The sequence below is a fragment of the Typha latifolia genome, chromosome 14, assembly GCF_019914945.1.
Source record: "Typha latifolia isolate L0001 chromosome 14, TyphaL0001v2, whole genome shotgun sequence".
NCBI classification, from domain to species: domain Eukaryota; kingdom Viridiplantae; phylum Streptophyta; class Magnoliopsida; order Poales; family Typhaceae; genus Typha; species Typha latifolia.
This window is the reverse complement of record NC_133099.1, coordinates 9802769-9862527: the sequence shown is the minus strand read 5'-3', so window position 1 is coordinate 9862527 and position 59759 is coordinate 9802769. Positions and strand designations below refer to the sequence as shown.

Genomic DNA, 59759 nt, shown 5'->3' with positions numbered 1-59759 from the left:
GTCAAATATTCTCCGGTAGTTAGAAAATTACAAAACTAATTGGGTTGGATCTGTAACTTTTTAATCTACAACTTTCGTATTTATGCCCTTCAAGATTCAAACTATAGTAGGGACAAAAATATGGAATAACATGGGTGATGGTGGTGGTGACGGGTGGAGTGGATGTTAGGGTTATGGATGGGTATGGAGATGAGGGTGGATTGTGGAAGTGATTAAGGGCAGTAGATAAAGGGAACGAAGTGGTCGAGATCCCAAAGAATAGAAGTGAGAAGAGATGAGGGAGATTAGAAGCGAGGAGAAACCTTCAGACGTAGATATGGAAGGATGGTGAATAGGGAGGAGAGAGAAGTCTAGAGAGAAGATAGGAGGCAAGAAATCAATAATCCAATTCCATAACGCTGTCGTCGTCGCCGCAGCATCACCCTCACCGCCTCTCTCTTTCTCCCTCTAAATCTCTATGTCTCTCTTTCGATCTCTCTATCTCTCTCTCTTTCTCTCTCTCTCTCTCTCTCTCTCTCTCTCTCTCTCTCTCTCGAGCTCTCTCGAGCTCTCTCTTTCTCTCCTTCCCTTGCCGACGCTGGCCTACCACCGCTGTTGCCGTCGTCGCCGCCGCACCATCTTCTCTTTCTCTAACTCCCTCATTCTCTCTCTTACCCTCCTCTCTTTCTCTCTCTCTCTATCACCTCTCCCTTTCTCACCACCTTCTCTCTCTCTAACTCCCTCGTTCTCTCTCTACCCTTCTCTCTTTCTCTCTCTCTAGCACCGCTCTCTTTCTCTCCTCGCCGACGGCTTCTCATTATCGCTGTCGTCGCCGCCGCACCACCTTCTCTCTCTCTTACCCTCCTCTCTCTCTCTCTCTATCTATCACCTCTCTCTCTTGAGCTCTCTCCCTTCTCTTATCAACGCCAGCTGCCGCTGTCGCCGTCACCGCCGCCGCAGCCTAGGTGAGCCTCCCTTCCTTCTCCTTCTCTTCTTCTTCTTCTTCTTTCTTCTTTCTTTCTTTCTCTTCTCCTTCCTCTCTTCTTCTTCTCCATTCTTGGCCCTCCTCCTCCTCTTGTTGTGTAGCAAACAGTGTTAGAAGAGGACTATTATTATTATTTTTATATATAATTACTTCCTAATGATAAGTTACATAGTCTATTTAAGTAATTAATTATTTTGATAATTTATAACTAATATAATTTTACTAAGCATTTTAGTATAATAATTTATTAATTACAATTATAAATATTGCCTATAAATTTATTTAGAGTTTTAGTTATTATTTATTAGTGAATATATGTAGTCTTATATTTATATTTAACTTATATTATATATGTCTATTTTTAGTATATTAGTATTGTCTAATAGTTTGTATAAAATGGAATACTAGAATTGCAGATTATTTTTGTATAATAGGATAATGATTATTTTATGTATAATCTAGGATTAGTTAAATAAGAGTAAGTATTACAAAATAACTAGTAATAATATTATTCTATAATTATATTTTTATTAAATCATATATATAGACGTCTTGGTTATTTATAAAAAGGAGATAAATTACTATATACTTATTTTCTATAATTACCAAATTAGGATTTTATTAAATAAATATAAATAGCATATTAATATTGCCACAATTAAATTTATCCTATAAATCTAATCAATATTAAACCTAATAAAATATCATATTTTACTCGAACGAATTATAATTAGATAAACAACTAACTTTATGTTACTTAAACATTTTCAGACTTTGAACCCCGTTATTTGAGACCCCGAGGATCTCACCAGCGTCGAATGGCAGTTGATTGATGGACCCGAGGGATACGTGTGTTGAGTCTTCTGATATAATGTGAGTAGTCTTATCCCCTAGACGCCTTTCTCAAATTAGGATATATTATATCTTATGTACACGCATGTTTTGGCCTCCAGCATGATTATATGATTTTATCTAGAGATGATTGCAGTCGAGCATATTTTATTATACATTCGATTATGCTGATTTGGGATATGAGTACATTGGTGATATATATATAGATGATTAGAGATGATTCTACTGTTATGATTGTTTACCGAGTTGATATGTATCATGAGTATGCATATGATAGATTAGCATGAGTATGCATGTGTTGACGATATAGTTGGAGACTACGTTGCATCATTTTCTCTTAATTCCTATTCCACCTAAATTCCTGTTATGCATTGACTTATTATCGTACTTGATATATGCATTTGATTTGTCATTTAGAAGGAAAGCATGAAATGTGATTAATATGATAGTTGATAGAAAGTGTGAGGATACTCGAGTGGGCGCGAGGGTTAGGGCGTGCCTGGAGATGATTGATCGCTCGACATAGTCGCGGTCCTGTTGGCCTTACATCTGATGTCGTTAGTCTGTGTGCACAGCAAACATTCGGACACATGCCGTTCGTCAGGGCATATGTGGTGAGTTATCCTCACGAGGTTTTTATCAACTATGTGGGTGCCCGGTCTGGATGGATGTTGATACCCTAGCGAGTGGCGGGGTATGGTTATATTAGAGATATTCTTGCGGGTGACAGAGTATGCTTTGAGCCTTTGGACATGATGTTGAGACCAGATACCGGGTATTGACTGTGCACAGTGGTCTAGTATGATGATATTATACCGAGATGTCGGTGATGATCGTGATGTTGAGAAATGCATATGATTTCATTATTATCTGACATACCTGATTATTGAGTTGTTAATATACATCACATATGATTGCATTTGATATCATAGCATTGTCATGGTCGGCATGCATCATATATCATATTTGAGAGAGAGTTATAAGGATCATATGACGTGGTGACATGTTTATTCATTGTCGAGGATTATGTATTCTTATCAGTTATGAAATGTTATCTATATTTCATTTATGTATTATTGATGACACATTTATTTACTCATTCATGGCATGATACTCTTTCTTGATTCATATTATCCGTACATGATTTACTCTCTGTTTGGCATCACTAATTCGGGGTAAGGTCTATTCACTAAGCCTTTTGCTCATGACTCTCTTTATTTCTTTTCTAACCCCTCAGATTTGTGGTACGTGATAGCGACCTGAGATATCTTGAGAAGATATTTTAGAGTGATGATGAGGTGAGCTATTGATGCGAGACGGTATAGAAGATAGCTTAACCAGACATTGAGTTGTATCGTTGTTTGTTATATTTGTACCTTATTGTATCAGATGATGATTTGTATAGTATATGTCAGATTTTATAGCACTCGTGTATCAGTTGTTTAGTTGTATCTTGATGGTTTGTTGTGGCCTGTGTGGGCCTTGCCAGATTATGTAGTGGTCTAGTGTATATTATTATGGACTTGGATATTCATATGTTAATAAGTTTATTTGGTCGATAGTATGATGTATTTAGTGATGGATTATGTGATCATGGATAGGTTCACAGGTTTTATTTGATGATGTCATGATTATATATGCACAGGAGAATATATGTGCGTGACGGGCCCCGTTCGACCTGTCGCGTGTGCGCGCGTTGCTGTGTGGGTGCGTGGGCATGCACGTGCCGTGCCGGGCGGGGGCGTTATAGTGATGGTCAAACAAGGGAGGAGGAGAATTAAGAGAGGAAGGGAGATAAACCAACTAGAGTTTCAAAAATTCAGATCTCTCACTCATGTACACACCATAACATTTATGTGGTTCCTGACCTGACTCAGTTAGCTGGATCGAATAGACTGGAGTCTGACTAAATCAAGTAAGCAAAGGACTAAAAAGTAAATACTCTAACATCTTATCTAAATGGCAAAAGGCACATAATAAGTAAATAAAGAAACATCATCATCGGACTGTCCTTCTGTTCTCGGGCTAAGACGTTCGAACACCTAGCTGGGGTGTTCAAAGGCTTAGACCCGAGATTTGAATTCCTAGGCTGGTTGGGTCGTAACAGAAAGGTTCAGGTACCAACCAAAAAACCACAACTTTACAATTGGTTGATACCATTCTCTTCTGCCGGATGAAAAAGGCATCAGTCAATCACTAACCTCAATATTATTCTCCTCTTTTAAAGATAAACTTCTCAAAATCCTGTATAATTGATGTAGTAGAGAGAGATCTAACAAGATGGATGGAGATATCAGGGTGCTCGGTTGGAAGCTTTTCCAAATAATATCATGGGCTACCACTAAGAATTGGAGCACTCATATCACTAGATTAGTACCTTATCATTAGCAGGCTTAGGAGTTGGACAACAAAATATCTATCAATTGGAGGCTTCAAAATGCGGTTCTCTCAGCATTACCCTCCTATTTTACTTCGGTCTCCTGACTACTTGCTAAAGTGCTCTATAGAATTGATTCCATTTGAAAAGTTTTCTTTTGGCAAGGCAAAAAGAAAATTAAAGAGTTCCAATGTCTGGTCAATTAGGAAAAGTTATGTAAGAGCAAGAACGAAGGAGGTCTTGGTGTTCTGAACCTCAAAAACCAAAACATAACGTTGTTAGCAAAATAACGGTGGAAACTACTAAATGATGAGAATCATCTCACTGGAAAGATCTCATATCTTACGATATTACCATAGGTTTAAAAGAACAACGTCCACTTTGTTGCTCCTTTGCTTGGAAAGAAAAGTTATTCCTAAAGATCAAGGCATCCTTCCAAGTTGGAGTAAACTATGTTGCAAAAAATGGAGAATGGATAGACACATGGCCTTCCCCTCAGCTTATAAAAACTTTGGTGATAACAAAGATATCCGAGCATTACTCTGTTAAAGATCGAACCAGATGGAGCTCCAGTAAATATTCAGGGTACTGCGTCAGAGGGATATCATAAGAAAAGAGTTTCAAAACATCCAACTCCACTTAAGAGAGAGATAGCTCAACAAACTGAGACAAAAATATTTGGCATTTCACTACGTGAGGAAATTACCCGGTCAAATCACATTATAAATTGGTAAATTATTCAGAGGCTGGTGCAGATTTTATTACTATAATATAGAAATTGACGGTACCTGTCAAAATTAAGATTTTTCTTTCACTAGCACATCTTAACAGATTGCATATTAAAGACAACCTGCTAAAGAGAGAACTATCGCATGGCTGCAATGTGGACAAGCCAGCACACTTCTTCAATTGCAACTTCATGTAGGGTTTATTCTCTATATTATCTTTTACATATTCACACATGGTTTTCATCATGAACAACCACATTAAGTGGAGATTGGACCAGGATTAGTAGACACTCGCCCTGCGAAAAGACAGTGCAAGCTTTGTTATAGGAAATAACCCTTTCCTAAGGAAAAATTTCTTTACTTTTATACACTCTATTCTTCACCCATTCTCTCCACCAATCAGCACTACCACCTTCTCTTCCTCTGCCCGCCCTACCACCTCCTCCCCACTCCCCAACCACCTCAATCACCCAGCACCGAACTCCTCCACCACCCGTCACCCTGAATCATTCTCATTCTCCTCCGCTCGCCACCTCTCCTCCTACACCTATCTCTTTCTTTCTATTATTTTCTGCCAAAAATTCCTTAATTATTCAAATATGATAAATTAAACCAATCCTGAGAAAAATAACTCTATAGGATCCTTTAGTTGCACTTATCAATCCTATATGCTGAACAACTTTAAGTAGGATTTCAATTTCTCCACTCACCCACCCACCCACGTCTAGAAAAAAAAAATGTGTTAACAGTAATTCGCGCAAAAAATCAATACGATTTTTTTTACCCATTTCGGTTTAACCATTACAATTTATCCATTTTATATATAAGATAACTATAATACTCTTATGTCTTTTTACGAGCATATAAAACTATTTCCACCAAGTTGTGACATTAATTATTATCAATGTTCTGGCATAAATATGGAGGGAACTACTAAATAATATTTAGACTTTTTTATTTTTTTTTACATCAATAAATAATAATTACACTATCTGATTTTTCTTCTTTCCTAATAACAATTACACTATCTAATTAAGATATTATCTACGAATTAATACCTAATAGATTCCATAAATATTAACAATGGAAACTGTAAATACTAATACTAAATCCCAAGAATAGAATACATGAATTTATAGATAAACCAACAAAAATTACAATTACATAAACTAGTAAAATCTATATAGACAAATTAACAAAAACTAATAATATATATATATATATATATATATATATTCAAATTATGTAGATAAACTAATAGAATCTATAGATAAATTAGCAAAAACTTATAATTCTATATATCGCAATTAAATAAAAAAAAGTAATAAAATCTATTGATAAGTTGACAAAAAAAAAGAAAATCAAAGGGTGAGATTATATCTATTACGCCACTCACATTAGGCTTGAAAGATTTTACCAAGGATGAAGAAGATATTACAGATTTAGAATTTTGTCCAACATTAAACATAGTTCTCAAGCAATGCGAGTTTACCAAATGGAGAAAAGAATATGATATACTTATCTAGCATTTCAGATTTAAAAGGGGAGGAATGAAGAGAAGAGATAGGGCAAAAAAAAATGTTAAAGCAAATGAGGATAGTGTTTGGGAAGAGAGGAGAAGAGGAAAATTTAAAACGGTAAGAAGAAAAAAAAGTAAGGAATGAAGATGCAATTTGAACAAGGGAGAAGATGGGTTGGAAAATAATTTTCTTTTGTCTTTCAACTTTTGGTAGTTTTTTAGAATTTTTCGGGAATTTTCATCTTCTTTCTATCTCATACCTCAAAAAGAATTATAAAATCTCTCTACATTTAATAATGGGAGATATTCTATTTAATAGTGGAAGAGTAATCTTGTTATTTAAAAAAATATTAGGTAAGTATGCAATGATAAGTAAAAAAGGAAAATCATATTAGTTTTTTCAAATCACCCATATTCCTCTGTCAACAAACACCCTAAAACTTATCCCTAAATAGAATATTCTAATCTGGTGCTAAATACATTTATATTTATAGAATTTTTTAATAATATTGTGTATTTTTATCCATTTCTATTTTATGGGTCTATTTTGTAATAGGATCCCTCTTTTTTTCTCTATAATTTTTACATAAATAACAGGATTAACACATTGTCTCTTGGTTAATTTATCTAACCATTTGCAATAGAAGTGTACAATTAAGTAGGATGATCAAATATAGAAAGAAGTTTTTAAAGTGGATTAGAGTGAGATATGATTTGGTTAGCCCGAGTGTAAATTAGAAAATTTTTAAGAGTATCTAAGTAATTTAATTAGCAGAATTACATAAATCATAGGATTAATAGTAGTTATTTGACAAATACCATTATAACGTTATATGGATTCGGTTATAAAATCTACAAAGACTTATCAGAAAATGATAAAAATATAAGGTGTTATTTAAAAATTTTCTTTTGATTTATTTTAAGATTATTAGAGATAAGAATATAAAAGTACAATCTGTTCTTTTTTATGAGAGATTAATAAAGAATACTTAAATTCTTGGATTATAGGTTTTAGGGTTTTAAAAAATAATTAGAAAAAAATTATATTTTATCCATGTGGTTAGGCCTAAATTTACTTCACTGCAGTATAATTTCATTTGTATTACTTTACTCCCTCTCGTGAGTCTTGTAGGTGTTTAGAAGTCGTAATTTCAGATCTTTGTATTTACTACTTTCGCATATGTAAATGGGTCACCAACCCCATGTTTTTTGCTTATTTTTATGTGTCTTTTGTTTTCTTTAATATCTACTTGTTAAATCACTTGGATTTAGTTTCATGAGAATCCGACATCTTAATGAAAAGATATTAATAAAATAGTTGAGCAATAATGTCAAATAGGGTAGAATGGTAATTAACTGATATTGCGGTAATCGTTGAAGGGTGGTGGATGGCCCTAAGATAAGGTGGCTGCTAGTGGTGGAAGGTGGCTAGGGTTTGAAAGATCAGAATGCTTCTATGATTATAATCTACTCCTTGAAAAATAAAGACAATTGTAAAAGATAATGACAAAAATAATAGCTTGGCTAACTCAGATTCCCGATCGAATTGATCAAGCACTCGCCATCTATTTTCATTGTTCAATTGTCTCCACTCTTATTTATAGGAGTAAAAATTTCTCGCGAATCGGATCCATATGTAGATCATCCGATTTATTTGAAATTCAAATAATAAGATAAAACTAACTAATTTGACTCGACTTGCCTCCGTATGGTCGGAGCGTAAGAAAATAAATGTTTAATCAATGTTTCGAAAAGAGAATTTAATCTATGCTACAGATAAATTATGGTATCTACTTAAAAAATTTATGAATTACAGTTAGAATTTCGTATTTAAACTAGGAATTATTTGTTCTACAATAGATAGATTCATAATCTAGAGAAACTCTGAATACTAAAGTTGAAAATCATTATGTCACCGATTGTATTAATTTTATAATTTTTGGACGTCTAATAATTATTTTTTGAATATGTTTTTTGAAATTGTGTAGAATAAAAATTTTGCGTTTAAGTACGAAATTCTGACTGTAATTCGTAATTTTATATTTAAACTAGGAATATTCGTTTCGGCATAGATTGATTCCTAATATAAAGAAACTCGAAATACAAAAATTGTAGATCATGATGTCATTGATTTTATCCAATTAATTTTCTAATATTTGGACATTATGATCTTTTAAATATTCTTTTTAAACTGCAATAAATTAGAAGATGAAGTATGGAAAATAGGGAAAGAAGAAAAAGAATTAATACTAGCATATAAAGTAAAAGATGAAGACAAAGAAGATGAAGAAAAAGAAGAAGATGATAATGACGAAGAAGGAAAAGATGAGTATGGTGCTATTTTTCTCTCATTTTATGATGTCTCGTCAATATTTAATGATGCACTAAATAACAGAAATAATAATGTCGAAAGAGAAAAAAACTCTAAGAGAAATAAAAAAAACTGTGCAAATAACCCAATGAAAAGAGTGAAATAAATTTAAATCTAGAGGTAAAATATAAATTTCTCTAATAAATAATTGATTTGTATCCGGCCATCGCTCTTACCGAAAAGAATTAGTGGAGGATGGCCGTGTGGACCGACGGTGTGGTTGTTATAGCATGACCAAACGGATTAAAGTTGAATTATCCGGCATGGCTGCATGAGTGCAGATGGTAGCTGAACTAGGTAGGTGGGGGGCTTTAAAAAAATTGAAAAGAAAGAGGACGGGTGGCGCTAAAAGGTCCGCTCTTCTGATTATTTATTATTTTGTTTTTTCAAGAACGCTGGCTCACTGGCCCACTTGGTTTTTTCTTTTTTTCACATTGGTCGTTTCGAAATGATACGGGAAGACCGGTGTGCAGCTTTTCCTTTTTATATATTTCAATCTCTTTACCAAAGCGTGCTACCTCACTCGCCTAGTCTTCTCTGTTCCACCACTGAATGAGGTTTTAAGGAAGGAGAGAGAGAGATGGAGGCGGTGGACCATCGGGTGATTGGAAGCGAGGCGGAGCTGGTCTCTATACCGGCGACACCGAGGGGAGTTCCGACGCCGGAGACGGTGACGCCCTCAGGACAACGGTCCCCACGGCCGGTGGTAGGAGCAGCGTCCAACTCCAAGTCATGGACGCCGACGCCGGTGAACGTGGTCTCCCCGCGTTTCCTGAGGAGCCCAATGTCAGTTGGGACGCCTGTGAAGAGGGTTCTGCTGAACCTGCGGGGCTACCTGGAAGAGGTGGGCCACCTCACCAGGTTGAACCCGCAGGACGCGTGGCTTCCCATTACCGAGTCCCGCAACGGCAACGCCCACTATGCTGCCTTTCACAACCTCAACGCTGGCGTGGGATTCCAAGCCCTCCTCCTCCCAGTCGCCTTCTCACTGCTCGGATGGTCCGTACATTTTCCATTTCTTTTCATTTTTTGGAGGGTTTCCTTTTCTCTCTCTTTTTATCTGATTGGTTGCGCATGCAATAACCTGAGGGAGAGAACTAGTCTATGATCGGGCAGTTCGGGTGAATCCTTATCCACTGATCTCCTTGCCAACTTGTAATAAGGAGCAAGCTCTGGTTGTCGGATTTCATAGGCTCCAGTCGTCTCGTCTGATAACAAAAATGCAAATCTCCAAAGTTATTGATGATTCGAATAGCCTTTAAATTTTGAGGGCCTTCTTTCATTTTTGGAGCACTTGTTCAGCACTTTCCTTTGACGTTGGATCAGCCTCGTAAACATTTTGGGAAGTTCCATCACACAATAGTTGCCCTATGCCGTCGTTAATATCATCATTCATGGCCTTCTCATCTAGAAATTAATGTTCAACTAAGATGTCCCCAAGGTTGGTTTTGTGTCCATCGGACCATTGGGCCTCACCAACAAGAGAGTGAGAGACACCTCCTTTATGATGTGAACATGATAGTATATTTTATGCATTGGAGGACATTCTTACAGATTAACTACAGAATCAGGAAGCGTAGAGATCCTGTTTCCTTGGGGGAAAATTGTGTCCGCCTTAACCCCATATTTAAAGTCACTGGTTGCATTCTTTAAATTTCCAAATCCGAGGAGCTTCTGCTTTTTATGCTTAAATTTCTTTCCCCACACTACAGCTTATGACATACAAGTCCCTGATGATGGCTGTGATCATGGTTCATTACAGTAAGAAATGCCTTCTGTTTGTTTTTGTCATTAGCATATGTGAAAAGATATCTCTTTGTATTTTTTTTTGATGTTCTTATTTGCCTTAACATGTTAATTCTTATTCTAGTAGATAACTCCGATGTGGACTTATATTATGATCATATTCAACATCTGACCAAAGACTCAGTGCCACAAGTGAAATTCATTTAATTTCCTATTATTGATGACATCTACTCAAAATTTCTCAATTAAGAAGCACATGTTATCTAAAGAACTTATAATCTCAAAATTCTTTGGATATAGTCTTCATGGTTAGAATTTTTCTAGTGAATGTTTTGGTGAATTGCAGGAGTTGGGGAATAGTATCTCTGACTATTGCTTATTGTTGGCAATTATACACACTCTGGATTTTGGTTAAGCTTCATGAAGCAGTACCAGGAAGGAGGTATAATAGATATGTGGAGCTTGCACAGGCTGCATTCGGTAAGGCTGGTTGCTACCTTCATTCTTCTTATGCAACTTTTTGAATTCCTAATGCATAACAATTGAAAATTTAGGGGAAAATATAAGAAACCTAGACAGACTAGGTGGAGAAGTAAGTCAATTTTCAAGTCAAAGTCAAAGTCAAAAGGTCAAATCCGAATCAAACTAGGAAAACTTAATCTTACTAAGTTTATAAATCCGATTATGAATCGTATTTAGAAAACTGAAATCAAGTAGAAAAAGAAAACTCAAATCCTAACTGGATTAAGTAATTTGAATCTTTCTAGAACTAGAAAATCAAATACTACTTAAATTATGTAAAGGAACCCAACTTAAATCAAAATGTGAAAACCAAGTAAGATTTGGAAACATAATGCCAATAGCGAATAAGAAAAATAAAAGCATGACAAACATAATTACACAATTTTTTTAACGTGGAAAACCTCTCTCACGTTGATAGAAAAAAATTACTGATCTGATCAACTTCTTAGATTAATCTATTTCACTATTGAACTTAGATACAATATTCTCAATAATCATTTTTACCATACATTGGATAACCTCTAATTAGAGTCATTTTCTTGCTCGAACTTTACGCTTCAATGAACTACTCCGTGAACCTATATTGAATTCTCATTTTATTGTCCTTAACTTGATGAGATCAAACTCCTAAACTCCTCATGTCAATATAGATGTCATGAGCAAAGTAGTGTAATGGAGCTCAATTTTTAACTTTAATTAGCCGCTGGGTATGTGAACCTTAATTGAGAGTATGTAACATAATCGTGTGAAAGTGAAGTTGAGTATCACTTGGAAGCCTTTTCTGCATAGTTTAGGCCTACCCTGCAGCCCACTGAATGACCTTCCATGGCATTTTGAAACAAGACAGAAAATAACTTCTGGTCATGCATTACAGAACATATGAAGATTGCAAAACTCGCACAGAAATTATAACTTGATGTTTTTAAGTTTCATGCTTGCTATAGTGATTTATACTGTATTATGCTATATATCCTTTTCATGAAGCATATTGCAAATCTTAGCATTATGTCCTCGTATTCAAACAACTCAAGGACTGAACTACATGTCCAAATGGAACATTTATACCGCAGAGTACAGGCTTCAATAATGTATACTGGTATATTTCCTTAAAACATAACACAAAATGAGCCAAAATAAGAAGAGTACATGATAACATGGACTTTCTACTTGTATCATGTAAGCAATCCCATTGATGTATCGAACAATGTCAGTAAAATGAGGATGTCCCAGTGCATGAGGCTCCCACTAATGCAGGAGCAAACATTATTCCTAGGTCTTAGTCCTTGTGCCTGCCTCATACAATTTATTTCCTTTTCAGGAGAAAAATTAGGTGTTTGGCTGGCTCTTTTTCCAACAGTGTATCTATCAGCAGGCACTGCAACTGCATTGATCCTTGTTGGCGGGGAAACTATGAAGCTCTTTTTCCAAATAGTCTGTGGGCCCGTTTGTTCATCCAACCCACTTTCTACTGTTGAGTGGTATCTGGTATTTACATCATTGTGCATTGTTCTCTCTCAGCTTCCGAACCTTAACTCCATTGCTGGGCTTTCACTTATTGGAGCTATAACAGCAATAACTTATGCTACTATGTCCTGGGTACTCTCAGTTAGCCAAAAAAGGCCCCCATCTATATCTTACGAGCCACTTAACTTCCCTTCTTTTACTGCTTCGATATTCTCAATCTTGAATGCTCTTGGCATAATAGCATTTGCATTCAGAGGACACAATCTTGCTCTAGAAATACAGGTACTAAATCAAAGAACTTAATTGAATGTAGTGATAGAAGTATAAGTTTGAGAATGTTTGACATTTTTTGCAGTTTCACATTTTTCTGTCTTGTGATAGTTTCCTCTCTTAATCCATTTCCAGGCAACAATGCCATCAACCTTTAAACATCCTGCACATGTCCCTATGTGGAGAGGAGCCAAAGTAGCATATTTCCTAATAGCTATGTGCTTATTTCCTGTTGCAATTGGAGGTTTCTGGGCTTATGGTAACATGGTAAGTTTATTTGCTGAAGTGTCCAGAAGAGCTCTAGCACTAAATAAAGCTGTTGCTTTACTGTGTCTTGTTAATATATCTGCTTCACTGCGCGGACTGATGTCTATTGATATTGAGTAACTCTAATTGTCTTCAAATTTTCTATATAGATGCCTGCAGGAGGGATGCTGAATGCCCTATACATGTTCCACAATCATGATATTCCACGTGCACTCCTGGCGATGACGTTTCTTTTGGTTGTGTTTAATTGCCTGAGCAGCTTCCAGATTTATTCGATGCCTGTGTTTGACAGTTTTGAAGCAGGTTACACCAGCCGAACAAACCGCCCTTGCTCTATTTGGGTCCGTTCTGGCTTCCGCATCTTCTATGGTTTTCTCTCTTTTTTCATTGGAGTAGCACTTCCTTTTCTCTCTAGTCTGGCCGGCTTATTAGGTGGCCTTACCCTGCCTGTCACCTTTGCTTACCCCTGTTTCATGTGGATCCTTATAAAGAAGCCCCAAAGATTTAGCTTCAGTTGGTATCTGAATTGGGGTCTTGGAACTTTGGGCATTGGTTTCAGCTTAGCCTTCTCCATTGGTGGTGTTTGGAGCATGGTGAACAGTGGTCTTAAGCTAAAATTCTTCAAGCCTAGCTAGTTACAATTGTTCTATATACGCTTTTGGAAAAAAAAAAAAAAGAATCGGTTCTAGGGTACCACCTATTTGATAATCTGTGGACATTGAGTCATGTATATTAATTGCATACTAGCGATGTCAATTACGCTATACATTGACATGGCATCTATTTTCACACTGAAATTTTGTTTCTTCGAAACTGAGATTCTATAAATTTATAGCTGATTGGCATCATTGAAGCTTCTTCAAGTCAATTTGTCTAATTCTTGGTTGCATGCCAATTATTACTCTCATGTTGCATTGTGTATGAAAGAGAACTAGGTGATTTGTACAGAAACACAGGATTTTTGATTTTATCACTCGGACATACATATACATTTTTGTTGCATATTAATTTTTTTTTCTTTTTCTCTTTTAATTTTGTTATGTATTTAACACAATCCAATTTTTTTATTAAATTGTGTTATTCTGTCTTTTTTATGTCTCGAGAAAAGTACACATTAATAAATGTTTACTCATCTTTTGTATATTTAAGTAATACGTAAATTTTTTGCGAATTAGTTTGACTTCTTTTAAAAATATTTAATACGTCATTTTTGTGTAGGAAAAATGATGATAATAATAAATGGTTACTGACTAATACAAGTTAGAAATTAGGTAAATTAACTACGGTTTATACTCATGTAAACTAAGAACTATGTAAACAGCTATGAATTTTATAAAAATATAAATATTCAATAACTGTGAATTATCTAACAAAATTATGTAAATATAATTGCGGACCATCTCCCATTCATTAAATCTAAAAAAAATATGGATGAGCTGTCGAGGTTTTGAAATCATTTACTTGTCTCTACTATAAAATTATTCATCTTTTTTTATCTCATCAAATATTTATGTATTATTAAAAATAAATTCACCCTATGTATTAATGAGACAATCTAGTGGAGACACCACTTTTTGTCACGTTTATTCTCGTAAGCACAAAAGGGCTGCACCCGTGGCCCTTTGGTTTAACGAGGGTTGTGACTAGTCACCTTCTAAGGCTATTTTTTCATCTTGTCTTTTAGTCACCTTTTAGGGCTATTTTTATTTTTTATCTTTTATTTTATTTGGCCTATATAAAGGCTTGTAATCATCTTTTATGGGTTAATGAATATTTTGAGAGCTTTTGCCTATTGAGTGTTTGTTGGTGGATTCCGACACCCCGATTGGTGGATTTCTCGGGTTTGATTATTTCTCCCTACTTTTTATTCTCAACTCTACAATCAAGACAATACGTTGTTCTGCATCAGCTTTGGTATCAGAGCGGATCGTTTCCTAGTTTATGGATGCTCTACTGCCTGGATTTTACACAGCGCCTCATCTTTTTTTCGTCAGATCAATCGCTTCACGAACACCAGATCGCTACGAGATCCGTCGCCCGATAACATTAGGATCTGGATCCGAGTTACGCAAGGAGATCACCCTCAAGGAGGAAAATAATAAACCATTACCGTCACAAGGAGATAATTACAAGTAAGCTTTATTCAATAGATTTTCTTTCCCCGTTTTAGATTAAAAAAAAGAGAGAAAAAAAGAAAAAGAAAAGAAAGAGCTCTCTGAAAAAAGAAAAAAAAGAAAGAAAGAGCTCTCTTGAAAAAAAAAAGAGAAAAAAAATCCGAAATTCAGTTTGTTTGTTTCATCTTTATCTTTAATTTTAGATTTCGAAATTAATTTTAGAAGATATTTTTTTCTTCTTTTTCTTATTTACCTTTTCCATAATTTTAGAGATTAGTTTCCAAAATTTTAGGGATTAGTTTCCATAATTTTTGAAAATTAGTTCCCTAATTTTAAAATAAATACCTATCTTATCTACTTCCATAACTTAATCCCAACCAACTCAATCCAAACTCATCGTCATCTTCCTCCTCTTTAGCCCCAGCCGTCACTCACATCCATCATCCTATCTTCCTATGTTTGCCGACGCTGCCGCCAACCTCCACGGACGACGCCACTGTCGATTTCCACGGCCCTTGCTCTGTCGTGCCACCATCTTCACCACCATCTACTACTGCCATCGTTGCAGCCCCTACGCGGACTTGCCACTGCTTCATCGTAGTCGTCACTGCCATTCTTGCAGCTCCCTTCCATCGCAACCGCCGTCGCTATCCCTACCACCACAGCCGTCGCCACAGTCGCTGGTTATTGGATTCCGCCACCGTTATCACGACCACCATCTACAGTGGACGTGCGACATTCGGTAACATCCGTCCTTTCTTTACTGTTATTTGTTAGTCTTAAAATAACAACTATCTTTCTATTGGTGTGGATCATAAACATATTGAGCCTGTTATTGCCTGCTATTGTCTACCTATTTACATTGCTTAATTCATTTGTTTTATTTCAACAAGCGCTTGAACCTGATATTGCCTACCTACTTCTTTTTGTTTGTTACAAAAAAAAAATTAATATTAACGGTAGAACTAGCTAGGTTAGAGGGAAAGTCTTGACATAGCTGCAGTCCCCATCTCGATCTCGTGAGCTTGTACCACTGGTTTGTAATTTTTCTGTTGAGTCTGACTGGCTCTTACTGAAAACTTCATAAGTGGCTGTAGGTTATTACTCCCTTATTGTTCGCTGTGATCTTTTCTTGCATATCATCATTCATTTATTGCATTTATTTTTTTAGTGGTAGAGACACTTTATATGAACCTTCGTAGTGGTAGGAGAGTATCTCACTCTTCATCCTAGTCTGTTATGGAACCCAATGCTATGGAAGATTTTCGTCGATTTTTACAAGAGTCCATTGAAACCATTACTACTAGATTGGACGACTTCAATGCTCGTCTTGAGGCTATTGAGATGGGTCGTGACCAACATGAGACTAGGAGTAACGTCGGTGCATCCAACACGGGTGCCACGCGTGCCGCTCCTAATGTTGAGACCCATCGACAGGCTCCATACTACCCTCACCATAAGAGAGGTCCTGAGAGAGAACCCCATAGGTAAAATTATCGTGAAGATATATTTGATTTTTAAAATAACAGGGGGTTTAGAGGCAATGTCGCCTTTAGAGAATCTCAAAACAATGACAATCAAATTATAAAAAATATTAAAGTGGATGCCCCAACTTTTGACGATCGCTTAGATCCTGCTATATTTACTGATTGGCTCCGTGAGATGGACCATTTCTTTGAGTGGTATGATCTACCAGAAAACCGACGCGTTAGATTTGTCCAAATGAAACTAGTCGACCGGGCCAAACTGTTTTGGCAAAGTATAGAACAACTATTAGTACGACGAAACCAATCTCCCATAATTCATTGACCTGAAATGAAAGAAAAATTAAAAGAAAAATATTTGCCACATTCTTATCTTGGTGACCTTTTGGATCAATGGAATACTTTAAAACAGAGTTGCCTAGGCGACCAATTGGGCGCACCCCTCCCAGTTACGCACTTGCTGGCGTAAAAGCTCCACCACCATTGGTACCTATCAGAACTACCCAAACTGCCGCATCTGCCTAATCTGACAAAGGGAAGGGGCCCCTCCATGAAACTGCACCTGTTAATAACCCCCGTCGATGTTACAAATGCCGACAAGTTGGTCATGTAGCCTCAAACTGTCCTCGAAAGGCCCTTTATCTTAGGGAACATGATGACATTATTAGGGAAAATGAGCTTGATGAACAAGTTTATGAACCTGACCCTGATGATGTCCAAGATAGTGATGAAGATCGTGATTATGGAGACCATACTGTTGATGTTGTTCGTTGCGCTTTGACGCAACCCCGGGAGATCGATGATTGGCGAAGGAATGCAATATTCCACACTTACATTAAATGTAGGACTAAAGATTGCAAAGTCATCATCGACAGTGGGAGTTGTATTAACGCCGTCTCTTCTAACGTTATATCTCGCTTGACGTTAAAGTCTACACCTCATCCGAATCCTTATAAGTTATCTTGGGTAAATGATTCTTCCATTGCTATAAATGAGAGATGCATCGTTCCTATCATTTTCCTTTCTTATAAGGAAGGTGCGACATTGTGCCAATGGATGTAGGGCATATTATTTTAGGCCGCCCTTGGTTATTTGATCATGATGTAACTAGTTTTGGGCGTTCCAACTCGTGCTCTTTCAATTTTGAAGGCAAAAAGATTACGATAAATCCTATGCGCCATAAAATAATTAATAAAGATAACAAAAAAAATGCTCCAAGTAAAAAGGGTTTGCACATAATAAATTCTAAAGAATTTGAAAAGGAAGCAAACCAAGGCTCAATTGTGTTTGCCTTGGTGGCTCGTGAAGTTGGGAGCACTACCCTCACTCCATCATTCGACGAATCTGCTTCTATACTAAATGAGTTTTAAGATGTGTTTCCGGATGATTTGTCGGATCAATTGCCTCCTTTACACGATATTCAACATGCAATTGACTTTGTCCTTAGAGCGTCCCTCCCAAACTTGCCACACTATTGAATGAGCCCCAACAAACATGCTGAACTGCAACATCAGGTAAATGAACTTCTTATGAAGGGTTTCATCCACGAGAGGCTAAGCCCTTATGTTGTGCCTGCCTTGCTCACGCCAAAGAAGGATGGGTCCTGGCGTATGTGTGTCGATAGTCGAGCCATTAATAGAATAACAGTCAAATATCATTTTCCCATTCCATGATTTGATGACATGCTTGATATGATGGCGGGAGCTTCAATTTTCTCTAAGATCAATCTTAAAAGTGGTTATCATCAAATCCGAATTCGCCCAGGCGATGAATGAAAAATTGCTTTTAAGACAAAAGACGGGTTGTATGAATGGTTGGTAATTGATACGATTCGGACTTCACCGACGTCGTCTCGAGCATGGATTCACTTTAGGAGTGTTTTTGCTTCATGTTTTAGTGTTTAATTTCCATTAAAATAAGTTTTCTGTAAGTCGCGTTCGAACGCGGGTGGAGTGAGTTCGAACGCGGTTTGTGAACGGGGTTGTGAACGTGGTGAAGAGAACGCCTGCATCGCGTTCGCAAATACCGACAGGCGCGTTCGATCACGCGTTCGAACGCCTGCATCGCGTTCGCAAATCCAGAAGAGCTAATTCGGTGCGTTCGAACGCGGTCGGGCGAGTTCGAACGCGGTCGGCGAAAATTGTGTTTTAGGGTTAATGTGAGTTGTTGGTTAGCCTATAAAAGGATGTGTAGGGCAACCAAGATTATTATTGATTATTGAGATTGAGTTTTGCCTTGCCTCCTTCGTCTTCTTCGCTCCCGTTCTCTCAATCCCCGGCGACGCCGCTTCTAACCTCCCTCATCCGGCTAATCACCCTAGTCCCTTAGGGGTGGCCCTCTTCTCCCCCTTCGTCCAATCTATCCAACACTTGCCCTAATCCTTCCATCAACCACAACCGTTCCACCATCACTTTTCACCGGTGCCACCACATTAACGCCGGTCCACCACCATCCACCATTACCTAGGATCTCGTGCCTCCATCCACGGATCCAAAACAGAGCATTCTGACGTTTGTCCACTAAACGGACGATATCTCGAGATTCCCAACTCCGATTCGCCTGAAACTTGATTTGTTAGAAATCTCTTTTCTAGGCCTAAAACATATCAAAATTTCACGTCGATCCGACGGCGGAATATTTCAGGATCTTATTTCAAAGTTCCGTGCAAGATCTAGTCCAGATCTGAGAATTAGAAAAGATCGATCTTTAGCCATAAAGGAGAGATCGTATCAAGCTGGTATCAGAGCCTTAGCCCCAAAGAGAAGATCGTATCAGTAATGCCTTTCGGTTTATCAAATGCCCTAAGCACTTTCATGCGTGTTATGATACAAGTGCTTCGCCCATTCATGGGCAAATTTCTTGTGGTGTATTTTGATGACATTTTGATTTATAGTCGATCAAAAGAGCTTCATTTGGACCATTTGTATCAAATTTCTTGTCGATCAAGTCATCTTCTTAGGATTTGTAGTTACTTCAGAAGGAGTCCGTGCTAACCGTGAGAAGGTCAAGGCAATTGCCGAAACCACGAAATATTCATGATGTGCGTAGCTTTCATGGCCTTGCTATTTTTTATCGCCGCTTCATTCGAGGGTTTAGTACTATCATATCGTCGATCACTGCTTGCTTGAAGAAAAGAGATTTATATTGGAGTAAGGCAACAGATAAAGCTTTTGAAGAGATTAAGAAGAAAATGACAATAGCGCCTGTAATGTGTCTTCCTGACTTTTCTAAAGCTTTCGAGGTGGAATGTGATGCCTCAAGCATCGGGATCGGCGGTGTCCTTAGCCAGGAACGCCATCTTGTTGCCTATTTCAGCGAAAAACTAAATGAGGCTAAGAAAAATACTCCACTTACGATAAGGAATTTTATGCGGTTATTCAAGCTTTACGCTATTGGCGCCATTATTTACTTCCGCATGAATTCGTGCTTTATTCCGACCATGAAACTTTTCGATTCCTAAATTCTCAGAAGAAACTAAATTCGAGACATGCTCGTTGGATCGAGTTCTTACAGGAGTATACTTTTGTATTCAAACATAGAGCTGGGGTTGGGAATAAGGCGACTGATGCGTTTAGCCGAAGATTTACCTTCTGTCTACCATTAGCATCAAAGTCACTGGGTTTGACAAAATGAAGGAAGATTATACAACTTGTCCGGACTTTGGCGAAATCGTTCTCACTTTGCTGATTGATCCGAACTTAGCTTTGGACAGTTATTCCCTCCAAGACGATTACCTGTTTAAGGCTAACAAGCTTTGTGTTCCCCGTACATCCGTGCGTGACTTCCTTGTTTAGGAGATCCATGCCGGCGGTCTATTAGGTCATTTTGGACGTAATAAGACCATTGAGGAAGTGGAGCGCCAATTCTACTTGCCAAGTCTCAAACGTGACGTCGCAAAATTAGTTGGTCAATGTAGGACTTGTCAGTTAGCAAAGCACAGAAAACAAAACATTGGACTTTACACTCCGTTACCTGTGCCTGATCGTTAGTATGGATTTTGTCCTGGGCTTGCCTCGCACAATTAGAAAACATGATTCAATCCTCGTGGTTGTGGATCGCTTCTCTAAGATGACCCATTTTATTACTTGTACTAAGACCTCTGATGCGTCACAAGTGGCCAAATTGTACTTTGCCCATATCGTCAAGTGATATGGTCTTCCAAAAACTATTGTTTTCGACCGGAATGTTTGCTTTATGAGCTATTTTTGGAAAACCTTATGGCACATGGTTGGTACAAAATTAAAATTTTCTACTGCCTATCATCCTCAAACCGATGGTCAAACTGAGGTTGTTAATCGTAGTCTTAGAAATCTTTTGTGCTGTCTTGTGGGTAATCATAACAAAAACTGGGATGCCATTCTTCCTATAGCCCAATTTGCATATAATAACTCCATTAATAGGTCTATTGGCATGAGCCCATTTGAAGTTGTTCATGGTTTTAAAGCACGCAAACCTCTAGATCTGTTGCCTATGTCATCTCATTCTAGAGTCTCTAAGTCTGCCGAAACATTTGCACATCATGTTCATTCTTTGCATCAAGAGATCACTAAGCGAATTGAGTCGAGTAATCACCAGTATAAATTACATGCCGACTTGCACAAACGTGCCAAGGAGTTCGATGTTGGAGATCACGTTATGATTCGTCTCAAACCCGAACGATTCCCTTCGGGAGCTATTCGGAAGTTGCATGCCCGTAGTGTAGGACCTTTCCAAGTTCTGAAACGTGTTGGTGCTAATGCTTATGTCATTGATATTTCCCTTGATTATGGCATTAGTTGTACTTTTAATATTGAGGATCTAGCAGCCTACCATCCACCTATGCACATCCCCACCGAACCCTATACTACATCTACTACCCTTCCAGGCATCCCTACTGTGCCACCTACCACTTCTTTCCCATCCATATCACAAGAAAAGATCGACGCTACTTTAGATGATCAAATAACATCTACTGCAGAAGGAGGGGTTCACCGTTTTCTCATTCGATGGCACGGGCGACCAGAGTCTGATTGTACGTGGATCACTCGCGAGGAGTTACAGTAGCTTGACCCTGACATTTTGGAGTACTATCAGAGCCACTCGGTGGGTCGAGTTTCTTCCACCCCGGGAGAGATGGTGGAGACACCACTTTTTGTCACGTTTATTCTCGTAAGCACAAAAAGGCTGCACCTGTGACCTTTTGGCTTAACGAGGGTTGTGTCTAGTCACCTTCTATGGCTATTTTTTTCATCTTGTCTTTTAGTAATCTTCTAGGGCTATTTTCGTCTTTTATCTTTTACTTTATTTGGCCTTTATAAAGGCTTGTAATCATCTTTTATGGGTTAATGAATATTTTGAGAGCTTTTGCCCATTAAGTGTTTGTTGGTAGATTCCGACACCCTGATTGGTGGATTCCTCAGGTTTGATTATTTCTTCCTATTTTTTCTTCTTAATTCTACAATCAAGACGTTGTTTTGCATCACAGTCTTTGGATACGAGCCATATGGCCTAGATAGGTATAAGTATTCAAAATTAAAATAATTAACTTTAATGTGGATACTCGTTAAGTTAGGATTCTCAAGAAATTCTTGGGTTTGTCCCAAAAATGAAAAAGACAGATAAAAAAAAATCCAACGAGTATATAAGCAATTTGACGTATTATTTTCTGTATATTTCTGACTCATATTTATGAGATGATAAAATATGATATAAGTATTGAGAAAACTCATGTAACCAAAAAATCGCAAATATCCTTTGCTTTTAACCCATTATCCGCCTCCCTCCCCCACGGTTCTCCCCCTCTCGTTCTCCCTCTCTCTCTAATCGATTCGTGTCCTAACCTCCCCTCCACCCTTCCTTCTCCCCCTTTGTCGACGAACGACGCCGTTCTCTCCCCCCCTCTCTTTCTCGACACTCGACAGCAACGAGCCGACGACGACGCCGGTCGTCCTCTCTTACTCTCTCACGCCGGTATTTCTTCTCCCTCTGATTGTCTCTCTATTTTTTTCTCTCAATTTCTTCTCTCAGTTTTCCTATATTTCTTCTCAGTTTCTTCTCTGAATTTCTTCATCTGATTTCTTCCTCTTTCCCCTTCTCAATTTCTGTTTTCAGTTTTTCTTTTCTTTTCTTTTCTCCTTTATTCTCTGAATTTTTTTTCTCTGAAATTGTGCAGGCTTTCTTCTCAATTTTTCTGCATTTTCGTGGATGTACTTTATAAACTTTAGTTCTATGAGCCTATGAGTTGCTCATGTTGAATGCAATGATATCTACCAGTCTCATTTTGGTGTATTAACTGTTGAATGTTGATGTATTCTTTGTCTAATTGTCTTTGATATCTACTGCTCTCATTTATGCTATTAAATGCTTACGTAGATAATAGACATATTGAAATATTGAATGCAATGTTATGTGTAGGTTGTCATTAGAATATACTTTTTTTTGCACATACACATGTATAGGTTGTCAATTAGAATATATTCTTTTAATATAATTTATCTTTTGCCGTATCCTAGACGTATCGTATTTTATTTTTTGAGAATTTGCTATATCCCCATATCCTATCTGTGTCCCGTATACCTATTCATGCTTCATAGGTAATAAGTTAAATTAAGTTGACTTCAAGTTAGAATACTGTACAAATAAGATACTAATACTACTAAAAGTATTGGTCATCACAAAATTCGGGCATTTTGTTTACTGTCAATAGTAGTTGTCGGATGGATTATTTTTTATTTTGAGCATCGGAGACAAAAAGTCTTGATATCATGGTTTTGCCACTCTTGTTGTTGCCTTCTGCGAGGCTGTGAACTGGCTGTCACCATTACACTGGCAACAACCAGTAATAAATGAGTTGGACATCAGTTAGGAAAATATAGGACTCTTCTACAACATGATTCCAACTCATTTATTTGGGCCTATCTTGGGTCTCTTGTAAGCTGTCTTTTGCTTAGGGTCGGCTCGAAATTTATTTTGAGGCTTGGCTCAATTATATTTGAGCCGATCTTCCCGCCATTTTGAATTTTCTTTTTCTTTTTTCTATTTGAGATATATGGAGGTTGTGTATTCTAGATTCTTGAATGAGATTAGGAAGTTTTCTTAGTAGGTAGCTCTTGAGCGAGGATTCTTGTGGCGAAATGATCGCCTTTTTGTTCTCTCATTGCTCTGATTTCCTATTTGATTTAGTCATGTGGCTCAAAGTGACCTGTAGGATGTGAGCTTAAAGTTTATAATTTGCTATTAGATTTGATAGATACACCTTATTCAAAATCGCAAGATTGTAATTGCTTGGTTGTTTATGGCCCAAGTTTCCATCTCTAGTGTCAAATTTTAATAATTCTCTTCTATTAGTTTACTATTGATCAATCTATCAATCTTTCAGTCAATTATTTTACTTGTAGTTGTAAACCCATATGATAGCAGGTATCACTCATTAGACCTGTTGAGTTGAATAAAGAGAGTTGATTAATTTTTCTACTTATAGGGACTATTTTGATTACAAATTTAGCTTTAGTAGAATCGATTGCATGGTTACTGATTTACTATTTGCCTTCCTCTGCTCTAATTGTCTTTAGAGTAGCAAAAGGTTCATCGGTTTATCTATACAAAGTTTAGTGGGCATTTCCTATTAGTGCAATCATTAAAGATGTGCTTTCTATTCCTTGCCTCTTATGAGTGACATGCACCTTGACACAACATTTCGAGAATAGTACACTATGCACTGTAAGCCTTATGCAATATATGCATCAAGATATGGTAAATTAAGGTTGGCTATTTATCTATATTGCTTCGAGATTTTTATTCATCTTGTTGAGTTAGAATCGGCTAGATTATACTTTATAGTGACCTTTGGGCATTTTCCTAATATCTAATGTCGAGTATAAGCTTTATGCTTTATGCAATGATGCTTTATTATTCAAGTCAAGATTCAAGTTTCTAACTTCTAACTTCTAACTTCTAAGCACCTCGCTCAATACTTGTTGAATTCTTTATCATCTACAGTGTTTATAAAATTAGAAAAGGTGATTGCCATGGAGGGGCTGGGCGGTGCACCGGCCACCCCGCTATTCAATCTGGTGCTCGCACAAGGTGGGTTGCCTGAGCGCCAAAAGGCACTAGGCAGGCCGCATGCCCAATAAAGCGGGCTGGCGGTTGGGCCCGTCAACCCGCCTTATCGCGTTACAAACGATATTATAGGGTCGAATTATTATCCAATATCCACTAAGATAGCCAACTCATTAACCTTCATATAAAACTCTCCTCTCTCTCTCTCTCTCATTTCTCTTCTCTCATGAAACCCTAAACTTCCGATCCTCTCTGATTCTCCCTTCCACGGCCGGCAGCAGTGAGCGAAGAGGCAGCTAAGGCAGCGGCTGGCGACAACAGCGAGAAGTGACAACATGCGATGGGAGAGGTACGGTCATGTCCTCTTTCCCTCTCTTTCTCACACTCAGTCATCTCACTCTCACACTCCTTTCACTCTCTCCCTTTTTCACAGTACTCTTTCCCTCTCTCCATCACTCCCTCCCTCACAATGAGACCTCTCAAACAGATCGAAGGTCCTTTTTTAAAATTTCTGTTTTAATCAGTTAATCGGTTATGCTAGGCAGTTACAAAGTAAAAAATTAACTAAATTAATTATCTGTTGAAGAATATATACTTGTAAATCAGTAATTAACTTATCTGTTAATCACTTAATCCGTTAAAATGTTTTAATCTGTTAAGCACATAGTAGTTAGTTTATTAATTGTTAATCAGCAACGTGATTAGTGAGTACTAATCTATGAGTTAACTATTAGTGATTAGTGATTAACTGTGACTCTGTGAATTACTAAAATAAATGTTAGTGTTAAACTATTAATCAATAGTTATTTGATATTGTGGCTTAATGTATTATTACAAATTTTATATATACTATATTAGTATTAAAAATTATAAATAGACCATATAAAGTTTTTTTTTTAAATTTTTTTATATAAAAATGCTAGACTGCATTATCATCTGCCTTGTCGCCTGCCTTCCGCCTTAGCACTAGGCTGTGGGGTGACCGCTCGCCTCAGCCGCCTTTCAAAACATTGATCTTCTAAGGTGGTTAATGATTATACATTTCCTATGATGTTTCAACAAGGTATAGTTACTTGCATTGCATTAAAAAATAATCAATGTGGTTGCATAGATCGGCACTTAGGTGTGTTCAAATTGGCATGCATATGACACCCACATGCTCAAATTGGTGTGCATGTGCCACCCTAAATGTGTTTTTCACTGACACTAGTCATTTACAATCCACATTTGACATGTTAGAGGGTTTTTTTTTTTACTATGTCTGTTGCTAGTTATATGCAGCAAATTATATTTTTAGAGATCTTTTGTATATCAAATTATGCACTGTTAAATATTGAACGCATATGCACCTTGTATAGTCAGTGTGTTGACCGCCTACAAAGGTGGCTGCCGTTTAGACAATTGATTACTTGTCATTTTCCAGTCAATTGCATTCTTTCTGTAACTGGTCCAGCATGATTAATTTGACATTATTTCTATAAGTGGTCTAGCATGAGTAGTTTTACTTGAAAATTATCTCCATCCAGTTGGGATTACTCACCAATTGGTTGAGTGTATTTTATATTATTTTACTGGTATAGTGTGATTATTTCTAATTATGACATGGGACATTGATGTAACTATATTTGTCATTTAGCTCTTAGATACACATGTCACTAAATGTTTCATTTCTATATTTGCTTTTGTCTCTCCATAATCTATTAGGCCAAGCTTAATTTATTAGCTTGACCACTGCAAGTTGACATAGAATCTCCTGTTTGTGATAAGGTGGAGTCTAATTTGAGAGATGCAAAAGATGACAGAAAACCATCTTATTATGTGGTTTGAGTCGCATGTGAGCTCCGCTAGCTAGGTCGCATTTGGGTCGTCGGATCAAGCACTTGATAGACTCCTACGAAGTGAGCTCTCCATTTGGTCTCTCATTTTTTTCTCTTTTCTGGCAGGCGTATGTTCGTGCGTCCAAGTTGCAGAGGGTGGGGCTTTTCTTTTTCTCTCACTGTGTTTCTCTCATTTGTCTTCGCTTCTCACAATGGTGATAGGCGTTCTGGCACTTCAGGGCTCCTTCAACGAGCACATAGCTGGTCTGTTTCCACTGTTATTATCTTTTTTTTTTCTTTTCATTAATCTATTGTGGTCTTCTTTACCCTTTAGATTGAAAATTTCTCCAAATATTTTCTCCGCTACTTGAAAAGGTAATATGCCTTCCTCTTTTGCAGCGCTGCGGAGGATAGGGGTCAAGGGCTCGGAGATAAGGAAGCCAGAGCAGCTTGAATGCCTCAATGCGCTCATCATTCCTGGGGGTGAGAGCACCACCATGGCTAAGCTAGCAGAATATCACAACCTCGTCTGTCCTCTCTCCTTCTTTATTCTTCACATTATTTTGTTTTTGCCAATTTTCATTACATTCTTGTTATTTCTTATTATCACTACATAATTGCTTGATTACATGTAATCCTCCATTCCAGCTACACATATTTGCGTTATCTCATATCAACTTTTTGAACTTGCTTCCTTTTTATCAATATCTTACCTCTGCTTATTTTTCCAAATAGCCTGGATGAGGCCGGTTGGTTGTGATTATTATTGTGGGGTTATAGAAGAAGTCATTTGTAATTCTGCACAAGTCACGTGTAGTGAGTTTACTCCTTTGAATAAGGGAAGAGTTGTAGACCAGAATTTGATAATATTTGAAGCCCCATTGGCTTCCTCTGATGAATCTAGTTAGTAAAGGAACTGATTTTCAGATGGTTTCATTTCTTCAACAATAGACCCATCTTGATAGTCTTTTGGTTGATCATTGATGGTGACATTATCGCGTAATTTCAGTTGTGGTAACTAGTCTTCTACTAAACCTTAAACCCTTTAAATTGAAAGCTGGCATTGAACACTTTCCCTTATTTGTTGTGTTGATCTTCTTATAAACTACTTCAGGCTTTGGATGTTGACCAATTAGTGCATAATAAAATATGCTCGACTGTAATCATCTCTAGATAAAGTCATATAATCATGCTGGAGGTCAAAACATGCATGTACATAATATATAATATAACTTACTTTGAGAAAGGCGTATGGGGAATAAGACTACTCACCACCACTGCAAATACCAAACAACCACTCGTTCACACTGTTACGACAATGATCAAGCCTCGATAGCTAAGTCCACGGGGTCTTGAACTGGGGGGTCGGGATCTGAAATTATTTATAACAAATAATATCAATCTTTCTATTAATTAAAATTAACCGGCTAAAAGATAATTTCTTGTTGTAATCATGTACTCTTCATTTCTATATTTATTTTGTTATTTATTAACTATAATTATATTATTTAATAGTGTATTTAAAACATAATTATTTGCCTATTATTCTCTTTGATATTCAAGTGCATCTTTGGCGGATTTAGATTAACCTGACCTTGGAAATGTATACCAATCTCTTTCAAGCCATTCATGTTAGGATCAATGGTTGTCATTTTTTTTTTCTTGTGTGGAACTGGCTTAGGACTCAATTTTATGTGCTAAACTAGGATCTCAGTAGGAAGTTTCTAGGCTGGCAGAATATCAAATTTCAGATGATTAGGGTACTGGACCAGGGGCGAATGCCTTTTTATGAAAAAAATTAAAAGGATATAGGGAATGGCATTTTGTTTTAACAGTTGTATGATGACAAAAATAGAGGTGAGGAGTTTTCAGATAACTTAGAAATCCTGATGATCAAATGATTAAAAATGTTAATGTGAATGCTCTCATTTTTTATGGGTAATGACAGTATTCACCGATTGGATTTGCGAAATGGACCATTTCTTTCAATGATCCAATTTATCTGAAGATCAAAAAGTTAGGTTTGCTCAGATATAACTAGTCGGTTGTTTCAAATCTTCTGGTAGAGCATTGAACAAATTTTGCGCAGGAGGATCAGCCTCCAATAACTAATTTGGTAGAAATGAAAGAGAAATTGAAGGAAAAATGTCTTTCTTGTTCCTATCGTAGTGATCTATTGGATCGATAGAACAACTGTAGACAAGGAATGAATTCTGCTAGTGACTACGTCTCCCGTTTTGAGGAATACATGATGAAGTGCAACGCCATTGAAGACAGATAATGACTTTGAGTTGTTTTGTGCATGGCCTTAGTGAGGATATTAGGTGGGACTTGGTGTTCTATGATATAACTTCATTAGACCAAGCCTCCACTTTTGTGCTGAATTATGAGCTGGTCACAAAGCAATTGGCTAGACAACCTACTTGTCGAACTCCTTTCACCATTGCTCCACCTAGAGCTAGACCTCAAACTACGTCGATACCTAACAAATACAATCAAAGCACATTGCCTACCAACTGAGACAAAGGTAAAGGTTAACTAAATGACACACACACACTATCCCATCCAATGTTCCCCGTCAATGTTACAAATATAAACAAGTAGGATATGTGGCTATGAAATGTCCTATCAAGGCCTTATACCTTGGGGAACAGAGGAATACGATCAAAGAGGATGACATTGACATGAAAGTCTACGAACCTAACCCGGATGATGTGCATGACAGTGATGAAGATCATGCTTATGAGGATCATCCTATAAGAATCATCAGATGTACATTGACCTATTCAAAAGAAATCGATGACTAGCGCCGAAACATAATCTTTCACACTTATACCAAGTGTGGAACTAAAAATTGCAAGGTAATTATCAATAGTGATAGTTGCATCAATACAGTTTACTCCCCGTAGTGTCTCGCTTATGACTTAAACCTACTCATCCAAATCCTTACAAAGTATCTTCGGGTTAATACTTCTATTGTTATCAATGGAAGATGTCTAATTCTTATCCGACTCCTTTCTTATAAGGACATTTTGTGCGACATTTTACTAATGGACATGATGTAGGACAATGTCTCGATTGCAGAGTTGAGAAGAAGTAGGGAAAAATAATCAAACCCGTGGAATCCACCAATCGGGGTGTCGGAATCCACCGACGTTGGAATCCACCATCAAACACACAATATGCAAAAGCTCTCAAAATATTCATTGACCTATAAAAGATGATTACAAGCCTTTATATAGGCAAAATAAAGTATAAGACAAAAAGACGAAAATAGCTCTAGAAGGTAGCTAGTTACAACCCTCGTTAAACTAAAGGGCCATGGGTGAGCCCTTTTGTGCTTATGAAAATAAACGTGACGAAAAGTGGTGTCGGAGTGGAAGAAACTTGACTCAATCTAGTGGCTTTGATAGTATTTCGAAATGTCAAGGTCAATGAAGCACCGACACCTCTCCCAGGAAGAGGTGTCCGTGTCGGACACGGACACGCATGGGACACGTGTCCAGAGTTTCCTAAAAAAAAAAAAAAAAAAAAAAAGAAAATCGGACACTGTTGGGACACGGGCGGGGACATGGGCGGTATTTTAGATATTGTTTAACGGGTCGGGTCGGGGTTCGATCGAATGTTATCAACCTGGATCCAAACCCGATAATAAACCTTACCTTCACTGTTGAGCGATCGAAGCCCTAAAACCCTCGAGCAGCTACCGAGCGACGAGCAGCTGAGCGAGTGCGACGGCCGACGGAGCGAGTGCGGCGAGCTGAGTACGGCGAGGACGCAGGTTCTTCTCTCTCCCTGTCTCTCTCTCTCTCTCTCTCTCTCCGTCTCTTCCTCACTCCCGCCCTCCATTGCCTCCCGTCTCTCTCTCTCTCCCTCGTATCTTCCTCCCTCCCTTTCTCTCTCTCACATTCTCTCGTCTCTTCCTCCCTCTCTCTCTCTCTCTCTCGCTCTCTCGCCGTCTCACTCTCTCGATGTCTCACTCTCTCACATTTTCCGTCTCTCCCCCTCCCCGTCTCTGTCTCTCTCTCCCCGTATCTTCCTCCCTCTCTCATTCTTTGTCTCTCTCTCTCTCGCCGTCTCACTCTCTCTCTGTCTCTCTCTCGTCTCTTCCTCCTTCTCTCCCACCTCTCATTCTCGCTCTCTCTCGCCGTCTCACTCCACGCTCTCATTCTCTCTCGTCTCCCACCGTCTCTCTCTCTCATTCTCTCTCTCTCACTCACCTCTCTCTCTCTCTCTCATTCTCTCTCTCGTCTCACCGTCTCTCTCTCTCTCTCTCATTCTCTCTCGCTCTCACCGTCTCTCCCTCCTCCTCTCTCTCGTCTCACCTTCGTCTCTCTCTCATTCTCTCTCTGTCTCACCCGTCTCTCTCTCATTCTCTCTCTCGTCTCACGTCTCTCTCTCTCTCTCATTCTCTCTCTCGTCTCACCGTCTCTCTCTCTCTCTCTCACCGTCTCTTCCTCCCTCAATCTCTCATTCTCTGTCTCACTGTCTCTCTCTCTCATTCTCTCTGTCTCACTGTCTCTCTCTCTCATTCTCTGTCTCACTGTCTCTCTCTCTGTCTCACTGTCTCTCTCGCTCTCACAGTCTCTTACAAATTTTTACTTTAGATAATTTTTTATTTTATTTATTTATTTATTTATTTCGCCGTGTCCTATGCCGTGTCCGTGTCCTATATTTTCAAAATTTGCCGTGTCGCCGTGTCCGTATCGTGTCGTGTCCGTGTCCCGTGTCCGTGTCCGTGCTTCATTGGTCAAGGTTAACCTACTGTAACTCCTCGTGAGTGATCCACGTACAATCAAACTCTGGTCGCTCGTGCCATCGAACGAGAAAACGGTGAACCCCTCCTTCTGCAGTAGATGTTTCTGATCATCTAAAATAGCGTCTATCTTTTCTTGTGATGTGGATGGAAAATGAGAAGTAGTATGTGGCACAACATGGATGTCTGGAAGGGTAGTAGATGTAGCATAGGGTTCAGTGGGGATGTGCATAGGTGGTTGGTAGGCTGCTAGATCCTCAATATTAAAAGTACAACTAATGTCGTAATTTTGGAGAATATCAATGATATAAGCATTAGCACCTACACGTTTCAGAACTTGGAAAGGTCCTACAATACGGGCATGCAACTTCCAAACATCTCCTGAAGGGAATCGTTTGGGTCTAAGATGAGTCATAACATGATCTCCAACATCGAACTCATTGGCACGTTTGTGCAAGTTGGCATGTATTTTATACTGGCGATTACTCGCCTCAAGTCGCTTAGTGATCTTTTGATGCAAAGAATGAACATGATGTGCAAATGCTTTGACAAACTTAGAGACTCTAGCACGAGATGACATAGGCAATAGATCTAGATGTTTGCGTGTTTTAAAACCATAAACAACTTCAAATGGGCTCATGCCAATAGACCTATTAATAGAGTTATTATATGCAAATTGGGCTATAGAAAGAATGACATCCCAGTTTTTGTTAAGATTACCCACGAGACAATGCAGAAAATTTCCAAGACTACGATTAACGACCTCGGTTTGACCGTCGATTTGAGGATAAGAGGCTGTAGAGAATTTTAATTTTGTGTCAACCATGTGCCATAAGGTTTTACAAAAATAGCTTTTAAAGCGAACATCCCGGTCGAAAACAATAGTTTTTGGAAAACCAATAACTTGACTATATGGGCAAAGTATAATTTGGCCACATGTGACGCATCAGAGGTCTTAGCACAAGGAATAAAATGGGTTATTTTAGAAAAGCGATCCACAACCATGAGAATTGAATCCTGTTTTCCAAAGGTGCGAGGCAATCCCAGGACAAAATCTATACTTACGTCCTGCCACGGGTGATCAAGCACAGATAAGGGGGTGTAAAGTTCATTTTTTTATTTTTTATGCTTTGCTAACTAACAAGTCCTACATTGACCAACTAATTTAGTGATGTCACGCTTGAGACTTGGCCAATAGAATTGGTGCTTCACTTCTTCAATGGTCTTATCACATCCAAAATGACCCGATAAACCACCGGCATGGATCTCCCAAACGAAGAAGTCACGCACGGACGCACGGGGAACAAAGAGCTTGTTAGCCTTAAACAGGTTACCGTCCTGAAGGAAATAAATGTCCAAAGCTATGTTCGGATCAGTCAGCAAAGTGAACGATTTTTCCAAAGTCCGGGCAAGTTGTATAATCATCCGTCATTTTGTCAAACCCAGTGACTTTGATGCTAATGGCAGACAGAAGGCTAAATATTCGCTAAGCGCATTAACCGCCTTATTCTCAACCCCAGCTCTATATTTGAGTACAAAAGTGTACTCCTGTAAGAACTCGATCCAACGAGTATGTCTCAAATTTAGTTTCTTCCGAGAATTTAGGAATCAAAGGGCTTAGGCTCTCGCGGATGAAACCCTTTATAAGAAGTTCATTCACCTAACATTGTAGTTCATCATGTTCTTTGGGGCTTATTCGAAAGTGTGACAAGTTTGGAAGAGAAACTCCAGGGACCAAGTCAATTGCATGTTGGATGTCACGCAAAGGAGATAATTGATCCGGCAGATCATCCGGGAACACATTGTGAAACTCATTTAGTATAGGAGTAGTTTCGTCGGATGACGGAGTGAGAGTAGTGCTCCCAACTTCACGAGCCACCAAAGCAAACACAATAGAGCTTTGGTTTGTTTCCTTTTCAAATACTTTAGAATTTATTATGTGCAAACCTTTTTTATTTGGAGCATTTTTTTTTTGTTATCTTTGTTAATTATTTTAGGGCGCATAGAATTTATTTTAATCTTTTTGCCTTCAAAAGTGGAGCACGAGTTGGAACGCTAAAAAATAGTCACATCATGATCAAATAACTAAGGGCGGCCCAAAATAATATGTCCTACATCCATCGGCACAATGTCACACTACATATCTTCCTTATAAGAAAGGAATGTGATATGAACTAGGCATCTCTCATTTATAGCAATGAAAGAATCATTGACCCAAGATACCTTATAAGGATTCGGATGAGGTGTAGATTTTAACGCCAAGCAAGATACAACGCTAGAAAGGACGGTGTTAATACAACTTTCACTATCGATACTGACTTTGCAATTTTTAGTCCCACATTTAATGTAAGTGCAATATTGCATTCCTTCGCTAATCATAGGTCTCCCGGGGTTGCGTCAAAGCGCAACAAACGACACCAACAGTATTGTCTCCATAACCACTATTATCTTGGACATCATTGGGGTCAGGTTCATAAACTTGTTCATCGAGCTTGTCTTCTTTGATAGTGTCATCCTGTTCCCCAAGATAAAGGGCATTTCGAGGACAATTCAAGGCTACATGACCAACTTGTCTGCATTTGTAGCATTGACGGGGGTCATTAACAGGTGTAGTTTCATAGAGGGGCCCCTTTCCTTTGTCAGGTTGGGTAGGTGCCGCAGTTTGGGTAGTTTTGGTAGGTACTAATGTTGGTGGAGCTTTTATGCCAGTAGGTGCATAACTGGGAGGTGTGTGCCCAATTGGTCGCCTAGGCAATTATTGCCTATGAATCATCTCGTAGTTCAACGTAAGAGTGTAAGCATGATCCAAGGAGGTAACCTCCCGGAAAATAACTCTCTTCGGATGTCGTCGTTAAGGCCATACCTAAAACGACTCAATGTCATCCTCATCCTCCACAACATTACACTTCAACATATATTCCTCAAATTGGGAGACATAATTGCTCACAGACCTATTTCCTTGTCTAAAATTATTCTATTGATCCAAAATGTCACTAAGATAAGAATGTGGCAAATATTTTTCTTTCATTTCATGTCAATAAATTATGGGAGGTTAGTTTCGTCGCACTAAAAGTTGCTCTATACTTTGCCAAAACAGTTTAGCTCGGCAGACTAGTTTCATTTGGGCAAATCTAATGTGTCAATTATCGGTAGATCGTACCATTCAAAGAAGTGGTCCATCTCGCGAAGCCAGTCAGTAAACACAGCAGGATCTAAACGACCGTCAAAAGTTAGGGCATCCACCTTAATATTTTTTATAATTTGATCGTCATAGTTTTGAAATTCTCTAAAGGCGACATTGCCTCTAAACCCCCTATTATTGTAAAAATTAAATATATCTTCACGATAATTTTGAATATGGGGCCTGTCGATGGGTATAGACATTAGGAGCGGCACGTGTGGCACCCGTGTTGGACGCACCGACGTCACTCCTGGTCTCATGTTAGTCATGACTTATCTCAATAGCCTTAGGGCAAGCATTGAAGTCTTCCAATCTGATCGTAATGGTTTTAATGGACTTGTAAAAATTGACGAAAATTTTTCATGGTATTAGGTTCCATAACAGACTTGGATGATGGGTTAGAGACTCTCCTACCACTATGAAGGCTCATATAATGCGTCTCTACCACTAAAGAAATAAATGTAATAAATGAATAATGATATGCAAGCTAAGATATCACAGCGAACAATAAGTGAGTAATAACTAGAATAACCTACAACCACTTATGAATTTTCAGTAAAAGCTAGTCAAACTTAGCAAAAAAATTGCAAACCAGTAGTATAAGCTCCCGAGATCGAGACGGGGACTGCAGATATGTCAAGACTTTCCCTCTAACCTAGTTCGATCGTTAATATTAATTGTTTTGATTTTTAATAAGCAAAATAAGTAGGTAGGTAATAGCATGCTCAAGTGCTTGTCTTAATGAAACAAATTAATTAAGCAATGTAAGTAGGTAGGTAATAATAAGCCCAATATGGTTATGATCCACACCAATAGAAAGACAGTTGCTATTTTAAGACTAACAAATAACAGTAAAGAAATGATGGTTGTTACTGAATGTCGTAAGTCCACTGAAGATGGTGGTAATGGTGGTGGTGGTGGTGGTGGCGGTGGCCGTAATCCGACAATAGCAATGGTGGCGATGGCTTCGGTGGCAGCGACAGCAATGGCAGCAGCGTCAGTGGCAGTGGTAGCAGCAACGGTAACAGTAGCGTCGGCAGTGGCTGCGGTGGCTCCGGGAATAGTGGCGGCAACAGGGTCTGCAAGAATGGTAGCGGCGGAGGCAACGGCGGTAGTGTCTGTAGGGACGGCAGTGGCAGGACCGTGTAGGGGCTGCAACAGGCGACGACAGTGGCGGTGGAAGCGGCAGTAGTGGTTGCAGCGGCAAAGATGGCTGCGGATGGGCGGCCGCGGCGAGGAATTGCAGTAGTAGTAACAGTAGTGTCGGCAGCGGCAGCGGCGATGGTGAAGATGGTGACACGGTAGAGCAGAAGGGCTGTGGAGATTGGCGGCGACGTCGGCGAATGGAATGAGGAAGATGGATTGATGGATATGAGTGAGGGCTAGGGCTAGGGCTAGGGCTAGGGCTAGAGAGGAGGAAGATGATGATGGGTTTGGGTCGATTGGAGGAGATTGGGTTTAGTTAAGTGGGTGTGGGTTTGGGTAAACGGGTCGGGTTTGGGTAGGTTTCTACCGATTCACTAAAGCTAAAAGATAGGCTAGGTTAGGCTGGTGGGCTTAGTTGGTTAGTGGGCTTTGAATTTTGGAATGATGAGAGGTTTAGGTTAGTGGGTTAATGGGTTTAGGTTTTGGGTTTGGTTGGGATTAAGTTAGGAAGGTAGATAAGATAGGTATTAATCCTAAAATTATAGGAACTAATTTCCAAAATTATGGAAACTAATCTTTAAAATTATGAAAACTAATTCCCAAAATTATGGAAACTAATCTCTAAAATTGTGGAAACTAATTCCCAAAATTATGGAAACTAATTCTCAAAATTATGGAAACTAATTTCCCAAAATTAAGGAAAGATAAATAAGGAAAAAATTATCTTCTAAATTTGAATTTTCAAATTTTGAAATTCAAAATTAAAGATAAAGAGGAAATAAATAAACTGAATTTCGAAATTTGATTTTTTTTTTATATCTAAAACGGGGAAAGAAATCTATTGAATGAAGCTTACTTGTGATGATCTCCTAACTTTGTGTGGAGATTTGGTGATGGTAATGGTTTATTATTTTCTTCATTGAGAGTGATCTCGCATAACTCGAATCCAGATCCTGATATTATTGGGCGATGGATCTCGTAGCGATCTGGTGTTCCAGGAGCGATTGATCTGACGAAGAAAAAATGAGGCGCAATGTAGAATCTAGGTAGTGGAGCGTCCATAAACTGGGAAACAATCTGCTCTGATACCAAAGCTGATGTAGGACAACATCTTGATTGCAGAGTTGAGAAGAAGTAGGAAAAAATAATCAAACCCGTGGAATCCATTAATAGGGGTGTCGAAATTCACCGACGTTGGAATCCACCAACAAACACTCAATATGCAAAAACTCTCAAAATATTTATTAACTCATAAAAGATCGATTATAAAAGGCAAAAAGATAAAAATAGCCTTAGAATGTGGCTAGTCACAGCCTTCGTTAAGCCAAATGGCCACGAGTGCAGCCCTTTTATGCCTACGAGAATAAACGTGACGAAAAGTGGTGTCCCTGCCAGGACGTGGGGCACATTATCTGAGCCGCCCATGGTTCTTTGATCAAAATGCGACCATTTGTGGATGCGATCATCTTTGAAGGCACAAAAATCAAAATCAATCCTTTGCATCTTAAAATAACTAACAAAGAGATTATACATCATCACTCCAACTGAATTTAAGAAAGAAATAAACCAAAAGTCTATTGAATTTTTATACTTGCTTCCTATGTCACCACATGCTAGGGTCTCGGAGTCTATAGAATTATTTGTATATCATGTTCATTCATTACATTAAGAGATCAACAAATGAATGAAACTTGTAATCTTAAATATAAACTACAAGTCAATTTATATAGATGTGTTAATACATATCATGTTGGAGATTGTGTCATCATTCATGTCAGACCTGAGCGGTTTATCTAGAACTACAAGGTAATTGCAAGCTTGTAGTGCAGGACCTTTCAAATATTGAAATGCGTAGGATATAATGTTTATGTTATTGATATTCGTTTTCATCATGGCTTCAACTTATAATCTTGAAGATTTAATTACTTATAAATTTCCTTCGACTATCCCAAGACTATCTTTATGTTACCCCTCTTCTACGCCTCCATATTTGCCTACTTTTGATCCTATCACTTATTCTCTTCCATCCACACGAAAAAAGGTAGATGTTATTTTTGATGAACAGGTAACAACTAATATCTGAAGGAGCACCATTTTCCAATCCGATAGAGAGGTCGTCCAAATTCATAATAGCACGTAGATTACTCATGATGAGCTACAGTAGATTGATTCAGGCATATTGGAGCATTATCAAAGTCAGTTGTAGTCCCACTCGATTGAGTCAGAGTTTTGCGTATCTCGGGAGTAGGGGTGGCAATCGGCTCGGGTTAGCCGGGTTCGGGTTGGGTCAGATTCGGGTCGAGTTAAGATAGTACTAACACGAACACGACCCGTTTAATAAACGGGTCAATTTTTCTAAACACGAACACGACCCGTTTATTAAACGGGTAACACGACACGACCCGTATAACCCATTTAATAAATAAATTATATTTTTTATATAACCCGTTTAACCCGTTTAATAAATATATTATATTTTTTATTCAACTCATTTAACCACCTGTTTAACCCGTAAATACAACCCATTTAAATTTACATCCATTTAACCCGTTTAGAGTTAATCGGCGTAATACATCACCCACAGAGATAAACTATCACAAATTTACACAAATCCAGCATAATTTACAATATTGTAGGAAAATTTAGTAAAAATAAATTCAAATTGTCTCAAGCTTCAACGTTGGTGTTGACAAAACAGCAGCGGTGGAGGCAAGGCTCTAGGAGCTGGCTCCCATGGCGCGAGCTCCGGATCTGCCAAGGAAGACGAGGTGGTTGGTGCGGCTAGGGACGGAGAGGCGGTTGGAGGACAGTGAACGCAGCAAAGAGAGGAGAGGAGGGCAGGCGGAGACAGGGAAGGGGATGGAGGCACCATGGCAAGCAGATACAAGAACGGAGGCACCGCGGCAGACGGTTGCGGCAAGCGGAGAAAGAGCGGGGGCGACAGGCGGAGATTGCAGCACGGCGGTAGGCGGAGACTACAGCACCGCGGAAAGCGAAGACAGGGAGAGGAGGAGAGGAGACGCGACAAGTGGAGAAAGGGAGCGGGGGCGACAGGCGGAGACTGCAGCACCGCGAAAAGCGAAGACAGGGAGAGACTCGGCGGTGGGCGGTAGGCGGAGACAGAGAGAGGAGACGGCAGGCGGAGATGCAGGAGATGGGGAGTGCAGATGGCAGGCGGAGACGCGGAGACACGGGAGACGCGGAGTGGAGACAGCAGGAGGCAGGCGGAGATGTGGGAGGCGGCAGGCGGAGACGCAATGGCAGACGATCGCCGCTAGAGAGAGAGATTAGAGATGGGGGCAAAAAATTTAGAAAGGCAGAGGCGGCTGGAGGAGTGGAGAGTGGAGAGGGTTAGCCGGTTAGGTTACTTTATAATATATATATATATATATATTTTTTTTTTTTTTTTTTTTTTGAGAGATAGAGGGTTAGGTTATATATATATATTATATATATAAACGGGTTGGCGGGTTGACCCGACCCAACTCGACCCGACCCGTATAATTAAATGGGTCAAACGGGTCAAAACGGGTCAGTTGTATAAACCCGAACACGACCCGTTTATTAAATGGGTTAGGCAGGTTGACCCGTTTATGACCCGAACCCGATTATACCAAACCCAAACCCGATTAAATATCGGGTTATCGTGTCGGGTTATCGGGTCGGGTCAAATTTTGCCACCCCTACTCGGGAGAGTTGGTGTGGACACCAAACCTAGATCATTGATAAGACATCATAAGAGAGACTTTGATTTTGAGGATAGTTTTGTCTTTCTATGTTCGGGTATCTTAATATTTTAGTCTTTTAGTGTTTGCCAATTTAAAGGTTTTTTATCTTCTTATTTGAGATTAATGAACGATTTGAGTTTTGAGACCATCTATTTTGTTATGTTGGTGGATTCCAACACTTTGTTAGTGGATACCACGGGTTTATTTCTTCTTGGTGGATCCCAACACCTTGTAGGCGGATTCTATTAGTTTGTTACTTTGTTCTTCTCCTGTCATCGTCCTACATCATATTCATGTGTTTCAATGTATCTCTTTAGAAATATGTCTTTCATTTTTGTATCACAAATTATTGAATGAACCTTTTGTTGATTAACTTGTGATTTATCTCTTGTTGTTCTCAAATGATTATAAGCTGATGGAACAGGAACCTGGACAGTTGTAGGTAGCTCATAGGGGTCACTTTAGTCTGTTTTTCTCCAGTTATTGTACAAAGACCTCAATTTTGTGTTTGTTATATTTTTCTGTATAGTGTGCCCATTTTGGAGATTATGCTGTTGCTTTCTTACAACTTTTGCACTAAACTCTCATTTTATTCAACATGCAGTTTCCTGCATTGCGAGAATTTGTACGTGCTGGCAAGCCTGTTTGGGGGACCTGTGCCGGGCTCATTTTTTTGGCAAACAAGGCAGTTGGTGGGTTAGCTATGGAATTAAGTGTCTTAATTAATGAAATTTGATTATCAGAGTATGATGGAGTTTGGAGGTATTAGAATAATTTTGCTATGCAGGACAGAAGTCAGGTGGACAAGAACTTATTGGAGGCTTGGATTGTGTTGTCCATCGTAATTTTTTTGGCAGTCAGGTAATAAATTCATGGGAAAACTTCTCCATGTCTGTGCTAATGGATACCTTTGTTATCCTGACCATTCGAATCTTGTTCACTTCAAGTTAATGGATAAACATATGGACTGCTGCTTCATCTTGCAGCTCCAAAGCTTTGAGATAGAGCTTTCAGTTCCTAAACTTGCAGACAACGAAGGAGGTACTGATATCTGTCGTGGAGTTTTTATACGCGCACCTGGCATCTTAGAAGCAGGACCTGATGTTGAAGTATTAGCTGATTGTCCTGTTCCTTCTGATAATGCTGGGCCTGTAATACCTGGTGGAGAAGACCTGGAGGTTTGTCTCTGTATAATATAGACAATAACTTGCTTTATTTGAAGAGCAATTTAGGTTCTCCTTTAATATATTTAAGGCTAAAGCCGTTATTATTCTGTTTATCTTGATACTTACTTTCCTCTTTTCACCGAATAATATTTTTCCTTACTATGGAAAAAGATCTTTCCCCAGTGATTTAGGTTTGTGTTATCTCCCATTTATGCTATTGTCTTTTTAGTAGACATTAAAATAGAAAGGGTTATGTATTATTTTCTTACTGTCATCACTAAACTGTGCTGCTTTGACAGTATTCCTGTTATTATTCATCTTGGAAATATCCAGCCATTGTAGATTATCTCTTAGAGTTGTTGACCCCAAAGAAGTTGAGCGCTTATGCTGTGTTCTAATCGCTGCTACAAGAATGGAATGCTGCTTCTTGTCAGTGGTAAATTTTTAGAAACATTTCATATGGCAAGACTCACAAATGAACATATGAACTGGCAGTATATTGTAAAGGCATTGCAGGAATTACTTTCTATTTGTGTAATCTTTAGAATAATAGGTCACTTGCACACTATAAGCTAGTGGGTCCAAGAGTTGGTGTATTTGTTATCTCAAAATATCAGGTCTCTGCTGATCAAAGTATTAAGTTGGTAACAGTAGGTGTTAATTCTTTTGAAGATTCTTCTTCTTGACTATGGCTGTTGCAAAGCCATGAAAGTAAAATGTTGGTAGATCCTAAGACAATCAGAAGTTCATTGCTCCTTTAGCATTTATTAGTTTAGTCTTTCAATTTTATAACTTGTTTTCTTTAATTAATTGGTTCTCAGAAGGCGGTGCTAAAATTTCTGAAAGGCTTTCTCTTTTATTATCTTTAAAACCTATAGTGTATAAATGTGTAGTCACATAGCCTTAAAAAAAAATTTGTGTTGTGGCAGGACAAAATATTATTTCAGGATAGAGTGATCGTTGCAGTAAGACAAGGGAACTTACTTGGAACTGCTTTTCACCCTGAATTGACATCTGACACTCGATGGTAAGAGTTGAATGTGTAATTCTGGTGTTAGCTTTGAAACAAACATTTAGGTATACTGTACAATGGTTTCTTTTCACAGGCACAGTTTCTTCTTAAAAATGGTGAAAGAGACGGATGAAAAAACCCTGCAGTGCATCTCTACGTCCGAGAGACCCATGGAAAATTTTCATGAGAAGAAGCCTTATGATCTTCCTATTTTTGAGTAGTGTTTCGAGATGATATAATGGATTATTTTTTATCTAATTTCTCTGGAAAAAGATGTGACTATGGCTCATATGAAACAATAATATATGGTCTAATTATGGTTTCAAGCTGTGAAATAGTTTGCACAATATTTTATAGATTATCTTTGGAAAAATATTACATTAAAGGAGAAATCTGTGATTTGAAGCATGCAAGCGGTGGTGTTGGAGTTTGTGGAGGAAGGGGGCAGAATTCCTTTCACCAAAGGACCCGAACCACTCTCAAACAACACATGCTAAGAAAACCTATTGTTGTATATGCCAAAGCTTCGAAAACAAAGGCAACAACCAGCAGGGTTTTATCTTCACTTGTTGAGAGGAGCCTAGTCCCATTGTGAGTTGTCAACAGAGTCGGGCGAGGTTGGTTCCTAACGGATCCAAATAGTATGAGCCTTAGCGTGAGCAGGGAAGAAAAGGCAGTATATTCAAGAGCCAGGTTGGGTGGTTGTGATTAGGGTGTTAAAAAAGCAGTAGACCTGTGAGGCTCGCAGGTCAGTTCGTTTTAAGCCGAGCCAAAGCTCTGGCTTAATTAGGCTCTCTCTCTCTCTCTCTCTCTCTCTATATATATATATATATATATATATATAATTTTAGATTTAATGGTTGGTATAATCTCTATTAATTGAAAGAAAAAATTACCTTGGAAAGTCTCCAACCTTCATCTTCCCAAACCCATCGGCCTTAGACCTAAACGCCTTCCACTGAAACCTAAAACCCATCTTCATTGGTCACCACTCACTGTCAAAATCTAAAATCTATCCATCTTCACCACCTGAGGCACCTATGGCGACTATCTGCATGGAAACCCAGCCAGTGAAGATAACAAATTGAAGTCATTGATTCCCTGCATTATTACTACTCTTTTCTTTTCCTTCAAAAAAGTTTTGAAGATTTATGTGCTAGGAGATTTTTAATCCTTTAAATTTACTCATTTTTGTATAATTTCATAGTTCGAACCGGATTACTATTAAAAATTTCACTTTATAAATACTTAAGTGATTAAAGAAATTAACCAACTTGTAATTTCAAAGTTTAACTTTTGCCCTGATGGTATTATATTTATCTCAACTTTTAAGATGGAAAAAAGGAACTTGATCATTGGAAAATACCGTATGGAGACAGATGAACACGAGGAGGGCGAAGGAGAAGACGACAATGACAGCAAAGAGGGAAAAGAGCTTAGAGGGTAGGAGTTGTGCTGACTTCTGAAGTAGGCCAGGCTTTTCGGTGATGCAGCCCAAACCATTGCCGAAGTTCAGGATGATCCATTGTAGCACTGACAGTGAGCAGAAAGCCTATCCCCCAAGAGCTGACGAGCCAAGTTCGAGCCTCATCGAACTAGATTCTTTTTTTAGCTTAAATCAAGCTCGAGCTAAGCTGGGCTCAGCTCATTTACACCTCCTAGTTGTAATAGTTAAAATAGGAAAAACTTATAATCAAATAAAACTTTTTTGTGCCTTTTTTTTAAGGTTAATACATTAACCTTTCTAACAAAAAAAAAAAAGAAAGAAAAGAGGAATGGCAAAACAGGCAGTAGAAAACAAATAGAAGTGAGAAGACATGTAGAGATGATGTATGACGAGATCTGAATAGCAGGAGTGTAAGAGGGGGACCGGCTTTTGCCTCTGGACATGGGAATGAATGAGAGTCGGTTTTCAGCCTTTCCGTGGCTTAGACATATCCTGTTTCAGCGTCACGTAATGTACGGACGACCCTCCACTTGGACCATTGCAAAGCATTCCGATCTCCCCTCGTTCCTCAACCCACGCTCGCAAAGGAAGGAAGGAAGGAAGGAAGGAAGGAAGATCCCAGATTATGGGTGTGGTCGGTGCTGCTCTTGCCTCGAACTGCAGACGGATCCAACATGACGGAAAAGCTATGGGGGGAAGAAGAAGGAGAAAAAGAAGAAGAAGAAGGAGAAGAAGAGGAAGAGGGACAAGGAAGACATGACGGTAAGGCGGAGGAAGTGTGCAACCACGAGGATCATTGTGCCGAGGAGGAGATGGATGAGGAGGATTGTTTCTTCGAGTCTCTTGATCGGGTCCCCTCCGGCATCTCTATTGACGCCGACTTTCCATCATCCGGATCTGATGAGGACGACCTACGAATCTCCTTTGCCTCAGCCATCGCCCCTCCATCCGGATTCCGACAAGTCTCCTTCTCGGATGACATTGATGACGAGGGAAAGGGCTACGACTACGGCCTCTGGATGGCCGAGCCTATCTCCATCAAGGAGCGTCGCCGTCGTCTCCTCCAGGGTATGGGCCTCGCCAGCGGCAAGGGCCTGTCCTTCTGCAGCAGCAGCTGCAGCGGCGGCGGCGGCGATGGCAACTTTACGATGGCTCCCGAACGCGCCATGTCCCGTCGTATTTTGCCTGCTGACAATGATCCCCAGGCAGTGGCAGAAGCGGGTTCGCGCGTCATTGCCCGTTGCAAGTCTGACACCAAGGTGGCAGCCCTCGCTGCCCAACCTGCACTCTCGCGTTCCTCCTCTGCCCCTCCCTTTCTGCTGGACCTGCACGGCTCCCCTATCAGCAGGCCGAGGTCGGGCCTCGAAGGAGGACAATTCGGAGACGGATCGTCAGGAGGAACTGCGGATGGTGGCAGCGATTTCGTGATAATAAAGAACTTGGACACAGGGAAGGAATTTGTGGTCAGCGAACTCGGCAAGGATGAGACGTGGGGTAGGCTCAACGACTTGCAGACCGGCTTGCAGCTGACCTTGGACGAGTTTGAGAAGTTCCTTGGCTATTCTCCCATAGTCAAGGAGCTAATGCGCAGGGCCAATTTGGGTGGCGACCGGAGGAACAATGCGAGTACCCACAAGAGCTCCAAGCGGAGCGGCAGGAAGAAGGGAAATTGGCTAAAGAACATCAAGCTCGTCGCCAGCTCGGTGACCGGGCTTATCTCGGACAAGGAGAGAGGGGATCCAGGAGGAGCGACTTCTGGCACTAACTCCTCCAATTCCTCAGAACGATTGAAAGTCCATCAGCATGGTAAATCCTACAAGGAGCTCACAGGACTCTACATGTGCCAGGAAATCCACGCCCATCAGGGTTCTATATGGAGCATCAAGTTCAGCTCTGACTCCCGTTACTTAGCCAGTGCTGGCGAAGATCGCATTGTTCACGTCTGGCAGGTCCTTGAAGGCAATGCCTTCTCGTCCTCCCTCCGACAGCAAAAGGGTTGTTCGGCTCTCCTTGGGGCCCAAACCTCCAAGACAACGAGAAGGGGCAAGAGTAGTAAGAAATCTATTCCCGATTATATTGTTATGCCGGAGACAATCTTTTCACTCTCTGAGAAGCCCGTTTGCTCCTTCGAAGGTCACTTGGATGATGTCCTTGACCTCTCTTGGTCGAAATCTCAGGTCCACCCTCAACTCACATTCCAAACTTCTCCATTCATGTAAGCTACATTGTTTGATCCACCTTAATCGTTTGTGGAATCTTTAACTTGGTTTTGAGTATATGCTTGGTAAGAGAGAGAAAAATTAGAATAGGTACCACTCCCATAATTAATTGGTCAACATTCTCATGTGTTCAGTAAACTACCCTTTTACTACGTTACATCTCATTTTTCATCAAATCATTGATTGTATTATGAAAATCCATTCAGGCAATCCCTTTTTTCATTGATCTGTACACATCAGAAACTTGTCCGTTTCACCGATTTTCTCTTTTTAGCTTGCTCATTCAATTTGTTTAGACTGATAATATTCTTTAGCTAATAAATGTGAATGTTCTTGCATGCATGTAATGCGCAATGAAAATGCAAAGATATTCAAATATCTTTGGACCTTGCAAGAAAGTGTGGCTTGGCTAAGCTTGACAGTAACCCTATTAAGCATATTTTGATTCTTTTCAATACATTGTCATTAGAAGTTTCAGTTGGTTTCAGTTTTAACCCCTCGAAAGTATGAATACTTTATGCCAAAAGAATGTTTTAGCCTATTGTGGTCAAAATAAATGTGGAAACCAGAAATCTTGACAGTTTCATCATTAATCAATGAGTTTTGGCTTTAATTTTCATTAAGTTTTGGTTGTCACTATTCCGTCTCTGATGAAACTTCAAGACTAGTTGACCAATGTAAAATAGATAAACCTAAGCCGTTTTCAAATTAAAATAGAAATGATGATGATTAATTTCTGCCTGAGTGTCTGTGGTGTAGAATCCTTGCCTTGGTTCAAAAATCTTGGTTAGCTAAGGTGATCGCAATTTTCAAAGATGAAATACTTGAAGACTGTGGATGAGAAAATATGCTTGATATTTAGGAACAAGGTATTTTGGCACTAAGGAAACTTTGGAAACTTTACCTAGCTCTCATATGGACTTCTATCTATAGTCGTACTTGTACTAGAATTGATCTAGCATGTAACAAGCTGCTATGGTCACGATCTCCCACCATCATGCATGTCTACCGTCGTGAACATAAATGCTCCTGCCATCGAAGCCTAAGCTACCTCACTTCACTTGAGAAGCTTGGCGACTCCTCTATTTGTCAACTATGGGGAATTACCAAGGTTCCAAAATTCAATATTGGGATCGAGATCGACCATTTGAAAAAACGATACATATCGGCCGTATCAGTCGTATCGACTATATCGGTCGTATTGGCTGTATCGGTTGTATCAGCTGTATCGGCCACCCGTAGCAGATCAAACTATTTTTTTATCATAGAAATTCTAAATATTATTTAAAAATATGAAAAAATTTCTAAAAATTTAGAAAAATGATAAGAAAATAATAATTATTCACGTATGAAATCTAAAAACTAAATTTACATTCAATTACTTAATCAAAACTTTGATGGATATCGAGTTGACTCTCTCTTTTTTTTCTCTTATCTCTCTTTTCCTCCCTTTCTCTATTCTACCAAAGCAAATTTTTTTCTAATTTTCTTTCATTTCTTCTCTCTACTTTCTCTCTCTTATTACCACAAGGCAAATTTTATTCTTTTATTTCTTTTCTCTCCCCCTTTCTCTCTCTTTCTCTCTCAATCTCTCTTCCTCTCTTTTACTGTCGCATGGTAATTTTTTTCTCTGATTTTTTTCATTTCTTTTCTCTATTCTCTCTCTCTCTCTCTCTCTCTCTCTCTCTCAATCTCCCCCTCCCTCTCTCACTCTCACTTTCCACTCTCTCTCTTGTCTCTCTATCTCACTCTGTTACTGAGAGAGAAACGAGAGAGTGGAGAAAAGAAAGAGAGGAAGAAGAAGAGAGAGGGAGATGCTAGAGGGAGAGAGTAGAGAGAAATGAGAGAGATGGGGCATCGGTGAGAGAATAAATGAAAAAAAAAATAGAGAGAGAAGAGAGGAAGAGCCCGTGTCAGGTGGGATCGAGGCTGATCCCACTCAGGATCAGCCGAACTTGAAACTATGGGAATTACAATCCAAATTTTGCTGTACTCAATTAACATAACCATAGACCCCCTGTTATTGGATCTAATCCTCCAAGAAAAGTTAGAAATTCCACGTATTTTGACCAATTCAAGGTGAAAAGGGGTTGCTCCTTTTGTAAAACTGGGATAAAGTTGAGCCAAAAGGTCCCAATTCGATAAATTTGTGAGGAAGTGGTATCTCTTTAGGATCAACTCCAGCGAGAAATAAAGATACATGGATTTGGTGTCCTACATTACATAGTCTGTTTTAGGGATTGGTAACTTACCCATTCGGTAACAAACAAAACCCATCGGTCAGACTGATGGTCACTATGCCCCCTTCCACTCTTGAGCAGTCTTTATCTGCTGACAGCTCGAGCAGGTGGATACAGTTGATGAAAATCCTAGATCAGAATTCTCTTGGAGAAAGAAGGATATTTGAAATTCCCCCCGAGTTTGGAGTATCCTACTTTCACGTGATTCACAAGGTTCAACAAGCAATCAACATTTCACATGACAAGTGCAGGCCCGGTGAAAGTAAAGCTTACTCTTTCTTTCCTGGCTGATAGAAAGGCCAGATAGCATCTGAAGAATTGAATTATGGTTCTATAAAACGGCAACTAAAAATTTATTGCTTCAGTTAATTATTTTTTCCCATATGTCTAAATAAATTTGGCCATCCCAGTTCACAAGGCTCTCCTCTATATGGGGTGTGATGAGGGAAGATAAGCATAGCCCTACCCTCATCTCTGAAGTGGCTGAACTTATGACCAATTAGATACTGAGGGCAAACCACACTACCACACCAAGTGATTCTCATATATGTAACCTGTCATAATCATAGTAGTATTTAAAAAATGATCATCCACAACAATTTTAGCTTGTAACCATCTTATTGCTTTGCAGTATTTGTTATCATCGTCAATGGACAAAACAGTGAGATTGTGGGACATGGAAAGCAAGACTTGCTTGAAGTTGTTTGCACACAATGATTATGGTAAGATAATCTTTGTTTCTCTTTCCATGTTTCTGCTTCTTTTCCTTCTAACCCAGCAATAATTAATGTAATAGATGCATTGATTATTGAGCTTTCATCTTACGGATAGTCAGTTCTGCAATTCAATGAATTTTGCAGTTCACATGTTTATTTTGATGTTATTGTTTTTCACTTTTTCTATTTAACAAACTTTGTCCTTGCATGTGGGACCGGTTGAACAGTGACATCTATCCAGTTCAATCCAGTAGATGATAGATATTTCATTAGTGGATCTCTTGATGCCAAGGTCCGCATATGGAGCATACCGGAACGTTTAGTTGTTGACTGGAGCGATCTTCATGAAATGGTCACAGCCACTTGCTACACCCCTGATGGTCAGGTGCAAATATCTCCCAATATTGTTTATTGTTGTATTAATTTTCTGCTGATGTCGTTTATTCTTTAAGTTAGTGATGGTTTTTAATCAATCTTTGAAAGGGCGCTTTAGTTGGTTCACATAAGGGGAGTTGTCGCTTCTACAAGACATCCGGTATAAACTTTACATGAGGAAGTTCTTTTATATCTTACATTAAGCATTCATGGCTAAGTTGAATAGTCACTCAATAGGATACCGCATGCTAGTAGCTTATAAGTAAAAATTTTGCTAGCACTTTAGATTATGAAAATCAGTTTGATATTTTGTTAATTGACAACTGCTGTATGCTGTGATGCCATCTCTATTTTTGCATATTGATTACTTCTGTATTGAATTTTGATGCCCTAACAACTTCTTTTGTGCATTTTGTAATGAATAGATTGCAAACTTTATCTGGAAGCGCAGATTGATATACGCAACAAGAAGAGGAAGTCTCGTGCTAAAAAGATTACTGGATTCCAGGTGCTTAATCGAGAGCCTTTAATAATTGGAAAACAGCAAAACACTTGAGATCTTATGTTTCTTATGAGTGCTTTCTTGATAGTTTATATTTGAAATGTTAGAATTCAATTCTTGATGACCAATTGATTTGTACTGATCTAATTTATTAGAGTTATTAGAATGTCTATCATTTAAATTTATCTTATTTTATTGTGAACTTGTGTAAATAGGGCTGAGCCCTCTCTTTCAAATGCATGAAACATTCCACCAAAATTCTCTTTTCTTCTCCTCTCTCCAAACCCATTCTAGGTTTGGATTTCTTATTGTTTTATGGTATCAGAGCTCTTCGATCAATGAATAATTTTTTTTTTCAACTGCCCCTGGACTTCACCACTCCAATTGAGCATCAAAAAAAAAATTTTCCTCACCGGAGACTCCATTTCATCGCTGCCCATCGTCCTGCCCGCCATCGTTGCCCGTCGCACCTTCCAGTCGAGGGCGTCGCTGCTCGTCGCGCCTCTCTCCTAGTCGAGGGTGTCACTGTTGGAGGGTAGCTCCTTTTTCACCGGTCGCCTTCCTCGAGCTCGGGATCGACAATTTTTTTTTTTCCGCGGCCGCTGGTGAGCTCTCTCAACCGCCTCCTTCCTTCAGTCGAGGGCGTCGCTGTTAGAGGTTGCTGCCCGTCGCATCTTCCTTCCAGTCGAGGGCCTCGCCGTTGGAGGGCCATCGGTCACTTTCCTCGAGCTCTGTTTCGACCAATTTTTTTTTTTTTTTTTTTTTTTTTTTTTGCTTGCTGCTGTCGGTGAGCTCTCTCAACAGCCTCAAATTCCTTCCTTCATCGGCAAGTCTGATTTTGTAGCTCAAGCTCTCCCATCGGAGAGAAGGTAGTCTTCACTGGTCACCCTCCTCAAGCTCGGCTTCGACCAACAGCTGTAGCTGTCGTGAAGCCATCCTTCAACGGCTGGGTTACGGCTCCTCGTTCAGCCATCTTCTCTCACTCACTCCAGCTCAGTGAAGGCCACATAGTGAAGGCCATACTTGCTTCCTTTCATCCAAATAGTGAAATAAGGAAACTGTTTGATCGAAATTGAAGTTAATTTCTCCGCACTCCAAGTGTTCGACGAAAGGCCTAAGCGAGAAAATTGTGAATCACCCTCAAGTGCTTGACAATTTTTTCGTCCTTTTCAATGGCATCTTATGTCCCGGTTGGTCGTGAGAGTGTATCACTAGTCGGATTTCTTCTTGTCACTCAACAAGACTGGATCACATGGGCCTCTTCTATTGAGATCGTCCTTCGCGGGCGACGTCTTCTCGGGCATGTTGATGGCATGTCTACGGGGTGCGCTCCCGCTTGCACTATCATCCATACTACTTTTGTGGCTTCTTTTGAGTCTACCGCACTCAAGACTATTCAGACAGAGGTTCCGTCTCCAGAGTATGATGAGTGGGCCTTATGTGACATGGAGGTCTGCACCTACCTCATTCTACAGGTTGATCGATCGTTTCGGCCTCAGCTCCAGACCTTGCCCTCTGCGTAGGCCATCTGGACCCATCTCAGTCGTCGATTCGTGCAATCGAGTCTGATGGGGCACTTTCAACTCCATCGTGACGCTCACGAGGCCAGACAAGGTCAACTCACTATCCAGGATTTTTATGCCCGTATGACTAACATTTGGCGTGAGCTCACGTCAATGAAGCCTACTTTTTGCCCTACTGATTCAGTGGCTGCTCAGCGACATCGTGATGAGGATCACTTGATGGAGTTCCTGTCTGCCCTTCGTCCGGAATTTGGGGATCTCACTCGTCATTTATTGCACCGCTCCACTCTCCCTAGTCTGGACAGTGCCATAGTTGAGCTACAAGCTGAGGAACTTAGGCAGCGTCTCTTGCCATCTCAGCAGATTACACCTACACAGCCTTCTGTCGTCGTAGAGAGTGTGCTTGGTGTTACACCTGCCCCTATATCAGTCCAGCCTGACATTTCTACTGCTGCTCGTGTCACTCATGTGTCCGGACGAGAGCATCACTCATCGCAACCTATGTGCACTCATTGTGGCTGTCCTGGTCATCTTGCCGCTCGTTGCTATCGATTTCATCCTGAGCTTGTTCCCCGTTCTGCCAAAGGGGGATCAAGTAAGGACAAGAGTCGTCACTTGTCTTCCTCGACTGCTAGTCCAAGCACCAGTCCAGCTCTTCACTCCACTGATCCCATCTTCAGTAGTGCACAGCTTCAGTAGATCCAGCAGCTCATTCATGGAGCTTTCAGCTTCACTGGCGCCTCCACTTCTGCCTCTACTGCCTCTGGTATGACTAAACCCTGGATTTTTGACTCAGGTGCCTCACATCATATGATTGGTGACTCCATTTTTACTAGCCTCACACCTGCCCCACTTGCTATTCCTCATGTTCACACGGCTGATGGGACCCGTTATCCTATCTCACATTGGTCACCCCATCCACGGATACTACTGGCCGTCTTACCTTATCTGATGTTTGGCTTGTTCCCGGTCTAACCATGAGTCTCATTTCTATTACTCAGCTTTCTGACTCTGGTTACACTATATCCTTCTCGTCTACTTCTTGTGTTGTGCAGGACCCGTCTATAGGCCAGAGGATTGGGATCGGTAGTCGGATTCACGGACTTTACTATCTAGATTAGCTTCACCTTCCATCACCTCATCCTAGTGCTTGTCCAGTCACTCCTCTTTCTACTTCAGATCTATGACATCGACGATTAGGTCATGTATCGAGTCAACGCCTCAAGACCTTGTCCCGGTCTGGGTGCTTAGGCAGTAGTCATTTTTCTCGTTTGTCTCCTTGTATTGGCTGTGGGTTGGCAAAACACCGGGCCCTTCCTTTTGCTCTTAGTGAGAATATATCTGATTCCCCTTTTCATCTTGTGCATTCTGATATTTGAGGTCCTGCTCCGTTCTCTTCGGGTCTTGGTTTTCTTTATTATGTCTGCTTCATTGATGATTTCTCTCGTTTCACTTGGGTTTACCTTATGCGGCAGCGATCTGAGGTATGTCAGATATACCATGATTTCTCTTCTATAGTTCGTACTCAGTTTGGCCGTTCTATTAGGATATTCCGATCTGATGGGGTTCGGGAGTATCTCTCATCTGAGTTTCGTTCTATTCATGCTTCTGCCGGCACCCTATCTCAGCAGTCCTGTCCTTATACCCCTGCTCAGAATGGAGTTGTCGAACAAAAGCATCGCCATCTCCTTGAGACCACTCGTGCTCTCCTTCTTGAGGCTTTTGTCCCTCGTTCGTATTGGACTGAGGCTCTTCTCACTGCTCTCTATCTTATCAATCGAACCCCATCATCTGTCTTTGATGGTGTGACTCCGTATGATCATCTCTATGGTACTTCACCCTCGTATGGTCATCTTCGTGTTTTTGGGTGTACCTGTTTTGTTCTTCTTCCTCTAGGTGAACGTAATAAGTTGTCCCCTCGGGCAGCTAAATGTGTCTTTCTAGGATACAGTTCTGAGCATAGGATATCACGCCATGTCACCTTTCTGGAAGAGATACCCTTCACCTCCGATGATTTGTCTCCTTCGGAGTTATCATTTCTGGATCTCCCTACACCTGTCCTATCCTCTGTCCCCTCAGATGTTCCTACCCCAGCTCCACCATCAGTCCCCAACTTACCTGATGCTCCTCTACTCATAAACATTCCTTTACTATCACCTCCATCTGCCACTTTAGATCACTCTCTTACTGAGATTCCAACTCCTCCAGAGGAGTACCCCCCTCCTATGACGACCCTACCATACTTCTACACTCGCAGGTCTTGTCCCCGTCCTACAGCTGAGGCTCCCTCCACTGGTAGTATTCCTCCGACGGTCCCATAATCTACTGTGACGGTTCCTGCACCTGCTCGTCGTTATCCAGTGCGTGAGCATCGCCCTCCTAATTGGTATGGTTTTTTGATGTCCTCCGCTACATACTCTCCCCAGTTTCACACCTTTCTTGCAGCCATCCACTCCATTCCTCAACCCAGGTCATATCGTGAGGCCATCCAGGTTCTAGAGTGGCAGCAGGCCATGGCAGATGAGCTTCAGGCATTTTAGCAGATGCATACTTGGGATGTTATCCCTTGCCCACCAGACATCATGCCTGTCAGCTGCAAATGGATCTTCAAGGTCAAGTATCGACCTGATGGATCCATTGCTAGGTACAAAGCTCGTCTAGTTGCTCGGGGCTTCACTCAAGAATATGGGATAGACTATGAGGAGACCTTTGCTCCAGTGGCCCGGATGACTTCTGTTCGCACTCTTCTTGCCATTGCTTCCAGTCGCCAGTGGCCTTTACATCAGATGGATGTGAAGAATGCGTTTCTTCATGGTCTTCTTGACGAGGAGGTATATATGGACCCTCCACCTGGTTTCCCTCTTCCTCCAGGTCACATTTGTCGTCTGCGACGAGCTATCTATGGGCTTAAGCAGGCCCCTCGTGCCTGGTTTGATCGATTTCATAGTGTTCTCACAGCCTACGAATTTCGGGAGAGCCCCTTCGAGCCATCTATGTTTCTGCGGTCTTCTGCTCAGGGTCGGGTCATTCTTCTTCTATATGTTGATGATATGATTATCACCGGAGATGACTCAGTTGGCATCCGCTCCCTTCAGCATCATCTTCAGCATCAGTTTGAGATGAAGGACCTCGGTCCTCTTCGGTATTTCTTGGGGATCGAAATTGCCTAGTCATCTCATGGTCTTTTGCTATCTTAGCAAAAGTATATTACCGACATTCTCAGTCGTGCCACCATCACCGATACTCGTCCTGCTGCTACTCCAGTTGAGCTTCATGTAAAGCTTCAGCCCGATGATGGTCAGCTTCTTCCAGATCCGATCAGATATCGTCAGCTTGTCGGGGCACTCGTATATCTGACCATTACTCAGCCTAACATTTCTTATGCAGTTGGTCTTGTCGCTCAGTTCATGCAGGCTCCTCGATCTGCTCATTATGCTGCACTTATACGCATTCTTCGGTACCTATGTGACACCATCACTCGCTCTCTTTTTATGCTATCGACGTCCATCTTGGCTCTGCAAGCTTATTCCGATGCAGATTATGCTAGTGACAAATCTGATCGGAAGTCTACTACAGGCTTCTGCATTTTCTTAGGAGACTCTCTGATTTTTTGGCGTAGCAAGAAGTAGAATATGGTGTCTCTTTCTAGTACTGAGTCAGAGTATCGTGCCATGTGTGCGACTACTAAGGAGGTTGTTTGGCTTCGTCGTCTCCTTAGTGATATGGGTGTTTCTTTACACCTTCCAACCCCTCTTCATGTCGACAATGATAATACTAAAAAGTTAGCTGAAAATCCTGTCTTCTATGAGAGGACAAAGCACATTGAAGTCGACATTCACTATACTCGCTAGGAGTACAGAGCTGGCACAATTTCACTCCATCGCCTCAGCAACTGGGAGCAGATTGCTGACTTCTTCACGAAGTCTCTTCCCCTTCCACGCTTTGAACATTTAGTTAGCAAACTCTCGGTTTATAATCCACCTTGAGTTTGAGGGGGGGTATTAGAGTTATTAGAATGTCTATCATTTAAATTTATCTTATTTTATTGTGGACTTGTGTAAATAGGGCTGAACCCTCTTTTTCAAATACATGAAACATTCCACCAAAATTCTCTTTTCTTCTCCTCTCTCCAAACTCATTCTAGGTTTGGATTTCTTATTGTTTCATGATTCAGTTTCAATGGGATGTAATTCATCCCATTGAATTTACAGAAGTCAAAGTTTCTAGTCTCTACGTTGTCTAATCTTAGCCAGTAGTCACTTATGCATGGATGATCATCATAGTTAGATGTTAGGCACCACTGCATAGATTTTATGGTTTCTTGGCTCTTAAGAAAGCCTCATGCTGCTATGATTTAGAATGGATGACATATTCTGTTTGCTTTAATAAAAGGAAAGCCTAGGTCTTATTCTCTTCTACGTGACACAAGTAGTCTGAAGCCTGGTAATAAGGCCAACTTGCCAGTGTGAGAACTGTAGATTCATCAGTTATCTGCATCCTTGGATACCCTGCCTTGATGGAGAATCCTTATCTCCTTCATTAGGAATTACTTGAACCAGCTACATGGGTGCTAAAAAACTGCTGTAATTGGTCTTCTGGTATCCAGTTATAGCAGACCTGAAATCCTCTGAAATTTTTTCAAGTTTTTAATTTCGAACCTCCTCTTACAGCACTCCGGTTTAATTCATAATCTCAGATTTGAGTTGATTCAAGAATAAAATATCCTTTTTATCCTGAAACTGAAGTACTCTAAAACCATTAACATACGAAATTGGCTCTATATTGATCTATTTTATGTTGAAATATAAAAATGCTATAGCAGGTCAAAAACACCTACTTGGAATTGCCTATTAGATATTTCATGGAAGTCCGTGGTGTTTTTATATTTTTCAGTTCAATACTCTAGTTTACTTCAGTTTTAGGTTTCTTGTTCGATAGAAACATTTTAATTTCTATTAATCATGGATAATTCTCGTCAAAGTTGTTTTTCTTCTCTTGGTTAAATCAATATTTCAACAAAATCAGGTTTCAAACCAAACATCTGAGTTGATCTGGAGTTCTATATAGCACTTTCCTTAGGAAACCCTTATGTTGCTTGGTACCATGCTTAATAGATAAAATTAAGGGAAACGTCATAAAATTGGAATTTAATTATGGTAGGATCAAATAGATCTACTCCACATGATTTCATCTTCATCCAAATTTTGCAATTATTCATTGGAATTTTGGCCATGAATATAAATTTGAGTTTTCTCCAAATTTTTTGGCCTAATTTCAAAAATATCTAAAAGAAAGTAGTGAAATATCAAATCTTGGAGTCTAATTGGTGTATCAAATCTTAGAGCTATCTCATAAGGGTTGATCTCGAGCCAAATTTTTGAATTCATTGATTGGAATTCCAGCCATTAATGCAAAATGTTGGTTTTTCCAAAATTTCTGCCCAGTCTCAAATTCTGAAAGAATATGTGGAAAATCATCCAGTTCAGTTGAATTTTCTCAAAATAAAATAAAAAAAGAAAACAGATCCTTGAATTGGAGTCAATTTGGTGTACAGTTCAAATAGATACCTTCTAGTGTTGATCAACCTCGAGTTACCAAAATTTGTCCTTTAATTTGAATATTCTCAATTTTTAGCCGCAAGATACTTTATGCCTTGAATCAAGTATGCTCCAACTTCTATACAAATTGTGTCCGTTACATCAACAATATCTAGGCTCTACAAAGGCTTACAATCTGTTTTCTTCCCTCAATTGGCATGTCATATCTCGTACTACTATCACAGAAATCCTTGTTACGAAGATTTTGGTTTCAAATAATATTCAATCATAGCGGTGACCTCAAAGTGTCTTGTATTTCCAAGTAATTAGAAGTGCAATAGAAATCCTCAGAAATATTGACTTTGCTATGTTTTCTTCCCTCAATTGGCATGTCATATCTCGTACTACTATCACAGAAATCCTTGTTACGAAGATTTTGGTTTCAAATAATATTCAATCATAGTGGTGACCTCAAAGTGTCTTGTATTTCCAAGTAATTAGAAGTGCAATAGAAATCCTCAGAAATATTGACTTTGCTATGTTTAACTGCCAAATTTGGCTTCATATCAAATTTTCTTCTTTCCTTTAAACTTTTTGGTCCCTGATTGGTATGGTTAACCTTTGTTATGCATATCTGTCTCCTTGTTAAATTTGCAAAGTCATGTTTGACATATAGTTCCAGCAACGCACGAAGTTGAGTTCATACTTTGCATTATTTCTTCCTTGGAAGATCATTGAACTCTCTTTCCTGCATCAGAATGCTTTTGGCACATTGATAGTTCCCACATTTGCTTGAAAGAGATATTTTATTGCATTATAGTGCGCTCATGCTACTGACATAATGCATCACTTAACTAATTCAACTATGAACAGTTTGCTCCAGGTAATCCTTCTGAAGTCCTGATCACCTCAGCTGACTCACAGATCAGGGTATTTGATGGCACAAACATGGTTCACAAATTGAGAGGTATAACCAGCAATGAAAAGTAACTTATGATAGAGCAGATGTTACGTATAATTTACTTAAAGATTATATTGCTATTAATATTTTTTTAAGTGCCCATGCTTAAGCTGAAGTAGGGAAAAGCTTGAGTATGAGCCTAATAGAGAATAATAATAAATAAATAAAAGACCGTATTAGGCCATTACACTCTTCCAAACAAAATCCCCCTAAAATATAAAACCCTGTCAACAAAATATAAGACAAGAAAGCAACAGAGCAACATATACAAGCTGAGATTATATATTATGTCAGTATATAATTTCTTTTTTCACATGACAACTCAAAGATGAGGGCTCCCAGACTAAAATATATTTGGTGCATTCAGACGCGGTTCAATTCAGGATTTGACCTGCAAAATCTGAGTCAGGCACATGTGGCTGCAGGCCTATGAGCTTTTTGAGCAGCCGGAGAAGTCAAAACATTGAATCAAGTAAATTGAGCATGTTGGTCAACACTTCATCTCATTGTCATGGTATCAAGAAACCCATACTCTCCCAATATGTGCTCTATCAAATAATTTAATATTTAATATTTTAATGCGAGCCACTTGAGCTGAGCAAGCCAGCTCAATACTTGTGTGAGCTGAGCCGAGCGCTGTTAGCCAGCTCTTCTCGAGCTTGAGCTTGAGCCCAACTTGGAGTATCTCAAGCCTAGCCGAGCTGAACGGAGCTCAGCTCGCTCGAACTTGGCTCATTTACACCCTAATACCTATGCTTCTTGCAAGAAGCTGTACAAGATTAGAATATTAAATAATTTGTCTTTAATATCACTGTAAGAATTTAAGAATAGCTTTCTTGTTGAAAAAGAGGCCTTGCAGAGCTTCATTTGAATCTTCAGAGTCCCTTGATATTCCCAATAGGAACTGTCTAAGAAAAGCAAGACTAATAAAATGTTCTTCCCTTAGCAACTACTATTTTCTCACTGATGGTAAACCTTTTCTGGTGCTAGGTTTCCGAAATACTAGCAGCCAAATATTGGCATCATATACCTCAGATGGGAAGTATGTCATCTGTGCAAGTGAAGATTCTCATGTCTATATCTGGAAACGTGAAGTTAATCGTAGCATCAATGCCGGAGGGAAAAGCAAGAATTGGACTACCACCCGATCGCACGAGCACTTCTATTGTAAAGATGTTTCTGTTGCAATTCCTTGGCCTGGTTGTGGAAGTAACTATGCATCACCTTCTTTACCGGCCTGGTCTGGAGGCAGGAATGATAACCATTTAGGAAGCACTGATTCTGAAAGCTTGATTTCTAACCTTGAAGATGTGTTCCCCAGCAACCGGAGCCATTGCCCCCCTCTCCCTAAAAAGAGCTTCTCAGAGCAGACATTACTCTCCAATGAGGAACTTTGTGACATTTCTCATTCTAGATCAGGAATTGGCAGTGAGTCATTTGTTTCAGCTTCTTCTATTATGCACTCTGGTGTATTATGCTCCTTGATTTCAGACTCTTCTACCTTTTCTTCGTCAACTTCATCCTGGGGATGGTACAGTGGTAATAGCACCAGGACCAGCAGCACTGAGGCTGCAAGCGCATGGGGTTTGGTGGTTGTGACGGCTAGTCTAGGTGGAGATATCAGGATATACCAAAATTTTGGTTTGCCACTTCGACTTGGTCGTCAATCCAATCTATTCAATTAGCTGAAAACATTCTGTTTTCTCAATTTTCCTGATGTAATTTTCTACCATGAATTCTCAGGTTTTCCTCCTTTATAGTACAAATTTATTCTTTTATTCCCTGCTACAGAAATGTGCATACGAGGGATAGATTGTAATTTTCAGTGTGGATTCATGTCTTTGCAATTTAGTTGTTATATCAGTACAATTTTTTTGGCTAGAAAAGTTTTGGTGAGTTTACCTTGATTCAGAAACATTTTAAACTTAAATCAATCGCATGATTGCTCGTGGATATTTAGGCATTGTTCTGGTTCATACAGTATGTTACGCTTGCTTAATTGCATACTTCGGGAAACCAATTTCCAGTCAATCTTTACATATTTAGTCATTGTCCTGGTAAGCAGAGTTACTACTATCCATTGAAGAATAGGAACAATGATGTTGACATAAGTCCTTTCAGATCCTTGAGCTCCAGCTTAAAAACTAAAATTAGCACTACCGGGACAGGTGCAGATTGAATGAAGATCGAATCAGTTGGCTTTGGCACAGTGATTGGGTCGGCACTAAATAGACAGTATCTTCCAGAAAGGCAATCTGTTTGCTCTTAAAAGGAGAGATGAACAGAATAGGCTTTTGCTCAAACATACTGGGCAAAGAATGGAGTCTAGAGTTAGTTGTAACCTCGAAGGCTATATTATCTGTGACATAGTTGAAGCAATTGACCTTCTAACTTGCATTACTGATCCAGATAAAAAGATTATATTTCCTGAAAATTTCGTGGAGCCATTAATCTACAAGCGAAAAAGTATTTCAGTGCATTGAGAGAGCCTATCCTGGCTAGTCTGATGGCAGAATGGCATTCGGTGGACAACAAGCATACGATCATGAAGTCATAGTCTTGTCAAACCATATGTTAGAACTCAGACAAGTTACCACAATTACTATCATGTAGGTTTCATGTCTAGAAATAAAATGGTAGTCAGATAACTAAACAGAGGAATAGGAATGTAAACAAGAATTCCTTCAAATACCCAACAATCATAATACACAGCTT

At 39.4% G+C, this 59759-nt stretch overlaps 3 protein-coding genes across 4 annotated transcripts; all 3 read left to right on the top strand.

The window, feature by feature from the left end:
• The first annotated feature begins 9279 nt into the window (after positions 1-9279).
• LOC140800926 (lysine histidine transporter-like 8) lies at positions 9280-13928 on the top strand. The gene is made up of 5 exons (XM_073155860.1): positions 9280-9810; positions 10904-11037; positions 12398-12825; positions 12949-13080; positions 13230-13928. The coding sequence occupies exons 1-5, from the start codon at positions 9392-9394 to the stop codon at positions 13713-13715; spliced, it is 1599 nt and encodes a 532-aa protein (XP_073011961.1). The 5' UTR covers positions 9280-9391; the 3' UTR covers positions 13716-13928.
• An 8475-nt stretch (positions 13929-22403) lies between these two features.
• On the top strand, positions 22404-41859 carry LOC140800948 (probable pyridoxal 5'-phosphate synthase subunit PDX2). Its single transcript, XM_073155892.1, has 8 exons — positions 22404-22627; positions 26662-26799; positions 26935-27062; positions 39951-40038; positions 40134-40207; positions 40333-40524; positions 41442-41539; positions 41619-41859. Exons 2-8 carry the CDS (start codon positions 26748-26750, stop codon positions 41743-41745), a joined length of 759 nt encoding a protein of 252 aa, XP_073011993.1. The 5' UTR covers positions 22404-22627; positions 26662-26747; the 3' UTR covers positions 41746-41859.
• Positions 41860-43414: 1555 nt separating this feature from the next.
• On the top strand, positions 43415-58930 carry LOC140800947 (uncharacterized). Of its 2 annotated transcripts, XM_073155890.1 has the most exons (7): positions 43415-45148; positions 48062-48152; positions 48374-48531; positions 48630-48681; positions 48947-49029; positions 56957-57050; positions 58035-58930. In XM_073155890.1, the coding sequence occupies exons 1-7, from the start codon at positions 43646-43648 to the stop codon at positions 58727-58729; spliced, it is 2676 nt and encodes an 891-aa protein (XP_073011991.1). In that variant the 5' UTR covers positions 43415-43645; the 3' UTR covers positions 58730-58930. The 2 variants fall into 2 exon arrangements, with proteins under 2 accessions (XP_073011991.1, XP_073011992.1); XM_073155891.1 differs by lacking the exon at positions 56957-57050.
• The last annotated feature ends 829 nt before the right edge of the window (positions 58931-59759 follow it).

Coding starts and splice junctions, on each gene's coding strand:
- LOC140800926 (XM_073155860.1), top strand. CDS start 9,392: ATGGAGGCGGTGGACCATCGGGTGATTGGAAGCGAGGCGGAGCTGGTC. Junction 9,811..10,903: donor GCCTTCTCACTGCTCGGATG/GTCCGTACATTT, acceptor GGTGAATTGCAG/GAGTTGGGGAATAGTATCTC. Junction 12,826..12,948: donor ATCTTGCTCTAGAAATACAG/GTACTAAATCAA, acceptor ATCCATTTCCAG/GCAACAATGCCATCAACCTT.
- LOC140800948 (XM_073155892.1), top strand. CDS start 26,748: ATGGTGATAGGCGTTCTGGCACTTCAGGGCTCCTTCAACGAGCACATA. Junction 27,063..39,950: donor TAGCAGAATATCACAACCTC/GTCTGTCCTCTC, acceptor TTCAACATGCAG/TTTCCTGCATTGCGAGAATT. Junction 40,525..41,441: donor CTGGTGGAGAAGACCTGGAG/GTTTGTCTCTGT, acceptor GTGTTGTGGCAG/GACAAAATATTATTTCAGGA.
- LOC140800947 (XM_073155890.1), top strand. CDS start 43,646: ATGACGGAAAAGCTATGGGGGGAAGAAGAAGGAGAAAAAGAAGAAGAA. Junction 48,153..48,373: donor GTTTGCACACAATGATTATG/GTAAGATAATCT, acceptor CCGGTTGAACAG/TGACATCTATCCAGTTCAAT. Junction 57,051..58,034: donor CATGGTTCACAAATTGAGAG/GTATAACCAGCA, acceptor TTCTGGTGCTAG/GTTTCCGAAATACTAGCAGC.